This window comes from Anser brachyrhynchus (assembly GCF_964034855.1).
Source record: "Anser brachyrhynchus genome assembly, chromosome: 1".
In the NCBI taxonomy this organism is placed as follows: Eukaryota; Metazoa; Chordata; class Aves; order Anseriformes; family Anatidae; genus Anser; species Anser brachyrhynchus.
The window spans coordinates 28,831,057-28,903,145 of record NC_137694.1 but is presented as its reverse complement, the minus strand read 5'-3'; the positions used below and the strand labels follow the sequence as shown (position 1 = coordinate 28,903,145).

Sequence of the window (72,089 nt, the reverse complement as noted above, 5' to 3'; positions counted from 1 at the left end):
CCTGCTATTATTGTAATGTATAAAACCACGTGACAAGCAGAAAGGAGATAATGCTGCTAATTAATAAAGCCACATATTAAATGGTTCTGAAGGCTTTGCATTTTTCTAAATTCCAGGTTTTAAACATCCTTACTATCACACTTAAACATACTACTCTGTAAACAGTTATCATTTTTAAAACACTAAAATTGTGTATGAATTAGTGCTGTTTAGTAACTTAAAGTGCAAATATATATATATAATTAGTCATTTATGGATTAGGATTTAGGAGATTGCGAAGTATTTTGTGACAGTCAAACCCTCTGAAAACATCTCAGTCTCCTCTGACCTCTCTCTCTTTGGATTAAGTTAATGATTCCTTAGCAGGAATGTCGTTTGTTGGGATACGCACCAATTCTCCTGTTTCTCCAGATTTAGTAAAGCAAAGATAGAGATATCACATTTTGTGTTGTTGCCAAAACAGGCTTTACTTCATAGAATGTAATCACGGACAGCAATTTCATTGCCAACAACCTCTTATTTCTTCACAGTCAGATAAGCCTTACCTTACTAGTATCTAGATATTACATTGACAGGTTTATTAGCTATGCCCAGGATAGTGCAGTGGTAGCTCAGATTAACAGCAGGGCAAAAGTATTTCCAGACAAATGTAATAAGAAAATAAGAAAATAAATACATTGGAAAAGGAGGGCTGGAGTTTCAATTGCAAAAATTATTAATAATAATAATAACAACAAATTATTCTAGCACAGTTTATGCTGAAGTAGCACAGCGTGTGCCTTGCAGTTGTGTGACACAAGCAGCACACAGTGCAGTGATCCTGTGTCCACATCCAGTTGCTTCTCCTGGGGACAGGGAAGAGGACATGGTGTGAGATCTCCAGAAGTAGACCATCAGCGAGCGGAAGTATTGTAGCCTGACTGAGTTCTGATGAGGAAGATTTTAAGGGTCTGACAGCTGTCCTCCAACTGAACAAAAACCATGCACAGGTCATCAGAATGAGCCCCAAAGCCTGACTGACAGTTGTTGGCATTTACATGGGATTTCAGCCCAGAATAACAGGATTTTCTACCCAAAAATCTGAACATTTGCATTTTCAGGGGGAAGGGAAGCCACAATGTGGTTCTGTTAGGAAAGAGAGCAAAAGGAAAAAGGAGATGTGAATAGGTAGGCTAAAGCTGCAGAGAAGGAAGTGTTGGCTCCCTGGGAGGAGCTGAGTGCCTCACCTCCTGAAGGGAGGCGGGTGTTACTTGCTGCTTCTCATCACTGGGTGGTTTTACCTCATTCTTGTGTTGAACTGCAAATTGACTGAATATGAAGCTCAGCACTATAAACACTGTGGATTCACTCTCCTGGCTGTCAGGAGCAAGGATCAGGCTGTGAAATTTTGGGCACATCCAGTATTACCCTATGTATGATTACAGCATGCCAGTAGCATCCTGAAGGTGTTATTTTAATGCAGCCACCCAGCAGCAGACAGGAATGACTTCCTGTAGTGGAGATGCTGAGAAAGGAGCTGCCATTTCTCCTTCTGTCTGCCCCAGTCGTGTTACTGGAATTTCATCACTGAAGATCAGGCTGCCATGAGCTAATGCCATGTCATGATTATACTGCTGTGAATGTCATTGCACTGGTTAATGGCAAGAATTGTGGTGAAAAAGCATGTATAGAGATAAGTACTTAACTTTTCTTTGTACTGGTTCTTTGTACATCCCTCCTGTAGTCAGTCTACTGGGCCAGTTTATGCTCACGTACCTTCAGAAGAGTCTTATACCTTTTATATAAAGAGATATGGATGAGACAGAAGGTTTGCAGGCAATAACGAACTATCTGTAGGCGTTGAGGAATTCCTGTCTTGTGCAGGTTAGTTACCAACTTACTCAAAATCTGATTGCCTGAGGAAAGGTACTTGCCTTTGCAGAGCTCTTCAGGATGTGAACTGAACTGTCTTAGCTTTGCATAATCTTCCTGCTTTGAGTTCTTAATCATATATGTAAATTGGTCAAATTAATTTTGCTCATGGCAGAGGCAGGTTTAAATGGGGTTTCAGAAATGCTTCTGATATAATGCTATGCTGCTGATATTTATCACCAACATCTCGTCAAGAGCATGAAGGAGTGTTATCTAGGTTGTAGATTCATGAAGCAGGAAACAGTTTTTTTGTTAGGAATTTGGGGCAGACTGAGAACAGGAGGGTCATATTCAGTTGTGGAGGTGTACAGCCAACAGTGCAACATGTACAACATGAATTTCAGATAATTTTTTGGAGGCCAGCAAAATTATGGTAGATTTATTTAGTTATTTGTTTGTTTGTTTCAATTGTATCTGTACTCTCCATGAAGATACAACAGAGAGAAAAAAATCAGATGTGGAACTCTTACTCATTTATTCATTTATTTTAATATGCTGAAGTGCTTCGAAAGAACACATACAGCTGAATGGATATGAAAGGAATCTGGCATCTTGGCTTATGTACACTGAAATCTTAACCGAGGAAAAAGTTAACAGCGCTATGAATTTTCCCATTAATTTAAATTTAATTTGAAGATTTGATTCTCTTATTCTGGGTGTAGTGCACAACAATAGTTGAGCTGGTGAAGCTGAGGTTGTTCTGGTAGGCTATGACTTCTCTAGATGTTTTCTGACTTCAGAACATAAAGTAGAGGGTTGTATTGCTGACTTCACTCCCTGTGTTTTGGGTCAGGAGAGAGCTCCTTGTTTCTGGATGGCCTCAGGTTGATGACCCCTTCTGCCAACTTCCATGTGGTGCACAACCAAAACAAAGTACAGGTGAGTTTTGGGAAGGACAGATTATTTTTCTTCTGCTGATGTGTGTGCACATGTAGATAAATTGTGAAAATTGTGAACTGCTTTCCTGCCTGCCTTGCTTTTGTTGTAGACAGCTGCACAGATTGGGAAGGAAATCTCAGTCTAGCCCTTTATTATTAATGAGCAGGTGCTTCCCTTCCTGCAAAGAATCTTATGGTTTGCTGTAATGCAGATGTGCCCTGTCTGGCTGAACTTCTGTTTGTTTTGGCTTCTTTTGAAATTTATCTTTGAATAAGATTTTGATACAATGTCTCATATTATCCTATCATTTAGAAATCATACCCAAAAGAGAAAGTTTCTTGGCAAGTTTATAATGTTTACACTCTTGACTTGTTGGTGTCACTAGTGTGACATTTAGTATATACAGATGTGCAACACAATATATTGGTATTTGGTCTTTAAACCATCAGGCTGTAACATGAAGGCTAACTTTTCAAACATTTGGTATGCCTCGCACCCAGAAATATCACAAGCCTGTTTGAGATAAAGAAGGAAGTGAAATATTTTGTAATATCTGCTTGATCAGTATAGTTATATAAAAACTGTAAAGCTAAGGTAACTGTACTGTTCTGCAGCTGCTTGATGGAATCACATATCTGGCACTACCTCTGCAAGTTTGTAGCAGACATCTGAAGATACTTGAGTGGACTGGCACCTAGCAGGTCATGCCCACGTGAAGTAGAGCTGACTAGTTCTGACATATGGAAAGAGAAAGCAACCCTTTGGACCTAACTGGTCTTGAATCACTGGAAAAACATATAGAAGTACCAGTGACTTGCAACAGTGCTTGAGGAAGAAAGAAAAGATCCTCTTCTGTTTTGGCTTCCCTTATTTAACATCTTGATCTCAGCCACTAAGAACTGTCAAAATCTATAGTTGCCAGAGCCAAAATAGTGGTATCAGGGTTTACTATTAAGTTTGATGAATACATCATCCTTAGTTGCTAGCAGAAAGATTGCCTAGTAGTAGTGCATAAGTAAATTAGTGTTTGATGTTGGTGTCTGTCTCTCAGAATATGTTTCCTATCAATGTTGTTCCCAGTTCCCTAATATAAACAGCTGCAAAACTGCCTTAGTCCTTTATCAGGCACTTCAAATGTAATAGTATAGACAAAAATAATGTTTTATAAAAAGTCCTTTGCTCTATATTTTTCCCCCTTGTGGTATGACTTTTGCTGATTACAGAGAGGTACTAAAGGGAAGTATCCTTTGGTTCATCAAAATAATCACAAGAACATTGACACAATTAATATGTTATTTAAATCTATCAGCAAATCTAGTTTTTCATTATGTCACAACTGAATAAAATATTAACATTCTTTGTGTATCTATCAAGACATATGATGCTCATTTATGACATTTACCTTCTCTTTTAAGAAAAGATAAGAACTCTTGTGAAAGCAAATGAGGTCGGCTATCAGATATGACTCACATCTTAAATTGTTTCTTCACCATTAACCTTATTTAAGCTTTATAGGTAAGATTTGCATACTAATCTGCAAAGAAACAATTGCTTTCACAAAAGTTGTTTATAAATGGTATGCAGGATAAATGTATGTGTATCAGTTTGGGAAGGGTTTCCAATCTTCCAAAAGAACCATACCAATAGGTGTAATAATAATTACATTATAATTACCTTATATTTAGATTTACCTATTTGTAAGGCTTGGTACAAAAATTCAGTATTTGTCATATATGACTAAAAGGAAAGACTTCAAGAGCTGCCTAACAAACTCTGTTATTGCTAGTACAATATTTTCCTGTTCAGCTATTCAGTAAGAGTACCTCAGAGCAAGTTTATGCAAAACTCATTTGTGAATATATCATTTGAAAGCTGTTAGAGTTGGTGGTGGAACATTTTACATAGGGAGTCCTTCTTCCATATTTCAGTCATGACAGCAGTGTCTGAATTGTTCCCAGAGTGAGACGCAAGACATCCAGTTGTGTGGGATTTAAAAGGGGCTCTTGTCAACAGTTTTCATCTACTGATTACTGTGGTATTTTGCTGAAACTAAAACAGCCATTTCCATTATTCCTGTTGCAGAGTTTATTTGGTAAGTAGTATTTCAGTGTTAATACTTGAACAGGGTAGTCTTGCTGCAGAGGCATACCTAAGCTGCTTTACACCTGCATCTGTTAAACAATAGTTTCCAATTTACTTCAGAATTCTATTACTGCCTTCATGTACTCAGTAGAACAGAACACTAAATATAAAAAATAAAAAAAAGAACATAATGACTAAAAATAATTTATTTCTTTCACACCATTGAGGAAACATTAACCTTGGCAGGTCTTCTACAACTGTATCTCTTTATACATTGTTTTGGTTAAAGAAATTTGCAATTCAAATATTTTGGCACAGGTAGTAATGGAATTATGACTTGATTGAAACATATGGCAGTGAGGAAAAAAATAAATAATGTCTTGCATTTCTTGTGCTTCAGTAAATCTTATATGTACATTTGCTAATTGTAGCAGTTGTAGTTGTACCTGCTTGCAGTTTATTTGTTTTGTACACACACCTGTAAAAGGTCTGCATAGAAAAATCTTAATTGCTACTTAAACTGGACGTCTTTATGAAAGTTCTTCATATAGGTAGATTAGTGTCTCAGCATTTGGGCAAATGTGTGCAGCGTGGAGAGGATTTTTCAGTGGTGCTGAAGGGCACCACACATGAGAAGAGAAACTGAGGCAAGTATCCTCTCTTTCTGGACAAGTATTACTCCTTGTAACAGACTGAAGGATCCAGTTAGGACAGGGAATCTGCTACATGTGTCAGACTTACTCTACAGAGACACCGAAATCATTTTGAATAAAGAGTTTTACTTCTGAAAATGGCCTTTTTCTTTCCCAAATGATTTATATTTGAGTGAAAAACTGCCTGATGACTTCTTTTCTACTAGACCCTTTATTTGCCAGGGAAGTCCCCTTATCTTTTGCTCTTCACAAACATTAAACAGTCTAGCAAAAATATCCAAGCCATATAGCCACTGTCAGATATTTTTTTTCATGTAAAAAACATGGTCTCAGTTAAAAAAAGCTTTTAAATTCTTCAAGGAAATAGAGTACTCATCTTGCCTCTAATCCACTGGGGTGACAATGTATGAGAAAGGTCATGCAAAGAACATGTGGGTTGTGAAAGAGCTAACTATAACTGCTAATTGCAGCCCGTGTAGCTGTACCCACTCTGCGTGAGTATATATACACACGTAGAATGTCTATACTATTTCCATTGACAAAATATTGTGCCCAAGGAAGAAAAATGCCTGCAGGAGTTTTATCCAAAGTAAGGCTCTTCTAGACGTTGCCTTACTGAAGGTCTGTACATTAAAGCTACATTTTTCCCCTAAAAGTAGTTTAACGTCAAGGAGCATAATTTGGAATCTAAAAAGCAAATCCAAGGTCTTGATCCCGTGCTCATTAAAGCCAACAGGAGTTTTGCCAACATTTTGAGTAGGAATAGGCTGAGGTTGCAAGTGAGTCTACCTTCCAAATGACTCCTTCATTTCAAACATCTGTCCCTTTTTTTTGTTCTGCTAGGAGGTTTCTGTGAAGATTGCTTTTGAATACTGTGTTTTGTGTAGAACCTTAAAGAACTCACCCAGCTAGGTCAAACTACAGTGAAGAGTTCTTTGAATTACCAAACTGCTGTGGAAAAAAAGAAGAAAAAAAAAAACTAGCTAATTTTGAAATGGCTTAATACCCTGAAATGTGCGAAATCAAAGGATTATTTGAATGATTTCTTTATATACAGGTATATTCTGAGAGTCACTTTAATGTAATGCTATCTTTTATTCCTCTGTAACATAGTGATCATAATTCAATTCCTTTAAAAAGATTTTATTGTTCCATATGACTGCTGTATTAGATAGCTTTACACTTCAATTATTTCAACTGGAGCATCAAACTTGGTGCGAGATGCAACAGTTTTGAGCCAATCCTGTCTTTTCTTATTTAGACATCATCAGTACTGTGCTATGCTGCTCCCATTGCTCTGAGGTTAAAGCCTGTTTTGTGAGGGTGGGTTTTCCATGCTCTTTTGTAATCATTCTTTTCTTGGTTGTTATGGAGATAAAGCTTATGCAGTCCCTTTTCTGCTTACTTTATCATGCTTCAGGTCCAATAGCACAGTAAACAACCTATTAGGCAACCTATTTGTCTATGTCATTGCTGCAAAGTCTGTATTTAAGGTGTGAAATCTTTTACCAGGTACATCTGTTTGGAGTTGATTCAATTTTATTTCAAATTGTGCTAGCTTTTAGGGATTTTTTAAAAAAAACATCAGGAAAACTGTTTTGATAAGTATGTCTTTTCCCCAAAATGTGTCAGTTGCCAGTCAAACTTGTTTCAGATATTAAATGCAATATTATCCAATCTAATATTTTGCACATAAAATAGTAGATAACACATAAGGTATTTCAGATTGCTTTCTCATGAACCTTAATGAATGAAGATATTTCAAATCTTTTTCTTTTCTACTACCTATTTGTAGTTAATAATTACTTGAAAGCCTGTCTACAATTTTTTAAAAAGTTATGTTAAAGGATAAGTTAGCTCCCTTCTCTGCATTTCCCACTGAGATATTAGATGTGTTTTTCTGACCAACTAATTGCTCACATTTGTTATATTCCACTTTCCAATTGAAGAATCAATTCTGAGAAGGTCTAGGTCCTTATTTTTGAAGATTTTTTTTTTCTTGATCCCTGACTTAAGGAAGGATCATCAATTATCTACAGAGAGTCTTAATTCTTGTATGCTTCTTTCCTTGCAGAGAAATGTCCTTGGTCAGATGTTGTTTGGTCCTTGAATGTTACCTCCTGGGTGGTGTAGCTGGGTGGCAGTCTTGCCTGAGACCTAGGCTGGGCTTCATCTAGCTGGGCTTCACCTTCCAGAGCAGGCTGCAGCCACCCAGCAGTACCTTCCTGCACCAAGATGCTCATCCGTCCTTGCAGAGGGAGCTGGACACTGTGCTCAGCCTACCCTGGAGAGTCAGCATTAAAACTGTTTGGGGGTTGTGATGAAATCTTGGCTCTCTTCAGTGGAGAAATGCATTCTCAAACACTTCTTCATAGCCAGAATTCTGCTGAAAGCTTGAGGTTTCTAAATTCTCTGCAACCTCTGCTGGACTGAAATGTCTGAACATTTAACTGCATTCATAAATTGCTTGAGAATCTTTGTTCAAGGAAAAAAAAAAGCACTTCTGGCAGCTATAAAATAACATACATAGAATATCTTCACTGCTGTATTCTGCTCTTAAGGGACCACATTAAGAATGAAACAGAAACCTTCCTCACCTCCTGAAATTTGTTAAATGTAAAAAGAAATGATCCCAGGAAATGCTTTGGGAAAGAACCCTGCTTATATAAACATGGCATTAGATTATCTTGGAAAAAGAAAAAAAAAAAACACCAACAACAACCACACACACACACACACCAGCCTTTTTTGCTCTCTCTTTTGCTCCATTTCTGTAACTTCCATCATGGATTATTCTATTGTGAGACTTAATCCTGTAGATAAAATGACTCTTCTTTCTGCTGTGCTGACTTGGGTATATTGCATTATGCAGTAATTTTCTTTTAATCCTTATCAAATAAAAGGCATGCTAGGACGGTTTTGTTAAACTAGCTATCTATTATAGCTTTATTTTCTTCCAGCCAGTATCAGCAATGATGATTTTAGAAAACTTTTCTGTGACACCTCAACAGTGAACATGCAATATATTGTCTACTGCTTATAACATAATCTCTTTTTTTTTTTTTCCTTCTCTAGAGGAATTTAATACAATTCGTAGATACTAGCCAGACTGTGAGTATAACTATCTTTATTTTTAGCATCAATTTTTCAATCTCCATAATGTCAAGGGAGTGTGTTCAGTCTTAGTATGGGATTTAGTTGAGTTGTGTCTGAGTAAATCAAGGCTGAGTCTAGTGTAATAATGTTTAGTGTCATATTGTATAGTCTCATAGGTTTGGGGTGGGGAGGTGGGTTTAGTATTATATTACAGCCTAATGGGTGCTCATAGAAGATGTGGTGCAGCCAGTCCTGCACTGTTACCATCACATCATGAGATTGTGAAGATGGGGGAGAAGGAAGGGAGAGATGTTCTGTTCCACACAGGTTCTTATACTTTTTTGTTTGTGTACACAGATATATATACTTAAATATGTACTTCACAGACAGTTTTTTTTTTCTGTTTTTTTTGAGGGGGTGTGTGTTTGCTTGTTTCAAAATTGAGCCATAGTTAAGTTCTTGTTTAAGATTTAGAATAAAATGCAATTTTCAAATGTTTTTAAAGTGGACATAATAAGATGCCATTCTAGAATTTCTGCATTTTGGTGTCCACTTGTGCTATCCCAAACAGCATACTTCATCCTTAACTGGGTGGCACTGTCTCTGACAGAGGTGACAGCTGGTCTTTTTGCTCATATTCCACCTTTGATTCCCCTGTGGAGACCGGCACTGGCAGAGCTGATGCTGGAGTTGTAAGCATTAGTCTCAATGAAAATAAAGCAAGCTAGTTATATTATGTCTGTGTTTGCTCATGAGCAGGGTCTATACCCCCACTTTGTCCTCTAAGGTGTCAGGGACTCTTAATAAGGGCTAGCCAGTAATAAGGCATTATCAGTCAGGGCTCATCGTTGACTGGCATTGAACCAAAGGAATAAATGCAAGCTGAAGCTGATGGATAATGACTAATCTCAGCACCATCTGTCAGTGGTACATCTGTCCAAACCCTGTGGTTCTGCATCTTGTCTAGCACCACTTTGGATGAGGCTGAGCTGCCAACTTTGCTGCATCTTGGCTTAAAAAAAGAACCCTTTAGGAATGAGCTGCTGTATTGCTAAAAGGTTCCTGCTGTTGAGATGTTAGTGCATACCATATACAACCATTTCAGCAAATTCCAACTTTGTTCCCTAACAACAGCTATGTAGAAATATTTCACTGAAATGAATTGCTGTACAATACATCAGCCTTGTCATATCTCCTAGACTCCCTGACTGCACAGATTAATCTTGGAGAGAGAAACATATTTCCCATACATTTACTGTTTGTGGAGTCCTATATAGAGAGAATGTGTGATGGTAAGGTATATGGTTTAGTCATCTCACTTGGAGGGCTGCATATTTCTCAGGGCTGATGAAGCCATGAATAAATAAGGTTATATCAAATGAATACTAACATACCCCACCACCATATATACAGCATGAGCTTGTGTTTTACAGAAAGGATTGAAGAAATACTTCAGAATTCTCAAAAAAAAAATCTCCTTCAATTCTACTTTAATTCTTCAAGTTACAAACCCAGGTTACCTTAATGCAGCCTAGGAAAGAGAAAAATAACTATGCTTAAAATGCTTCTGACAGCTTTCTCATACACCAGAGTGTCACAAGCCTAAATCTGAATTGCAAAATCTACCAGAAGAAACAAATGTATTGCCATCTCTTGTCAAAACTGATTTTTAAATCATACTGGTAGACTCATCCATCCAAGCTTTTATTCTGTGGAGGAAGAGTAACTTTTAGCCCTCTTGTTCAGAGGTCTCAACAATCTTTTTCTACCCTTTTCTATAGGCCCACAGAGTGGCCTCTGACTCCTCTGGTAGACCGGCTCGTGGGGCACGTGTTCTGCAGGTGGGTAGTGAGGCTGAGAGCAGAGCTCCTCTGAGGACCCCCCAGGGGACAACCCCTGGCTGCAGAGCCATACACGGGTCTTACTCCTGCTTTGAATCAGGTGTGGTGTGGTCACTGCAACACATTGACCAGCTGCATAAGGTATAGAGTCAAGAAGCATGAGAAAGGTGCAGGCTTATACCACACAAGCATCCAAGGATATCTTCCTTGCTAAGGGAGAAGCATGGAGGAGATGACTGAGTTTGACATTGGGTGTGGATCTGGTGGTCTTCACATTTGAGAGACAAAACTCTGTGTACACCAGACTAATGGAAACCAAAGAAATATAAATGCATTTCTAGTTGTCTAATATTCTCTAACTCCATTTGCAATAAATGCTATTAAAATAATGTTACATTTACCTTTGAAGTAAGACTTAGCTAGTTTGGGCTGCATAAAATGAAATGTTTAACAGGACCAACTCTCAGAGAGTTAGTTGGCACTTTTGAATAGATTTCAGTGTTTCAAGGAAGTCACTTAAAAACTGAGCCACCTGAGTACTTTTGACTTTCTCAGAATAATTCTAGATTAATGAGGGAGAAAGAGTGCCTTTTTTTTCGTAGCTTTGTTCTGGTAAGTACAAATATTCTGAGAGAGCATGAGCACAGGAGACTTATGCACATTTATGGGAACTGTGAGATCTTCCATAATTTAACAAAGTTATCAGTGAAACTGCTGCAGAAAAGGTTATTTTTTATGAAAAAAAAAAATAGTTTTGCTGTTTCAGCAGTCTGTCACTGATCCATGAGCTTTTTCAACAGGAAAATGTAGTGTTATAATTGATCTTTATGCGTATAGTTTAGGGCTGAAACATGAAAATAATACAGCATAATGAGGTAGTCTTGTGTGAAAATATTCAGATAAACAAATGTGATGTTAAACATTTCTCCACTGACGCTAGATTTCCATGGAACCAGCATGCAAACACTTAATTGCTTCTGAGCCATAAACATCCTCACAGCAAACAAAAGTCAAAATAACTTTTTCATTTCATTGTAACTTTTTTTCTCCTGTAGGCTTTTTGAAGTGTCTTACTTTTTTTTTTTTTCAAGAAAAAAAAGCACATATGAACCTGTTTTTATGTCAGTTTAAATGAGAAACAGAGCTCATTGCCGTCCTTTCTGACTAAGTTTAGTTGTCTCCATGTGAACTAGTTGTTTAGACTCTAGTTGAAGTGAAAGAAGGTCTAGGTGTGATTTGTAAAATATGAAACATCCTTGTTGGAAAATATGAAACATCCATATGAGGCTAGCAAATACAGCACAGGGCCAATGGAAGCCAGTGTTTGTCTCTGGAGTGGTGGGCAAAGGCTAGGGAGAATTTTTCTAATAGCACAAAACATATTGCTGTGGGCAATCAAATGGATCACGTGAGTCAACTCTAGATAAACTTGCTACATGCTTTCTACGCTCCTATGAAAACCATTTTCTCCCTTTATCTCTAACCATGCCATTGCCTCAACATAGGTGTCAAATTTTATCTTAGATGTCCTAGGATATCCTACCTGTCCGCAGCTGACACTGCAGAAGGACATTTCTGCTACAGATCTCACTTGCCCACCTTATGCATATATGCACCTCATATGGAACTAGGTACCTATGGTCAGGCAGATTAACAGTGTCTTGATCTCCTTTGCCTATAGCATGAACTTACATACTTGTGGTGAAGTTCCAACTGACCAGAAAAGGGGAAACATAACACCCATTTTTAAAAGGGAAAAAAGGAAGACTTGGGAAATTACAGGACAGTCAGTCTCACCTCTATGCCTGGCGAAATCATGGAGCAGATCGTCCTGGAAAGTAAGCTAAGGTACTTGGAAAACAAAGATGTGATTGGTTTCAGCCAACCTTGCTTGCTAGGTTGAAAGGGGGAAATCATGCCTGACAAATTAGGTGGCTTTCTGTGATGGGGTTACAGCATTGGTGGATAAGGGAAGACCAACTAACGTCATCTGCCTGGATTTGTGCAAAGCATATGACACTGTCCTGCATGACATCCTTGTCTCTAAATTGAAGAGATATGAATTTGATGGATGGACCACTCGGTGGGTAAGGAACTGGCTGGATGGTCACTTTTGAAGTGTTGTGGTCAATGGTTTGGTATCCAAGCGGAGATCAGTGATGAGTGGTTTTCCTCAAAGGCCAACACTGGGACCAGCACAATCTAACATCTTTGTCAAAGATAAGGACAAAGGGAATGAGTGCATCCTCAGCAAGTTTGTAGATGACACCAAATTGTGTGTTGCAGTTGACATACTGGAGGGAAGGGATGGATTCAGAAGGACCTTGACAGGCTTGAGAGGCAGGCCCATGCAAACCTCATGAAGTTCGTCAAGGCCAAATTCAACAGGGCCCGGGTCAGGCAATCCCAAGAACAAATACAGGCTGGGTGGAGAATGAATAGAGTGCAGCTCAGAGGAGAAGGACTAGGGGGTGTTGGTGGATGAGAAGCTCAATATGAGTCAGCAGTTGCAGCCCAGACATCCAACCATCCAGTCCTGGGCTGCATCAAAAGAAGTATTGCCAGCAAGCTGAGGGAGGTGATTCTCGCCCTTTATTCTGCCCTTATGAGACCCCACCTGGAATACTTCATTCAGCTCTAGGACCCCCGACATAAGAAGGATGTAGTTAAATTAGAACAAGTCCAGAGAAGGGCCTTGTAGATGATCAGAGAGCTAAAGCACCTCTTCTATGAAGATGGAGTGAGGGAGTTGGGGTTGTTCAGCCTTACAGCAGCCTTCCAGTAACTAAAAGAAGGTTATAGGAAAGCTGGATAAGGACTACTTATCATGGAATGTAGTGATAGGACAAGGGGCAACAGCTTTAAGCTAAAAGAGGGTAGATTTAGATTGGATATAAGGAAAGAATTATTTACTCTGAGGGTGATGAGGCACTGGAACAGACTGCCCAGAGAAGCTGTGGATGCCCCATCCCTGGAAGTGTTCAAGGCCAGGCTGGATGGGGCTTTGAGCAACCTGGTCTGGTGGGAGGTCTTCCTGTCCACAGCACTGGAGTTGAAAATAGATGATTTTTAAGATCCCTTCCAACCCAAAACATTCTATGATTCTATGAAATCTACAGCGAAGTGTCAAAGTAATGATAATGAGGAGAAAAGACAACATCTAATATAGAGGGCAGATAAGGATCCAACTAGATCAGCCCAAACACATTTTTTATTAGAGGAACAGTAGCAATCTTCACCTCAACTGGTGCTATGTATTTATGGTAGTGTGCAGAACATCAGACTACTATTACACCATATCTAACAACTTATTGTATTAATACACACACAGCCTATCTGCAGTGGTGGAATTTTTCTGCTCCAGGTAATAGAAAGGAAGAGTAATTCCTGCTTCAGAAAACATGGCTGGATCATGGAATTTAATCCAGATACTGGATTCGTGTCATGGATATTACATGTGCCTCCTCTCTCCTTTCCTTAGTATGGTGACTCAAATCTCCTGAATTTAAAGTTGTTTGGAAAGAGCACAATGACAGTATCTCTTCATCTCCTCCCCTTACATTCCTCAAATGTCAAAAACAGTTAAATCATTTTGGTAACACATGCAAATTCAGAGCATTATCCCTATCAACATGATTGGTTGATACATCTAAGATTGCACTTATTATCATAAATGTAAACACTAACTTCCTTCTCCAGATTCTCTAACCTTGCAAGACATTCTCCCTAGAATAAAATTTATGATTTAGCTTGATTTTTTTTTTCTTGTGATATGCCTGGGTGTATCATTTGGAATGAAGAACCAAACAGCTTATAGCTAAATATCTGCTTTTAGGTGGCACTGAGCTCCAGTTCTTGATTGACTGATGCTCCACTGCTTGGTCCTCCTCAGATTGCCATCAGACCATCTAGCTTCTGCTTAGCATCCAAACAATATTGCCAGGATACACTGCAGAGTACAATTTACAAATACAATCACTGCTGTACCTTCAACAAAAAGCCCTTTCATATCTATGGTGTGCTCTACACTAACCAAAAGGCCTCCTTATAAGCAAATTGTTGCTGTTACTCTGTCTGTCTTATTAACTTTCTCAAGTTCTCACTGTCTTTCATTTCCCCTTCCTTTTTTTTTCCCTTACTATTACTGTTCCATCTTCCCCTCCTTCCATTTTCACCTTTCTCCTTCCCTTCCCTTCCCTTCCCTTCCCTTCCCTTCCCTTCCCTTCCCTTCCCTTCCCTTCCCTTCCCTTCCCTTCCCTTCCCTTCCCTTCCCTTCCCTTCCCTTCCCTTCCCTTCCCTTCCCTTCCCTTCCCTTCCCTTCCCTTCCCTTCCCTTCCCTTCCCTTCCCTTCCCTTCCCTTCCCTTCCCTTCCCTTCCCAGGGGAGGACAGTCACTTGATTAAAAAAATTAGAAATTTAAAAGAAGAAAGAATTTTAGAGCAACATGATTCCCTTAATTGTTTTTCAGTTAACCATCACAGTAGTCTATACCTTGGTGTTTAATTAAGTGATTAGCTACATTAGTATCTAGTGCTTGTTAAAAGCTGTATGTTAAGAGCACATGATTGAGTTGCTCCACAACAGTATTACTGATGCGGATGGGAGTTGCAGCATTGCATCCCTGAGTGCTTTTTGACAGATTAGTGATGTGAACTATCAAGAGGCTAAAAACCAAAAGAACCTGTGAAAATAATGGAGATTGTTGTTTTAACTTTCATACCAATAGGCTGAAATAACACTGGGCAGAGTTGTTGTTTTCTGTGTGTGCTTTTTTTTGTTTGTTTTATTTGTTGGTTTTTGTTTTATTTGGTTTTATTGTGGAAAAAAAAATGAAATAGATTAACAAAAAATAAAAGACACTGCCTTTTTCCATTAATTCTTTATCATCCTGTAGCTTTTCCTGTACAGATCATCCTGACAAATGCTTTTGATAAGGGCTCAGACAAAGTCCTTGATTTTCTCTAGTGCTAATGAATTCAGTTCACTTGAATACAGCTTTGCTTAGCACCTACTCAGCTGTGTTGAAGCTTCACCTGGAGAACAAGGGATAGAAGAAGATATAGTATGAACTGTAGTTAAAACAAAATTTGGGATTCATCTTTTTTCAGCTGCCAAACTTCATAATGAACAGAAAGAGATCCTCCTGCTTTGTCCTGTGATTGCAAAGATGCCCACTACTTCTCTGGGCTTCAATTTACGTAGCAGTGAAATAGGACTTTCCCCTGAACTTTCTCAGGCAGAGCGGCATATATGCTGCATTTATACAAAATTCTGGAAGTGCTAATGAATAGCTGGGATGTCCCTGCTGCTGACCATGATCCTGCTGTGCTAAGTGCTCAGAGTCACATTGATGGCTCGGTTCCAAAAATAGGCATTTCTTTCAATGTAAGAGAAGAGGTGATGAGTGGATAAAGAGGGACAGATTGAAATCTGTAACCTACATGCTTTGGTACATTATCATTTGACTTTGTGCCACAAGACAGTTGAAAGCCAGCTGAAAATAAAGATGCATCTTAGATGGAATATTCTAGATCCCTTCCCTTTGTACAGAGGGCAGGACCGTCAACTATGGGACCCTCAAAAAATCATGAAAAAGAGCATCTTTTTCACAAATCATGCTTAGTAGTTTCTTATGGCACTATCTGAGGAAATGTGGTTTAGCCCCGGGCAGGCAGATCAGCTCCACACAGCCACTTGCTCACTTTCGCCAGGTGGGATGGGGGAGAGAATCAGAAGGGTAAAAGTGCAAGAACTCATGGGTTGAGATAAAAACAGTTTCCTATGTAAAAGCAGTGTGCACAAGCAAAGCCAAACAAGGAATTCACTTGCCACTTCCCATCAGCAGACAGGTGTTCAGCCTCTTCCAGGAGAGCAGGGCTCATCCCATGTAACAGTTTGTTAGGAAGACAAATGCAATCACTTCAAATGCCCTCCCCCCCTTCTTTACCCCAGATTTTATTGCTGAGCACAACACCACATGGTATGGGACATCCCTTCAGTCAGTCTGGGTCATCTGTCCTGTCTGTGTCCCCTCCCAACTCCTTGTGCACCCCCAGCCTCCTTCCTTGCAGGGAAGAACAAGAAGCTGAAAAGTCCTTGGCAATGTGCGTAAGTGCTGCTCTGCAACAACTAAAACATTGGTGTGTTATCACAAATCCAAGACACAGCTTCATAAAAACCTCTATGAAGAAAATTAACTCTATCCTAGCCAAAACCAAGACAGGAAGCTTCTGATTATTTCATCAAGCCATACATGCTCACCCTCCAAACACTTTTCTAGCCAGACTGCAAAAAGAAAAAATGTAGGAAAAAGAGACTTGAACAGTACAGGGACTGGATGAATTTGCTGTAAATTTGGTCCTCCACCTTCACCACTTTTGACACATATACTGGTTTCATTGCTCTGCCTTGAGTGAGTTTTGATCTACTGCAGTGTGTTTTATGGAACAGAGTGCACAGTCACCTCCAGAGATTGCATGCTGCATTTTGCTATTCACTGCTTTTAAGCTGGGATTTTGCCTCTATGGAGAAGAGAATGGATGCAGGCGCTCATGAGATGATGGTACTTTTGCATAGATATCAGTATGTTATTCACATGGGTTTACAGGAAGACAACATCTAGTAGCCCTACAGACTGATGCACAGGCAACTGAAATGAGCCCTTCTAGAGCAAAGCCCTAGAGATAGAGGAATGAGACTTTGCATCTGGTGAATCCAACAGCTGTCCTATTTCTGCTTTAACTGTTAGCTGAAAGTCCGTAAGCAAGCGATTAACCTATGAGCCAACATACAGAGAATTGAGAGTGTTGGCTGACACAAGATGACATTGAAATGACAGAGGTGTTGCCTTTCTTCTCAACTCTGGAGCCCAGGTGACATACACACAGTATTAGGGATATCCCAGAGAGATCAGAGACCACCTCTTAAAGAAATCTGTGGAGGAATGTGTTTGCATGAACATTATTTTGGTGTTAATACAATACCAAATAAATGCTATGTAAATGGATATTGTAGCTGTAATCCTATTAATAGAGGCAGTAGAAGAAAAGAGCCATATCTGTGTAGGAAGAACAGTATCTCTGTAAGCTACTATCATCCTTTTTTAGTTGTGCAAAGAATTCCAGATAATATTTAACTTTTTATGTTATTTATAATATTTTCTTTTTGCCTTTGATGTTTGCTTTCTTAAGAGCCTTTTCTCTCTGAACACTGGCTGGCAAACATTAGCATCTGCTTATCAATATTTTAGCTAAGTTTCTCTGAAGCCCAATGTCATGTAACGCTTTTGGAGCAGATAGAGCCTTGGCTCACATACCAGCAGAGAGTTAAGCTGAGGGCAGGGAAGGGAGAGCTACACAGAAGGTTGCCCAACAGCCCCCTTTCCCAACAGAAGAGCGCAAGGAAAAAAACAGACAACGCTGCCCAGCACCATCAGTGGCTGGCACAGGATGCCGGCTGCCTGACTGCTGTCATGCTTTCTGAGGCAGGAGAGGAGGGGTGTTATCCATTCTCTGAGTTAGCGTTGTCAGAAGGCATCCTTCACAGTGAGGTCAGTGTCACTCAAAACTTATTGTACACACCTCACCTTTAATATTCTGCAGGTGCAGTCTTCAGTTAGGGATGAGGTGGATTTGCCAGAAAACAGCAGCAAAGAGCACAGAGGAACTCAGATATTTTTCTGGATTCAGACCTTATTTATTTATTTATTTATTTATTTATTTATTTATTTACTTGTTATTTTTTATTTTTTTTATCCCTATAAGAAGCTAACATCAAAAACTAAACCCAAATGCTCTTGAGTTTAGAGATGTGGATGTTGAATTTTGAATCGAAATTCCAGCTTTCTTCACTTTAGGGCATTCAGATTCAGCACATTAGAGCAAAAGAGGCTTGAACTGTCAGTTCTCATTTTTTTAATATTGTACCAAGCTGGTAGGAAATATCTGCAACACTTGCTGAGATATGTACTTTCCCTTACTGTTCCAGCTGATGAAGTTCAAAAACTGCAACACACTTAGGAAAAAGGTCTCATTTTTGGCCAAACTGAGCTAGTTAAGAAATATTAGGTCTGATCATGATTTTTAATTTTCAGATCACACAGGGACAAAAGTACAGGAGTCCCAGAAGGAGCTCTGGTCTCCTTAGTCTGAATCTTCCCTTCACCTGCAAGATAGTACATGCTGCCACGGCAGCTCCTGCCACTCTTTAATGAGCATAACGTGTGCTCCCATCCATGTAAACAGGAAGTTAATTACCAGGGGACAGAACCATTGCACAGTCCTGCCTGAACCTATCATCAAGCAGGTGTTGCTGTAGACACAGACTTGTAGCAGGACTAAGATGAGCATTTCTTACCAGAATTGGCTTTGGCGGTTGAAGTCAATTCCCTCACTGTAGGTACAAGATATCCCCAAATGAGCTCAAAGGTCCTTGCTCCTCTCTTGTTTCTGAGATTTGTATCAGAATAGAAGTTAAAATCAGGGGGGTGGAGAAATCTAGCTAAAATGATGTGACCCCCAAGGTAAGTGAACACATTGCAAGCATCTCTGGTAATGTGAAGGGTTGCCATGGTATATTCTGAGTAAAAATGAAATGTCAAAATGAATGCAAGAGGACCAAATTATAATGATAATAATATGGCAAGCACCAAATTATCAAATGGCTATCCAGCAAGACTTTGTTGCTGCTGCAATTTGTCTGAATGAGAAGATCGTTACAGCAGGGACTGTGGACAATTACAACACATTAATATGTTAGTGGCTTATTCTGAATGTATGTATTGAAAACATAGGTGCAAGTGGAACTGTAAAGATACTAAAGAAACTTAAGAAACTAAGTGAAGGATACCCTTCACTTCTCGTCAACCATGTTCTAAGTGAGATGCCCAGTAAAATAACAGTAATGTTGTAATGCAAAATGCAAAATGAAAAAAATACGAAATTAAACTTTCTGTATATCTGAATTTCTGTCTTTACAGCCCTGGGCTGTCCCCTTGTTGTATATGAATTGTGGCAGTTTGGCTGAGGATCACAGACTGTTTTTTTCTGTAAGACTGTTTCATTCAGTGCCCTGGGTGGACAGCACTCAGTGATTGAGTGGCTCCACAATATTTTTGTTTTACCCTCATATTACAGTGCATGACCCATGGACACATTTACTTCATATTGCTCAAATCCCTTCATGTGACAGAGTCACAAATGTTCTCAGGGGATCTTTCTATGGTCTTACTCATTATAAGCTTTATTTACTCAGTATTTTTTTGCTGCGAGGGGTGATATTATCGGCATTTTATACATGGAGAAAGGCATACAGATTAAAACTGACCTTTAATTTGGTCAGTTAATTTGAGGCACCAAAGACCGTGTCTTTCAGTGTATTTAGTACAATGACTAATCTAGCTTTAGCTAGGAATATTCATCAAGGATAGGGCCAGGATCATTTTTAAGCTGTGTTAATCACAAGACCATTTTTTTCCTTACAGAAATTCTTATTCTCCTTCAACACAAACTTTCCAGCTTGTTACAGCCGCATTGAAGGAGTTTGCATCAGAAACCTGAGTCATCCCAGAACATGGTCCACATCATGCAACTTTTATTCTGGTATTTTCTGCTTTCTGAATGATGCCACTGTTTGAGTTAGTGTAGAAACTTGGGGATGATAATAGGTTTATATCTTTCATGTTCTTCAGATGGCATTAGAAGTAAAGCATGAACATTACATGCAACTCAACACCATCATGTTCGACCTTTGGATGGTTTTGGAAGTTCGCCTTAAATCTAGTTATTTTACTGTACCATTCACTGAAGGCAGAGCAGTGTGGGCTGCAGCAGCACAAGCAAAACGGTGCTCAGGTCGTGGCTGCAACAGAGCCACCCCAGTCTCCCTGATGAGAACAGCTGGAGGCAAGCAGATGGCACCAGGTGTCCAGCATAACGCCTTGACATGATCAGGAGGAAAACTAATGAACAGTTATTGTCACTCACCCTTACTCCTACATCTTCCTACATCTTCTTGGCATTTCTTAGAATAACACTAGATGCCTCTTGGCAGCTGTCACATTATCCCTTCCCCAGACAAGGAAATAGGAAACTAACTGTTATGGCTTTAAGTGGTTGCAGGGCCACATTTCTCCTAGCAACTTTTAACCTCAGAGCAGAGAACTGCTTTAGATCTTGTCAATATACGTTCCCTTAAGATAAAAATAATTAAAGTTTATATCGAGTCAACATTTTTATCTAATCTGCTTCTTTCCATGCCTTTATCCTCTCCAAACACTAGGTTCCTCATTACATACTTAAACCCTTAGTCTTCTCCTACATCCTTTTCAATGCTGGTGCTCGCTGCCCAAATCTGCTGTCCTCTATGGACTTAGTGCCTTGGTTTCCTTACCACACACTACCCCATAGCAGTGCTGTTTTATACTCAGAGCCTGGTTATTTGCCCCAGTCTTTCCACCCCTGCTCTGCCTTTTCATGCCATCTCTCAGAGTCACTTTTCTGCTGGCCTGTTTCCTGTATCCATCCCAAAGCCTTGTTGACTTTCAGAACCCTCTGCCAGCAGCTGTGTAGCTGCCAGTGTCCTCTCTCCCAGTTTTCCTCAGGCCTCTTCTTTGCAGTCCCTTCTGGTAAAACCCCCATTGCTCATCCTACTTGGTTTTCTTCTTCCTTAACCCCATCTATGTCCATTTTAATCCTTCATCTCACCCTGTGTCAGCGCTGTTCCTGTCTGGGCAGCCTCAGCTCCTGTGCCCAGCACTGCATGGCTGGGGCCAGCAGCCACAGGGACAGAGCTCTGCTGTCCAGCCAAAGTCCAGAAAAGCTGTGAACAACTGGGGCTTGTAATGCAAACTGGCAGATGAGTTTAACTGGGCATCACTATTACCTCTGTCAGTGCTGGTGCCATCTGTGACAGTCGATAGAGAGCAGAAGACAGCTGACGCATGTCAGAATTACCTGTTTACAATGAAACCATTTGCTAAAGATCTATTTACCCAAGAGTTGGCTAAATTGCAGAGTTCCTTCTGCTTAAGTCTATATCTTTGACATACAGCTCGTATAAAGCTAAACATCTGGGACAAATAAAAAACAATGGAGAACCATCTGGAAAAAAAATGTTCAAATAAGGTGAAACTTATTTGGACCGTTGTCCCCACCAAGCAATCCACGTTTCTCTACCAACACAGATAATAAAATCAAGGCTGTTGACAAACACATGTATCAAAATTCAAGGAGACAACTGCCTACCTGAGCCTGTCTACCTGCGTGTTTATCTGATGGCTTTATGAAATGCTTTATCTTCAAAGCAATCACACTGCAAGAGGGCTGTCCTGTTTCTCATGAACAGATAATTGCTGTGATGTAGGATTTGTGCATAGAGATTTTATTCTGTTATTGATTGAAAATCTATCATGTAGGCAAATGGAATTGCTGAATTAGCTAAGACTTTGCCAAATGTTCAGCTAAAAGGGAGCATCACGTGTCAGTGAAAAAATGTGGAGCTTGCCTGCAATCATTATATTCTTTGAATTTGTCCTTGCATCTTCTAGTATATGGTCCGTGCCTTTCAAAACAACGAGGGATTTGGGGAGGAAATCATGGGGGAGCAAACATATAAAGAAACAGAACTAGCTGGATATGACAGTTTACAATCTAATAACTTATAATTTTGAGACATGTTAATTATGATTCTTGCACTCTTAAGAAAGCTTGGAATATTTTAAAGTACAACACTGCCACATAAAAGCATAACCAGTTTGAAGCTTTAAGATAATGATCCATCTAGTGACACCCCTGCATCCTAGCCCAGGCCTAACTCTTCACAGGAATGTGCTAAAATCTCTGCAACCAACAGCTGGGGAGTCAGCAGAGTATTTTTTTTTCCCCAAACCTCCAGGTAGTTAATAGATGACATATAGATGTTGTCTTTCTGTAACTGCTTATCCTTTTTAATGTCCTGATGAGCTCTCAGATTCAATGATAACCAGTGGGAATGTAAATATGATTAAAAATAAACAAGATTCAAGAACTTAACATTTCCCTTTATCAGTTATAAAAGGTTGCCTTTGAATATCAACAAATAATTTAAATATGTTTAGCTGGTTTTGGTTCATTTCATTCATAAAGACAAAGAAAATAACTTCGAAGTAAAACAAGGTGTGAAAACTTTAGGCTAGCAATATTTATTATGATATGTTCTGTCTTTTTACATAGTAGAAAACAGATAATCTGAATCAATAGTCCCCATGAAGGAGCTGTTTTGGACTGGAACTGTCAATAATGAGAGATATAAATTTTATTCACAGAATAAAAGTTATTATGCTCTCCCCATAATCTGGTCTCCCAGTGGTTAATTACTGCCACCACTAAATATTGGCACATTGCTTCCACTCTGAATGTTTTTAGTTTAAATTTCTACCTCTTTGATACTGTCTTTGTCTTTTTCTTCTAGGTTAAAGATTTCATAAACATTCTGATGAAGTGAATTTAATTTTGATTATTTAACGGAAAACAGTTTCCTTCAATAATTCTTCCTTATTCTGACAACTGTTCTAAAGTTAAAAAATACAAAAGATGTATTGAATATACAAAAGATTCACTGAAGGTACAATGCTCATTAGACAAAATCCTTTTAAATAGAAACCCAGTATTCTAGGACAGCCAATAATGCACTGGGAGAGAAACCATCTGCCTGTAGCAATGCCACAGGATGTATACACAAGAATCTGTTCCTCAGTGGACACCAGGGTGCAAAATACTGAGAATAAAAAGAAATGCAAATGCAATTGACAATATCCAGGAGGACAAAACAGCCTGAAGAGCCTAAGCATGAGATCTGCCATGAATCTTCAATACTACTGCAGAGCACTCCCTAAAGGGACAGATGGTAGGAAATTCTGCAGTCATATCTGGTTAACCTGAATGTATCTTTAAAATCAATATTACATATCTTTTTAGACTGGTTATCACCTTTTCAGTGGTTATCATCTTTTAGAATGTGCTCAGGTGAATTGATAAATCAGACCTATACTACCTTTATCTGGTTCTTTCCCAGGGAAGAAGCTGTGTTTCTAAAGGTCTACTTAATCCCACTCCATAGACATAATAATTTATCATTTTCGTTACTAGAAGTAAATGAAACAGAGGAAGAATGCATTTTTTAATGCATATTTTAAAACTTATTCTAAATTGCTTTTATTTTAAAAGTTTTTTTTTCATTAGAGATTTTAATTTCAATTTTGCATGATTTAAGAGGGTAAAATCCAAATGTTAAAGGCAGAATATTTCATTGTATGCAGCTACTGTGTACCAGCAGCAGCATGTACCAGTCCTCTAAAGAAGGATTCCTTCTGGGCAGGCTCCTGGACCTCCCATGGTCTCCACTTTTGGGTAACGGGTCTTAGTCTCTTAGAAGCCACAGATCAAGATTTTTAATATCACATACAATAGCACTTTGAACTTTTTAATAGAGGGTGAGATTTCTGGAGGATTCAGCAGGAAAATGGGTTTCTAGGCAGTGAGGTGAGTTAGGTGGGAGTCATAGATCTGCAGCATGGGAGTACACAGGCAGAAATGAAGCTGAGGCTTTATGCCCCTGTCAATAAACCTTTTATCAGGCTAAGGTTTTTATGAATGAGGGCTCACTTGTGCAGTCCAGGAAAGAGAAGCTTTACTTGTTTATGATACCTGTATGGCAACTATCTGAGATTTCCTCTCCCTGGTGAGTCATACTAATGTAAGCAGAAAACTGAATCAATACTGTGACCTTCCTCACTAGATACACATACTGCATAGATATAATGATTTATCTCATGTTTAAAGTGCCGACTGTTTAAAAACAATGAGACCCAAAAAAAATATGATTCACATACCAAAATTCAATTAAAATAGCACTGACCCCAAGAGCTGCGGTTCCCTCATGGAAGGGGGATCCAGTTCATTACGCTAGTCATTTTGTTCAGTCAATTTGATCAGTCCTAGATCAGGAAAAAGTCTCTGATATCATAGCACTGAGAGCTGCAATTCTTTGGGATTTCCAACACGTGAAACAGAAAAAATACATACCTGCTTCAGGAGGGGGCAACCAGGGCTTTCTCCTTGCTCAAACACTGTATTGGGCAATCTTAACACGAAAGCATTGTGATGCAGCTCTGGAAGCAGAATCCAGAAGCCTGATGCTCCCTCTCTGTCTCCACATGAACATCCTGATCCTTACGCTAGCCTGAGCCAGGTCCCTCAGGCAGGATGAGCAGAGGGGCACTTGGTCTGTGGACTCCAGGGGAGTTTGTGTCACTGTCTGAGTAAGAATTGAGGAACTTTATTCATTAAAAAATCAGGCATCTACAGATTTCAGGCACTGACAGAGCCAGACAGCAGCTGAGCAGAGTTGTCAGGGTTCTATATTTGAACTGGAGTCCGGAGAGGCAGTTGGGTAGGATGTCAGCGTGACAAATGTGACAGGTTTACACAGATCTTCACTTTCTCTTCAGAAACATAGTTAACAGGTTTTGCAATTACACAGGGTGCAGATGCGAGCTGTATTTCATGCCATAACTTCAGTTGTCTGACTCTCACACTACATCGGTAAGAGAATCCAGGTGATCTGTGCTTTAGCAACTTCTTCTTATGCCATCCTTTCCCTGACATCGCCAGCAAAGCTCTTCCCCCTCCCTGTTTCTCTTCCCCTCCCTTAGCCAACAGGCACTTTAAATATACAAGTACAGCTGAAACTTTCATTTAGATTGCTGACGACTGGCACCACAGTTATTATATCCACAGACTGACAGTTCCTGCTGATTGGTGCCAGTCAATTCAGAAAGCAATATCGCTTTGATATATCAACCTGGCAACTGCCTGCAGGAAGCTATTCTAGTCTTTCTCTCAGAATTTCACTCTAAGAAATATGCTCCTTTCAACAGGATTTTTCAGGGAAAGAAAGGCAGAGCATTTAAGAGAGGGGATGGGAAGCTCAGTATGCCCCCCACTGCCTTAAACAAGAGCACCTTTTTTCTTATTGAGGAGGTAGTAACTCTACAGGAGACAAAGACCCTAGGAAGAGCCTTTACTCCAGCATTTTACACACTTGAAAAATCCAGGTCTTATTCATAAAGAAAGGAAAGGATTTTTAAAAAATTTACCTCTGACCTATACATCCTTTATGAGGAATTTGACATGTTGGTGTTTTAAGAGTATGTTTTTTGATGTCTCAGTGCAGGCTCTGTTGTGGAGCTGGAGGGTCAAGGAGTCAAGATGCTACGGAGCAAAAACCATTGGGAGAGTTGAGCTCTGCAGCACTTGAGCTGGGAGGGGTAGGAGAGAGTTTCCTGGGATACTTACAGCACTCAGCTGCCAAGTCAGGGGACAGTCCACTCGACTGTGTGGGAATCTGCCTATAATATTTGCAGATGAAGAGTAAAGACAAAACCATAAATTCTGAGAGTTTATCTCAAAGAGTGAAACTAACACAATTGGACTATATAAAAAACAAACAAACAAACAATAACAGGTAAATAGTTTTTATTTAAACTGTGTAGAAGGAAGGAAATCTGAAATCAAGGAGTTGTAGAACCAGAGTACAATTAGATCAGTCAATACATATTCGTATATATGTTCCCACTGATGACCTAGTAAGAAGCTAATTGTGTTTTCTTGTTTCTGACTACCAAAGTACCTTCTAAATTTTCTGAAGGACAGCCTCAAACAACCCTCGCCATGACTGGCTCTTCCCAGTCTTAATTTGAACAGTAGTCTCAGGACAGAAATTTTCCCTCTGTCCCATGGCATAAGTGAAATCTGAACTTGTGTTCCCTATGAAAAGATCTGGGCTAACCTGCAGGGGGACCCTGACCCACAGAAGAACATTTTGGGGATCTATCTCTTGGCTCTTCCGTGGTTCCCCTGCTTAGTTGTGTTTTTTTTTTTGTTGTTGTTGCTGTTGCTTTTTTTTTTTTTTTCTGGCACTTAAGAAAGATTCACTTGAGTTCCTGGGAAGAACGGCATGGCTACCTCTTATTTCTAACAGCCTTTCCTACTCCTAAGTAACAGCTTTTCATAGAGGCAGGTTATTCTCACAATAGCAATGCAAGCCAGAGCCTGTGGTTCAATCTGAAAGCTTTGGGAACAGACTAGGGTATACGCTGTGAAGTGTTTTGCTAGAATTGCCAATAGCAAGTGACCAAGGACTTTCCAGAAATGCAGGTGGCTGCTTATGATTTCTCCATCTTCTGTGAATGTGATTGCATTCCCTTTAGCTATTGTGTGTATCATCCTTCCATTTAGAGTTATTTTCTTAAGTGTATCTGGAGGGCAGTGGAAGGCTTTTAGTGAAGCTCTATTGCATGCTTCAGTAGTGCTGTATGAGAATATTCATTCAATGGTTTATTTAAGAAGGAAGCAGATGTTTTTGACATGTCAGAAATGTAAGAACATTTTATCTTGGTGAACTGCTTCTATCAGTTTCTACAGATATTTATTCACCTGTTCATGTCTCCGAAGAAAGACAGCATTTACAAGCAGCAAAGAACTCCTCCTGAATTCTCCAATGTGCTGCTGCAGACAGAGGTCAGAGCATCCCTCTGCACTTTGTTATTAACACAGTTGTAGATGGAGCTGATGGCAACATCTATTATTCTAAATCCTATTAATTGAATGCCCAGTTAAAAATATATATATATATATATATTTTTTTTAAAGATTACTGTATAGCTACTAGATATAGTGACTTAAAGGTCAGTTCTTCAGCTCATTTTCCCAAAGATTTGTAATGATCTCCTTGCAACAATGAGAAGACAGTTTCTTCACCTTCTTACCCTTCCTATTCCTGCTTTCACCTCTTGCCCCCTTTGTTACGGTGTAACATTTTACACTTTATCTATCTCTCTGCATACAGCCAGAAAAGTAATTGTCTCCTTCTGCAGCTCACCTACAAATGAGATGCCATCATGTAAAAGAGGCTTTATTATCTCGTTTCTTTCAAACCTACTGTTACCTGCATGAAGCTCTATTTCTGAATGACTTCATTGCCAAGAAGCTAGAATATGAGGTAAGTGACAGATCTCTGTATCTGCACACCCTCACATCCTCATTTGCATGCATAAAAATGAGTGAGAAAAAGAAAAAAAATGTTATATTGCCATGTGACTGCTAAGGCAGCTGCATATAATATTAAGAAATGTAGGCTTCTAGTGTTTGTGCCGGAGCTGGAAAAACATGTAAAATGTTTCTGTCCAATTAGCAGGTAGGTTGATTAATGGACTACTACTTAAGTGGAGCATGGGAGATTCAATGGTTTATGGTCAGGCCACCTGTCAATGTAGTGCAGGTGTTACATTTGCAAGGCTGTACATGTACACTGCATCTGAAAGGAGTAGTACTAGTTGCTTTTCCTGATACTCACCCTAACAGCACTATGAGACAGCTTATCCTGCACAGGTAAATGCATCTTATCACACACACTGTGAACAATTTCAGATCTTTATCAAATGGAATATTGAAATGAATCTACTATCTTCTTTCTGGTTATTCGGTTAAGGAAAATTTGCATATATATTTTTTTCTAATTCAGAAGCGTATAAAAATCCCTCTATAGAACAATATTTTGGATGGTATCAAAGATGATTTAAAGAGTCCTCTGTGGGAGGAAGAGAAAATTTGGTACTATTCTTGTACTTGAATTACCTTTCCTAGACAAGTCAGAAAATGCACCCAAGGAAAACAAAAGGGTGACAAGGAAAAACGTTTTTATTGCTCTTTTTGATGCTGACTCCCTTTTACACCCTCTGTTACAGAAATGCAGCACCTGGTCAGATGGTCTGCTCTTATAGCTGGCAAGTCCTTCCAAGTGTCTAGCTGCTGAAGGCGTTTCATCTCACTGTGTCAGTCATGGCTCACAACAAAGCAGCAAAACTGGTAAACACTACAAGCATGTTTTTTTTTGTTTGTTTGTCTTTGTTGTTATTTGTTTGTTTGTTGTTTAGTCACACAATGATGGATGGAGATTTCAAAAGAAATAGAAAAAAAAGCTGGAGATGGAAATGACCCCTTGGGAATGGTGGTAAGATACGTGTTCTTCTTTCCTAAGCATTTCATAAATGTGGGCTGAGATGGCAAGGTTGTCATAACTGGATATCACTGAGATATCCCAAGAACTAGTAAGCTTTAGCAGCACTGGGAGGAAACCGTGGTGTTGGGGATAAGGAAAAAGCCATCAAGGCTTAGCTTGCTTCTGGTATCCCATGCACCCCTGCATTTGCTATCAATGAAATTTCCACTCAAAATGGCCAACAGTCTTGTTTGAGAAATTTAAATTTAAAACATATGCATAATTAATACTTTTTTTCTAGTCTGTTCTTGAATACCCAGTTAATATTTCATCCTATGTGAAACAGTCTCTATATGTTGAGCTAAGCAGGGAGCACATTTTACAATTTTCTATGGTAGAAAGGGAAAAGGCAAAGACATTCCAGGTAATTCACAGGAAATCTGAAATACTTAGATGAATTAACAATCCGATGTATAGTGTGGGCAATGCCAGCCATGCCTGGGTGTTTATGATGCCATTGAAGATGGGAGTGAAAGAGGAGCACAAGAAAAGAAGGGGAAAAAAAGCTGCAGACTTAAATTCAAGATTTTTATAAATGGCCATTACTCTACTGATTTTACAGGCTGGTTTCACAAAGCCTGGAATTCAGGCACTTCACTTGTCTTCAGACACTTCATAGCGTCTTCTACACTGACTCAGAGGAGCTGGTACCACAAGACCTGTTGCATAAATACTTCACCTATGTTTCTCCCACAGCAACAAAGAGCTGTGAGAGTGTTATTAATAATGAGTCAGACCACTGAATTCTCTGTAAGTGCTTTCAGGATAGCATAGCAAATTTATAAATTCTTAACATTTTCCAGCTAATGGTCTTATAGCAAGAATACCTTCACAAATTCCACTCATGGATATTTGTAAACCTCACTTTTAATGGCAAATATTATTTTGGTTTTGTCAGTTGCATTTGTAGAGAGGCTACATTGTTGACAAGGTTTTTCTTAGTTAGTTGTTTTTTTCCTAGAGCGACCCTGTACATTTTCAAATGAACTCTTTCTTCATAATAAAATATGTCAAACTTCACTTTTGCAGTGAATGAACGAGATGCTGCATTGAAGTGACTTGGGAAAACTTTAGAAACTGAAGTGTTGCTAGAATTAAAACATGAATTTAGGAAGTTTGTCCTAAAACTTGGGTTAAACATCAAAGATTCCCCACCCCCACCCCATCCCCCCTCAAAAAATGATAAAGGATACTCTCTGTAGATGATATTCAGGGATAATTAAAGACATTTGATAACCTTCTTGTTTCTCACAGTTCTGCATTCAAGCTTGGTAAAGTTCCCCTGACACACTGGCCAGGTGCATAGATTTACTTGAGAATATATACTTCTGAAAATTGTGAGAGACACAACCTGAAGCTGATTTGGTCTTTTTTCCTACGCTTGACAAGCTCAAGGCCTGATTTGAAATTGCTTAGAAGGCTTCCAAAAAGATCCAAATTCTAGAGGCACTGTCATTAGTGCTTCAAAAGGTGGCAGTCTGCCTTTGAGTTGCAAGGGAAAGCATGCTCTGAAAGCAAAGGAATCAAGTGGTGAACAATACATAAATTTCAGTACCACAAAGTACTAAACACCCTGCTACTGCTACAGTAAAGCACTTAAATTAATGACCAGTCCCTTCCTGAAAATGAACACATTCAAACATGCTGGGCTGGACTGAACCAAAATCTTTGTCACTTTGCAGAGCTGGGCTCAGGAATGAGATATGGGACACATATCTGGGTTATTTTGGTCATTTCCAGTAATAGCCTACATAACTGGTTTCCCATAGTAGGGTCAGGATAATTGTTCTCTATTTATCTGTTTCCAACATCATATGGTGAACACTGATCAGCTGCTGAAGTACAACTGGGACCTTATTGAGAAGCTTGCACTGCAAGAAAGAACAAAAGATAGATAGAGAGAAAATATAAGAAATCAGGTAAAGCATCCAGGATGTGATGAACCATGTATCTATATTTGCCAAAATAATAGTAATAAAAAATAATAATAAAAAAAAAAACAAAGAATGCAATGTCCTAGTTTTTTAGTACTCAGATTAAAACCTGAGATTTTTAGAAAATAACCTACATTTGCCTTCCGAAAATTGGCCTTCATCTGCTGCTTCGAGATATGTAGTGAAGTATGAAATGAAGGAATTCAAAATCAGCAGTCACTTTGAACAACATAACTGTTCTAAGTACAGAACAATCTCAATTAAATCTCTGTGTATATAGTTGTGTGTACATATATATATATTTGTATATATATGTTGTTCATGAAAGAGGAACTTTTTTTCAGACACTATAAGGATAATTCTGAGTGGATAATTCAACACCAATCCCTTCTATTACAATTAAGAATGGGTCCTCACAGTAAGAGAAAAAATGCTTTGTGTAGCCTCAAAATTATGCCATATATGCAAAAATCTTGTCAGTACTAGGTTAAAAGTTGGACCTCTTAGAGGTCTTTTCCAACCTGAATGATTCTGTGATTCTATGAAAATTGGGATGTTCAAGGAAAAGGAAATGTATGTCTTGAATTGTGCAGTCTGTTGGTGTTAGAGACTACATGTCCTTAATGGTTTGATGTTCTACATGAATAAGACATGATTAAGAAGGTGGTTCCTATCCAGTTTGCTTTATGGTAAAAACACAAAACGAATTTAGAATATCACTTTTGTGATCATGATTATCCATTCATAGTTCAAAGCTTGTGCTATTCCCTTCCCTTCCCTTCCCTTCCCTTCCCTTCCCTTCCCTTCCCTTCCCTTCCCTTCCCTTCCCTTCCCTTCCCTTCCCTTCCCTTCCCTTCCCTTCCCTTCCCTTCCCTTCCCTTCCCTTCCCTTCCCTTCCCTTCCCTTCCCTTCCCTTCCTTTCCCTTCCCCAAAATAACAAGATTTCCCAGATTTTCTTTTATGTTCATTGTTTTCTGTGCATAACATATGTTGCTTCTTGGGATCCCTCAAAGTAAGACAGATTTTGCAATTTATTCAAATTATTTCATTAATGTTACATGGTTTCATAATATTTTCTTTTTCACTAATATTAAAAATATTAGAAGAATATATACAGAAAAAAAAAAAAAAACATTTTTTATGCTAAGAAAGCATCCATAAAGAAATAAGTTTTCTCTGGACACATTAAAGTGTCATTGCATATATAGAACACATTCATACAAACATTAGTCTTGTAGTGCAATAAAAATGAATAAGTGCTATAACAAAATGAAATTATCAGCACCTGACCACATCTGTGAAATATTTCAAATACAAAAGTCTGTGATATGTTTGTTTCATTAAACTTGGAGCACAAAATAAAAATATTTGCTTATGCATTTTCCTGATTAGGTTTTTTATCTCTTTACAAAGAGAACATCAGTGCATGTGAACAAAGATCCACTCGGTAGGGCACATAGCTCAGAGCATTCTGTCCCATTTTCAGTGACCTGGAAAGCACAAAGGTTGTTGTGCTGAAAAAATAAAAAATAAAATTAAAGAAGAAAAATAAGAAGAAAAGAGAATAAAAAAAAAAAAAGAGAGAGAGGAAAGTCTTACTAGGATAGTTGTAGACAAATAGTACTTTCATTATTAACACAAATTTGAAATCTATTTGTTTCCTGGGAAAAAGTGATTATCAGGGAAATAGAAGCATGGTGCTCTATCTCACCATTGTTTCATTTGGGAAATGTTGAGAAACAACGATAATGAATTTGAAAAGCAACATCTCTGTTACTGTCATAACAAAATACTAATAAATGAAAGACAAAAAGGCCATGCACTGAAGAAAATGATGCCTCTCATAGGAGAACTCTTATCATGTAGGACACCACTGGCTAAAGCACTATTTTACTGCACAGTCTTTCTTTGTGGAACATTACACAACATAATGAGACATTATTCTGGTTATATAAAATCAATTGGAATAAATTTCAGAATTATCACACAGTGATTACAATTCAACACAGCCACATTGAAATAATGAAGACAATAGGGCTTCTTTCCACTGCTGTATTTATGACCTTTTCCATAGACACCCTGTTGCTAAAGGATGCATGTTACTGCTTCTTTTTCTCTCCTGAAAAATGACCATGTAACTCACCTGTCAAGCATTTAGCCTTTAGGGCAACACATAGGCACACAAGGGGATGAGCATAGAAGGTATTTATGGTATGAATGTGAGGGGAATTTTGGTAGTGAGAATGTTGGGTAAGGTAGAGATAGTACTCCAGATGATGAGAAAGATCACTAAGCAGGTACTGTATAGATGTGACAAAACCTTTGTTAACAGCAGTAGTGATTCAGGTGGATTTTCCACACACCACACAAGGTAGCAGGCAAACTTATTGGAGCTCTCAAATTATCTGTGGGACCAGAGCATGAGTGCAGGATATGCAAGTGTGATTAGTCAAATAGAAAAGGAAGAGCTGTTTATTAAGTAAAAGATTTCTCTGACTTAGGGCCATGACAATTATTTGTTTCTATCTGTTTTAAATGATATGTCTTGTTGGTGACCAATGGAGAATTCTGATGAGGCACTGACAGCACCACCTCAGCTTAAGATGTTTTGCAGTGGAATGAGTGTAAATGAAGAGGTAAATTTCCAAAAAGGTGAGACTTACTTTGAGGATATGATTTTCCTACAAAATTTGAATGTGTAGTTCAATTATGCATAGAAATTTGAATAGTTCTACTGCTAACTACCAGATGGCTAAAGGCTAAGTCATCTAGCTGGAGACATATGCAAACCTAGCACACATTTCAAAACATAAAGAAGATTTTTTTTTCTGTAAACTGGGAAAGATGGCCTTAACTTTGCTAAAAATATCCACCAGTCACTACCAGATTCACTGTAAGTTATTCTTAAAATGCTAAATCCAAATGTCTGTAGAAAGCCATATCTCTTTCTCCTCATATTATAGTCAATCTTTGGATATTATAGCACAGAAAAAAATCTGGTTGACATTGGGATACTGTGTCTTCCACCTTTGTTTTAATGTTATATAGAGTTGAGAGCTGGTCACTCTTGCTAAAACTGCTGGCATTACAAGTAGGTAAAAATAAACAGTAAGATTGAAGCAGAGGAAGAAATTAGTACAATGAAACAGAGCTTAAAAGGATTATGGTATTTTGTTATATATAAATCTGCAATTAACCATGTTTGTTTTTAAAATTCATGAAATATATTACAGCATGATGAATGTCTACTTTTCTAATTCCTCACATGAAGATTATTTATAAATAGATTCAAATTTGCTTTTAAAATTATTAGAGACTATTTTTGTTTTTTAACTGGAAAATAGATGGCAAATCTAACATTCAGAAATAAAATTTACTTAAAATCTGTAAAACCTCAGAACTATACAACCGAAGACTAAATAACTATCGCTGATATAAGAGACTGTCCTATTCAGAGCAGTCCCATAAAAATCTAGACACAACCATACCACATCAACTACCTCCTCAATGAAGCAAAAAGCATTTTAATGTGGTTTAAAATCATTAGAAAATAAATACATTTGTTTGAAAATGGAACTACAATGGTGACACCTAATATGTAAAAAGGCTACCCAAAACAATACCAAACAGAACTTAAAAATATTTTACTAATATACCATGAAATGCTATGGAAAAATAAAAAAGGAAGCAGTAAAATAAAACTTAAGTTTTTGATTTGCTGAATGAAGAAGTGTGATCAGAGAAAGAGTATACTCTTTGATTAGTAGATTGTGTAAAAACATCGAAGCTATGAATAAGAATTTTCCAAGTGCCCTGTGTACTAAAACCATGTAATGAGAGTAACCATACTGAAGCTAGATACATAAACCTTAATGCTAATATCCATATTGTCATTTTAAAATACAATAAGATATTATTATTGCCAAAGACATTTGCAGTCTTAAATCACACACATAAGACTGCAATAGTAAGAGTATCATAGTTAAATGTAAGATCATAGAATCATAGAATCATTAAGGTTGGAAGAGACCTCCATCTTTTCCAACCATCTGGTCCAACCATCCCTCTAACAATAATATCACCCAGAAACCATGTCCCTAGGCACCAAGTCCAACCTTTCCTTGAACACCCCCAGGGACTGTGACTCCACCACCTCCCTGGGTAACCCATTCCAATGCCTGACTACTCTTTCTGGGAAGAATTGTCTCCTAATTTCTAACCTAAACTCCCTTGGTGCAACTTGAGGCCATACTCTCTAGTTCTATTGCTAGTTATCTGTGAGAAGAGGCTGACCCCCAACTCCCTACAACTTCCTTTCAGGTAGTTGTAGAAAGCAATGATGTCTCCCCTGAGCCTCCTCTTCTCCAGACTAAACAACCCCAGTGTCCTCAGCCGCTCCTCACAGGACTTGTGTTCCAGGCCCTTCGCCAGCTTTGTAGCCCTTCTCTATACATGTTCCAGGGCCTCGGTGTCCTTCTTGTAGTGAGGGGCCCAAAGCTGAACACAGTATTCGAGGTGTGGCTTCACCAGAGCAGAATACAAGGGGACGATCACCTCCCTGGTCCTGCTGGCCACACTATTCCTGATACAAGCCAGGATGCTGTTGGCCTTCTTGGCCACCTGGGCACACTGCTGGCTCATGTTCAGGCGAGTGTCAACCAACACCCCCAGATCCTTTTCTCTGCACAGCTTTCCAGCCACTCTGCCCCAAGCCTGTAGCATTGCATGGGGTTGTTATGAACAAAGCGCACCCAGCACTTAGCCATGTTGATCATCATCCCATTGGCCTCTGTCCATCGATCCAACCTGTCCAGGTCCCTCTGCTGGGCCTTCTGACCCTCCAGTAGATCAACACTTCCCCCCAGCTTGGTGTCATCTGCAAGCTTTCTGAAGGTGCACTCAATTCCCTCGTCCAAATCATCAATTAAGATATTGAAGAGGACGGGCCCCAACACTGACCCCTGGGGAATACCACTGGTGACTGGTCGCCAGCTGGATTTCACTCCGTTTACCACCACTCTCTGGGCCCAGCCATCCATCCAGCTTTTATCCCAGCAAAGAACGTACCTGTCCAAGCCATAGGCTTCCAGCTTCTCCAGGAGAATACTTTGGGAGACCATGTCAAAGGCTTTGATGAAGTCTCTGTAGACTATGTCAACAGCCTTTCTCTTATCCACCAGGTGGGTCAGTCGGTCATAGAAGGAGATGAGGTTGGTCAGGCAGGACTTGCCTTTCATGAACCCATGCTGACTGGGCCTAATCCCCTGGCTGTCCCACACATACTGTGTGATTACATTCAAGATGACCTGTTTCATCACCTTTCCTGGCACCAAGGTCAGGCTGACAGGCCTGTAGTTCCTTATGAACTTTCTCATAGATGGGCATCACATTAGCAAGTCTCCAGTCATCTGGGACTTCTCTGGATGACCATGACCGCTGATAGATGATGGAAAGCGGCCAAGCAATCACATCCGCCAACTCCCTCAGCACCCTCGAGTGAATTGCATCTGGCCCCATGGACTTGTCAGGTGGAGCAGCAGATCTCTAACTGTTTTCACCTGAACTGGGGGGGGTTTCTTCTGCTCCCTGTCCCAGACTTGCAGGTCAGGAGGCTGAATACCCTGAAGATAAGTGGTCTGGCTAGTAAAGACAGATGTAAAAAAGACATTAAGAGCCTCAACCTTTTCCTGACATGACAGTAGTCATGTTTCTCCCTGCATCCAGTAAAGTATGGAGATTCTCCTTGGCCTTCCTCTTGCCGTTAATATATTTATAAAAACATTTTTTGTTATCCTTAACCATAGAGGTCAAGTTGAGCTTGTGCAGGGCTTTAGCCTTCCTGATTTTTATTCTGTATATGCTGGCAACTTCCTTGTACTCTTTTTGAGTTGCCTGTTCCTTCTTCCACTGGACTTAAATGCTCTTTTTCTCCCAGACGCTCAGCAAAAGTTCCCTGTTCATCCATGCCAGTCTTCTTAAGCCTGCAAGACTTCCTTCTTGAGGAGTGTCCACCCTTCCTTCACCCTCCGCCCTTCAGGACTGACTCCCAAGGGATCCTCCCTAACAGTGTACCTCCCTCTCTCCTTCCCTCCCTCCCTCCCTCCCTTCCTTCCTTCCTTCCTTCCTTCCTTCCTTCCTTCCTTCCTTCTTCCGCCTTCTAACTCCTTTTATATTATTATTATTATTTCCACTTAATTTCTGCTTCTAGAGGGAACAATAATACCCCCAAGTCTCCATGGTTTGATAACATCAAGTCTGCTGTTATAGTTCTGGAGAAAAGCCAAGATCCATCAGAAAATGCACTGAGTACATATCACATAGACTACAGTTCTGTGCTCTGGTCTGTTACTACTGAGCTTGTGACGTTTGATAAATCGTTGAGCTTTTTTGTCTTCTTACTCTTCATTTACCTTTATACAGGCACAGCTTGTGGAAGGTAAAGTTTTTGTTTATTTGTTTATTTGCTTGTTTGTTTCTAAAATCTGTTTCACTGACTAGGTATAGACAGGAAATATGTGATGCTCATTGGTGAACTGCTCTATAGCTGGCCACTGCTGTTTCACATTTACAAATGGTTGGTCAGTTAGCTGTTGGACTGAACAGTGACAGCAGAAACCCCTTGCCGAGTACTCACATGGACAGTGCTAGCTCTTGTTTTAGCTACCTGCACCTACTTTTCAGCTTTTCATGCTAAAGCTTTTCAGCTTTTCAGCTTTTCATGACACTCTCCACCATTAGTGGGCACCCTGATGGTGCCACAGGGCTGTTAACAGATAGTTGGTTGCAGTCATATCAGGGTCCTGAGTTTTGAGAGCAGTCTTCCTGTATGTGTTTACGTGGATGGGGGATGTTCTTGGAAGGATCTCTCATGCGAGCTGTCCCAACTGTGTTGGCAGAGGTAGAGACACACCAGAGGCGCTTGTAAAGATCAATGTCCTTTGAAGTATATTTCTCTGTCATGCCAATCGGGCAGCTCTCAACATAGCCTGGAGTCACCTCATGAGCAAGGCAGAATGAATAGTGAAGTAGTTTGGCCTGAAGGATCCTGTCAAAGATGATCTAGAAAACTGTGGAAAGCTGCGAAGTTTGCTGTGAGTGAGTAAATAGCTCCTTAAACTGTCAGTGTTGTTAACGTTGTGTGATCAGTTAGGAAAGGCGGTACTGTGAGTACCTGAAGTCAGCTACACATTGCACGGCGCTTCAGTGAGGTCATTACGGTGCAAGTTGATCTGAACTATTTTGTATAGCCAGTACAATAGGTGTGTAAATTTTTAACTTGAGAAGTATGTTGATATTTGTCATAAAAAAGGCAACACAAATATATATGATCTCTGTTTCCCATTCTTTTTCTAGACCTTTCTCTCCTTAGTTTTTTTTTATTTTGTCCTCCTTTTTCACATTCTTTGTATCCTTTCTTCTGTTTTTCTCATCTTCCTTTCTCTCCATCTGGTCTTTGCAAGATGTTGAAACAAATCTTAATATGTGCTAAAGAGTATTCCTAAGTACATTTAAAATTTACATAAGGAGGAGCAGAAAGAAACAGTGAGCTGAGGAGAAGAAAGAGCATAGCTCAGAGTTGCTACCAGGTTTAGCTCATTTCCATAGTCAGCTGTGGTAAGTCCTATGCCATTTACAGTGGCAGAAAGGAAAGAAGGGAGAAATGCAGATGGACTTCTTTTTCTTGTTCTTCTTTTTTTTTTTAATATATATATTTATATAAATATTAATATATATATAAAGTGTATATATATATATAATTTTAATATATATATATAAAGTAATTTTGAAATTCCTCAGAACATCTTTTTTTTTTTTTTTTTGGCTCCCAGCACAGCTGCTTAGTCACTGTGATATTTTTGAAAACACAATTATCACATCTACCTGAAAATCCATTTCTAAATTAAGAAAAAATAAATGGCATTGTTTTTACATGAATTAACTTGAGAGCAGAACCATAGCTGTCATGTTCATTACATGCAGCTCTACTATTTTGACTCCCTGAAAATTCACAGCACAAGAGTCTCAATTCCTTGTACCAAGAGATGAGGCTCTATCAGGATGTGGGTCTGCTGCAGCCAGTATTGGAAGATGAAGAATCTGAGGAAAGCAAGAGAAGCCTGGTGTACAGCAGTATGTTGCAGTGCTTGAGTTCATCATGGGGCTTACAGATTTTGCACTAGATGAGTATGGACTTCTTGGGCACAACAGAAGGAGCCACCCTTGCAGCCCAGCCTGGAAGAGGCAGGGGTACCATGGACATCATACAGAAAGTGTTCTCCAGGGTCCAGTGGCACCAAGAGAGGGAGAGTCATTGCTCAGTGGAAAGGAAAGAACAATATTGATGACATGAAAACCACTGCTGCCCTATTTTGTGCTCCATTCCTTCATCTCCTAAATGAAGATGACAACTCTCTGGAGGGCTGTGAGGGGAAATCCTTTAGTGATTAAAAGCTGCTCAGACACTGTACTAGTGAAGGCCATATAAACTGATATAGACAAACCTCCTAGTAAGAGGGAGACACTGAATTAGGGTGAATAGGGGAGTGTGCCAAACTTTAACCCTTCCTCAAGACTGTAGTTTCCCCCCACATGAGGATTTTCCCTGAAATGTCTTTGTTCCTTTCTTTTTCCTCTTGTGGTGTAACAACATCTCTTCCTGCTTCTAATCCCTGAACACCAAGATACTATCTACTTCCTAGTGAAAGGGCAGAACAATAAGGCCCTTTTTAAAAGCTCAAATCAAGCTATAAATTATATGTTAGTTTCCTTTTTCCCTGAATTACTGGTGGAAATGTCTGTGGTGATTTTTTTACTGAAAGGAATGCTTTGAAAATACATATCAACCAAGACAGATCCAGATACAAATTCCAACCCTTATCTCCTCCATCTCCTGTGTGTTTGACTGGCAAGCTACTGAGTGAGGCTTCCAAGCCCACAGAGCCCAGCCGTGAGGGACAGTGCCACTGCACAAGCAGCAGCTGTTGGCTGCCAGCTGGGAAGCCAGCAGTTAGATACGGCAACAAGTGGAGCTCCCAGTGATCTTGGCTTCCAGCTCTGTCACATAAGCCTCCATCCTAGGTGCGCCTTGTCTTTGCTCAAAGGTGGATATCCTTGAACTGCAGCACTGAGCAGGATTCCCATCAAGCCGGCAGGAATTCACACAAGTTTGGGATAGAAATGTGTCTGACGGGCCAAATTCTTTCAAATGGCTGCCTGTGTTTTGGCTGGATTTGCTGAATTAGAACCCTCTTCAAAAAACATTTTAGTCTCAACAAATCAGAATTTGTTGGAAAAGCAGCTTTATCCAAAGAGGTGTCTGTCACTGAAATCCATATTCAGAAATATTCTGCTTTGTGGATAGGAAGGGATTCTCCTGTCCCCACAGGCTGTTCTAAGAAGAACCGGAGAGAAGGTGTGCCAAAATGTGGGAAGGCTTTAAATCTCTTCTCATCCTTTCACACTGGGATCCTTTCTAGCCCTGGATATGTATAAGGATACATATCTGCATTTATACTTATCTATTTAAATTGCTGTCGTTGTATAATGTCTGAATTCTTAGTAATTTATGGATTTTTCCTCACAGCTCTCCTGAACCTGCTACCTGTCTCACAACAACTGAAAAACAAATTGGAGTTACCTACACAAGAGCAGGTGCTGAACAGAACACAAATCTCAACACACTGCCTGTTATTGAACCATCATTTTCATATTCCTGTTTTCACAGTTTCTACCATCATGTTTTCTTCTTACAGTCTGTTTCCTGCCCTGAGAGATCAAATTAAGAATTGCCAAGAGTGGAATCTTGTGAAGATTTCCTTTCTTAAAGCTGTTTATACTTATTTTACACTAGAATGAATGGAAAAGACATGGTCAATCAAAGCTTTTCTTGAATTCTGGAAGGACAGAGTACCACTGCACATGCACTGAAGTACTTTCCTCCAAGAAATAGTGTGGTGTTCCTTTCTTTTTATTATTTATTTTATTTGGGATGAATTATGTGTTTTTTGTATTTACTTTGCTAATAATAAACTCTATATATGAATAATTCTAGATTGCTTAAAATATTTTCAACAGAGTACAATGTGTTATTCAAATTATAACAGATCCTTGACTTCCCAAAATTATTAAAGTAACATCAGTGGTATGTACCATGTATACCTTAGAAAATCTTTCATAACTTCTCTGTATTTCACTTTTTGTTAGAAAATGTGATCATGGTTCTTTTTTTCTTTGCTATCTGGGGAATGGTGCCCTGTAATATTCTTACACATGCAGCCATTATAATAGAAAGAGCTTTGACTTTTTAAGTAGTGTATAGAAAAGCTGGGAAAATGTTTTCAAAAAGCCCATATGCATGAAAAATATGGCTTCAACTATAGCTTTGATACATTTTCATGGAAAGAAATATGGTGCTTCTCAAAGGGTTCCAGTTATCTGCCCTGCTTCAAGTGCAGCTGAAGGATCTCACATGTAGCTTCTTCTTAATTAAAAAGCTGGTGAAGATTTCTATATTTCTACTTACATAGATGCCAAACCAGTCATTTCTAGGTTGCTTATATCAGAGCTGACATGACAGAATGGAGCAATTCAGTCTAGGTAATGTGAACTCCTCGTTTGATTAATGTTAGGCATATAGAAGAGATACAGTCTTTTAAAACAGAAATCTTGTACACTTACCATGTTTTAACACATCTCTGTATGCATATCACTGTAGTTAGAGTCTTGTCAAGGAAGAAAGAGTGAAATTCCTAAGCAAGCTGAAACTGAAAATACATTTTGACACCTGATGCTCTCCAAACTTAACTGATGTCATCCAAACTTAACAAGGAACCACACTGGTTCTCCCTTGCACTTCTTTAACAAATATGAACCTTATGTTTTTGACTGAAGCAAATATTCCATCCCATCAGATGACTTTTAACCTCTAGTTACCCATTAAATTGGCCAAAACTTCCACATTCAGTTAGCCACTTTCGTGGCTCAAGTGTTTTTTTTTTGTTTGTTTGTTTGTTTGTTTTTCCTTTTCCACCAGCACTTCCATGGTCTTGTCCAGATACTTCCCTCAACTTATTTTCTGAAGGCTTTCTTACCTTCAGAAGGGATAGTGGTTGCAATTATTGAAAATGGGAAATGTATCTGACTGTCAGGAACATATGGATGGCAGCTGAATGAAGCATGTTTTTCTCTTTCAATGGATTCGTGTGTATTTTGAAGAGCACTACAAAAAGTACCAGGCCTTTGAGACCTTGGAAAGAAAGAAGAGCTACGCTGTGGTGGTTTTACTCAGCTGGGCAGTTGAGCTCTGCCGCAACTGCTCTCTCAATCCTCCTCCTCAAAGGGAAAGAGGGAGAAAATACAATGGAAAGGGCTCAAGGGTTGAGATAAGAACAGGGAAATCACTCAACAATTATTGTCACAGGCAAATCAGACTCAACATAGGGAGATTAGAGGAATTTATTGCCTACTACTAACAAGCTAGAGCAGTGAGAACTAAAAGCAAAACAAAATCTCTTCTCCCCATCCACCCTCCTCTACCTCCTCCCCCTGAGCAGTGCAGGGGAACGGGGAATGGGGGCTGCAGTCAGACCCTAACACTTCATCTCTGCCACTCCTTCACAGTCACTCTCTGCCCCTGCTCCACGTGGGGTCCCATCCACCTGCTCCAGCGGGGGCTCCTCCACGGGCTGCAGCGTGGAGATCTGCTCCGTGTGGGACCCATGGGCTGCAGGGGGACAGCCTGCTCCACCAGGGGCCTCTCCACAGGCCGCAGGGGAACTGCTGCTGCGTGCCTGGAGCACCTCCTGCCCTCCTGCTGCACTGACCTCGGGGTCTGTATGGCTGTTTCTTATCCCTCTCTCCCAGCTGCTGTTGCACAGCAGGTGTTTTGTTGTTGTTGTTGTTTATTTGTTTGTTTTCCCTTTCTTCAATCTGCTCTCACAAAGGCACAAACAACATCTCTTATTGGCTCAGTTCTGGGAAGCAGCAGGTCCCTTTGGAGCAGCTGAAACTGGCCCTTATCTAACATGGGGCGGCTTCCGGATTCTTCTCATAGATGTCACCCTTGTAGCCTCCCGCTACCAAAACCTTGCCACGTAAACCCAATACATACTCATCATCTCCCTTTTCATTTTCCCATTGGCTGCCCCGCCTTTGGTTGCTGGAACACCACCATGTTGTCTTCACTTTCAAGAGTCATCTCAGCTTGTCTACCTTAATAACTCTTCCTGTGAATTCAGTCTCAAACTGTCACTTATGACAAAATCAATCTTAAACTTTTTAAGATCTTGCTGACCCCTGAGGCAATCCCAGTAAATACCTCAAAGCAACTCTATTCATTCCCTTAGAACATCTCCCAAAGCTCTTGTTTTCCAAGATAACCGTGATAAACTAGAAGTTTGTTGAGTAGCAATATGCTCCTTCCTCCTTAGCCTGTCTGGAAGTGCTGCTGTAAAAAGCCTAACAAAATGTGGTAGTGAGTGCACATGGCATTGTGGGCACCAGGACAGCTCTATTACAAAGGCAGACACATGAGACACAGTTCAGTTGCCTAAATAATCTAGTGACATTTGTAATGCTGAAAAGTATCTGAGGTGTAACTGTAGGGCTGGCATGTATAATGTGAGAAGTAAAAAAGAAGTAAAAGTAAAAGCAGTGAAACAGAGGTAAAAGAAGTTAAAAAAAAAAAAGTAAAAAAAAGGAGTAAAACCAAAAGTATCTCAAGCAGAAGATAGATAAGGCAACTGAATTGATTCTCCAGTGAAAACAGACTAGTGTTGCTTATCTCCCCATTCCTCTTTCCCATCCTAGTTTAACCAGGGGTCTCTACGTACCTGCCTACTGATGATGCCACTATATGGCTTGTGCTTAATATATGGGCTGCACGTGTCTTGTGCAGCTCATGAAATAGGTTTACAAAAAAGCTGAGAGTTTATTATGTGTAATATTCTTTTGGGGTTCCTACTGCAATTATTTCTATTTGCTTAATCTACAGTGCTTATATATTCAGTCTAGCAACATAGCTAGCTGGCAGGCTATGCATCAGTTTATGCAGCTCAGCTAAATGTGATATTTTGATAGCTTTATTTAATTAGAATCAGAGTCTCTGACAATAATGTGGCTTGAAAGGAAGCTCCAGAGGCAGGTGTAGCTACTGCAGCTTGCAGAGCCTTCTCCATTTATTTATTTATTTTTCCTTCTCCAAGGATGGAGGTCCCCCAGCTTTCTGGGTGACCCCCTCCATTGTTTGAACATTTACATGGCAAATAATTTGTTCCATGTATCAAACAAGATTTTCCTACATTACATCTTGTGTCTGTTGCCTCTCATCCTTCCCTGTGAACCTTTGAGGAGATTTTAGCCTCTCCTTTGCACTCTCATACTAAGTAGGTTTAGATAAGAACTCCTCAAGCCTTCTCCTCTCCATGCTGAAATAACATGAATCTCATAACCTCTTCTCATATATCATGTGCTTCATTCCCTTTACATCTTGGCAAGCCTCCCCTGGATTTGCTCCAGTGTGTACATGTCATTGCTGGCATGGGATTCGGGGTGGGGAATGAACATAAGACCGTAAGACATGGTCTCACAAGTGCCAGACAGAGAGAGTGAAATAATCATTTCACTTGATCTGATGGTTACACTCACGTTAGCACATCCCAGGCCTGCCTTGCTGTGGAAACACACCACTGGATAATGTTCAATTTGCTGGTCACTAGGTCTCCCCAGGTTTGTTTGTGGGTTTGTTGTTTTGTTTTGTTTTGCTTTGTTTTTGTAGAATTATAGAATGGCTTGGGTTGGAAGGGACCTTAAAGATCATCTAACTCCAAACCCCCCTGCCACAGACAGGGATGCCACCCACCAGATCAGGTTGGTCAAGGCCCTGTCCAAACTGGCCTTGAACACCTCCAGGGATAGGGCATCCACAACTTCTCTTGGCAACCTGTTCCAGTGCCTCACTATCCTTACAGTGAAGAATTTCCTCCCAATGTCTAGTCTAAATCTATCTTCTTTTAGTTTAAGACTAAAACATTTTGTTTTGTCTTGTTTTGTTTTGTTTTGTCAAAGCTGCTTCCTGGCCAGTTAGCCCCAATCGGTACAGCTGTATGGGGTTATTCCATCCTGGGTGCAGAACTTTTTTGTTTAGAATTATAGAATCATTTAGATTAGAAAAGACCTCTAAGATCATCAAGTCCAACCATTAATCTATCGCTGCCAAGTCTACTGCTAAAACATGTCACTAAACCATGTGGTGCTCCATGTCTCCATGTCTTTAGAATACGTTCAGGGATGCTGACCCAATTACCTCCCTAGGCAGCCTGTTCCAATGCCCACAACTCTTTCAATGAATAATTTTTTCCTAATATCCAACCAAAACCTCCCCTGCCACAACTTGAGGCCAGCTCAGATCTAGCAGCTGTCACATCTGTGTGTATACTTTGAATCTGGTGCTAACAGTAAGTGATTTCAAAACCCTTCATCCATGCCCTGCTTGGAAACTAAACATCATTCCTGCTTGGAAACTAAATTCAAGACAGCCTGCTTATAAAGTCTGTGGTTCCTAGGGAGATCCCAAAATCACTGACATTCATTCTTCTTCTTAGATCAATGGAAAAAAAAATCTTATAAACATTAAATATTAATAAATAAATGAAACAAGACTTCAAATTTTGTCAATATCAGTCCTTTCTTCCTACTTTGGAACTACATTTCTTCATATGATGTGAGGTCCCTCACCGCCCCTTCAGTTAGGAAATCCAAACAATATCTGATTGTAGCAGTACATAGATATACACCAAAGTGAAATCGTGCAAGCTTTGTAAAACACTAGTTGATTATCTCAGATAATCAGTAAAAACATTTTCCAGCTTGATGAGTACATTGATGAGATTACGTCAGAATAAATGTTTTCATTAGCTGACCAATGGGAAGAAACACTTTTAGGAAGGCATATGGTCTATGTTTCATTCATCTTTCCAACCTCTTTCACCCTAGTCTCTTGTAAGTTTTTAGCTGAAAAGTAAGGCAGCCAGGAAAAAAGATGATCATAACAAACACATTTATAAAAGCACACTTATACAGAAAGAACTGAAACTGCAAATTGCAGTCATTTGCACACAGAATTTAATATAAATTTGATAACAGATGTTGACAAATTTAATTGTACACAACATCACAAACCTATTCTTGCCTCTTCAGTTATGAGGCATTTGGTTACAGCCAAGACACTTGTAATCCTGTTTAAAATAGGAGAACGTTACAGTGTATTTGGATGCAAACTAGAGGATTTTCCATAGAAAGGAATCAGCACAAATTTTTTATGCTGTATCTCCACCTGTAATTTATAATAAGGAACAACACACACACAAAAAAACTCTTCAAGGGGCTACTACAAAAACATGATCCAAATTTTGATGAAGTCACCAGAAGTTTTGCTCCATAGCCCTATGGGACCAACACATGGGGAAGTGACAAGATAGCAATAGAAAACACTGGGAATAGTTGTCTTCTCATTGAGAAGCATTAATAAAGCTAGTAAGACTATTTTCTGTGTTGTTTGCCTCCATTATTATTATTCATTTGTAACTAATTCTTAGAAAGTTATGATTGTGTTTCTTTATCGTTTGTCCTAGATTTTAGAAGACAAAACCTGCAAGCAGGATAAGATAGGGCTGTGAAGTGCAAACTTGTGATTTGTGTGATAGAACTTCAGGCTGAAAAGACAAACGCAAAACATTTTCACAATGCTTTTCTTTAAAAAAATATATACACAAAAATGTCCTTTTTAAAAAAATCTAGACATAAAAGCAGGCAATGATGTTAACATAGGTTGCATTCAGTAAAAAGTATTTTCTTTGTTAAAGGATCGTGTAATTTCACTCCAAATTTGCTGTTAGTCTTGTTCCTCAAGTAATCAGTGCTGTAGATCAGCCTCCTCTCTCCAGTGTAACTCCAGTTATGCCTTTTTCCAAAATACTGAACTTAGTTAAAGCTCAGTTAAAGTATATTTTTAAAGCCCACAATTTAGTTTTAAACTAAATGAGTAGAAATTCTGATTGAAAGCAGAAGAATGGGAACAGGTTTTGAACAGATGTTGGCAATTTTTTGTTTTAATTGAGGCAAAGGATTCTGAAGTTCAGATGGCATGAATTAAAGCACTCATTCTGGGGAAAAATGACATGATTTAGAAACTAATGCAGAAAAATAGACAGAAACATTTTGACAGTCTGTTTAAATTTTTATCTGGTTGGGGAGCGATGATGAATGGGAAAGAGGTGAAGGGGAGGAGGAAGAAGGGAAGAGAATCAAGGAGATTTGATAGTTTGTCTTTAAGCAGTCTGTATTTTAAAGCATTTAGAACAGAGTTTTAAAGCTTCAAAAATCAGGCCTTTTTTCTTTTTTTCTTTTTTTAGTATTTTACACTTTGATTAAAGAAGATTTACTCAACCAGAGTATCCCCTTGATGCAGCAAACTGAAAATTATTTCCACTACCCAAGCTCCAGTGAAAGTTAAGAAACACAGAACCAAGATTCTTCAGACCTGTCACTTTCAAAAAATTCTCATTTAACTGATTTCGATACTGCACAGAGAATCTGGGAGAGCTGGACTGGGAGACATTTGAGAGCTAGTTATAATTTCATGATCTTATGGACTACATTATGCTGGCCTAGCAAATCACAAATTACTACAGCTTTTGTCCCAACTTCTAGCAGAGCAGATGAAATCTGTAAATCCTTGTTTGGGTCAAAAATGATGTGACAACTTTCCATAGAATAATATTCTTTCAGCAACACTGGAGACAAGAGGTAGGTCAACCATGCTGAAAGGACTCTACTATTTCAATTCGTAAGTTTATGACCAAGGAGCTGCAGCGGTGTTCTTACATCTCATTTTATGTTTTGAGCAGCCTCTGCAGAATGGTGCAACATTTCCAAACACATATTTGACAGGCTACCCAAGAGAAAATATGCTATAGTCACAAACTACTGACACTGACTCAGACACTTAAATGAGTCAAGAAGCTGAGCACCGATAGCTCAGCCTAAGTCAGGCCGACGAAGAGTATGTCTAAAGCACTGTCTCTGTCTCTTAGACATACATATTGTCTGTGGAGTTCTGAAAAACAGTTCTGTAGAGCTTGAAACCACTTCAAGCACACAGGCAATTATCATTACTTTGTGTAGAAATAAGTAACTTAAGGTAGAAAAAAAAAATGAAACAGATGAGGTAATATTATTTTCCATCAGTTATGACTCAGTCACCAGAAATGTGAGAGAGATTTTTAGGATGACTTTAGGCTACAGAATAATAAGCAGAAGTAGCTATTTTGAAAACGGAGAATGAAATCAGAAGATCCACTGGCTGCTTTAGTCGTTACCTGTACTGCTCTCTTTTTTTTTTTTAATTTTATTTTTTTACCTGTATCGTCAACAGCATCACCCAATTCACAAAATGTTTTATGTTGGAAGGGACCTTTTGAGATCACCTTATCCAAACCCCATAACATACTCATGATTTTCTTGAATACCTGCAGATCAAGCCCCCGTACTGCACAGAACTGCAGTGCCATTACTTACTGACTGGCTGTGACATTTAGCAAGATTTTGGAATCTGTCCCAAACAGACCTGAAAACAAAAGCAATAAACTTAATGAAGTAGGTATTTCCATGAGAAGCTTCTGGTCTCCTGCTGACCAAGCGTTTCAGGTAATACTCATCTATGCATTTCCCCATAGGTTGTTCTCATGATTAGCCTGTCTTAATGGACCATAATTGGATTTTTGAACATTACAGATTTTCCATTACCACCTTTCAATCAATCTTTTCAGAAATGTCTCATTTAGAAGGGGCAAAGGAAACTGCAGACATTTTATCAATCATTAACCATAGATACTTTCATTTTAGAATTCATGTCAACTCTTGACATTTCTTTGGTTAATATGAATAAAAACTGGGACTTATAATATAACTTTTATCTGGGGATATTCCTATCACTTGTTAAGAGCAGTTCATTTATAACTGTTATAACCCCTGAGTATTTTTCCTCTGTTTTATAAATAAGGTAAATAAGTCACAGCTAAGGGACTGAAGCAGGGCTCTAAGTGTCTTTGATGATAACAAAAAGTCCATTCATTTCAGTGGGAGCAAACTTACCCCAAGTGACACAAAAAAATGAGGGTAAAAACAGTAGTGCAATTCCAAGAATAGGATTAAGTTCCAGATTAACACTTAAATTTAGGACCTCAGTTCATTTCTTAAACACAAGCATCTGGCACCATTTGTATTGGCAAGTATGATACAGGAACTACAGGTACATGTGCCCTCCTGGACTATTATATGGAGGCCAGGGCAGATACCATCTGCCAACTCGGTACAAATGCCTATGTCCAGGCAACCAAATTGAGCTCTGAGTGTTTACAACTAGTGTCTTTATGAGAAGGTAGATGTCTCTGCAATTAGTGATCTAGTCAACACAGTAACTGGAACCTGGAGAGCAATTCTAATCATCCTGCAATTAACATCTAGTAGCTGAATACCTCTCTGAACTTCTTTGGCTGTACAGGCTAGAGGTGCGATTATGTTTACCTAAATATAGGTGTTTAATACCATTTTACCGTCTTGTAAATTATCGATATATTTGAGGCTGAAAGTTATGATGCAGGTCCTTCAGGGGATGAATATCATTCTAGAATGAAAGCTGGAGACCAGAGAACATGCCCACAGTTCCTGTAATGTCATCAAATGCCTCTGTTTCAGTCGAATTCTACATTAAAATAACTAAAAGTAGGTGTATGCCTATGTATATCCAGGGACTAGGATCAATAGCTAACTAGTTAATTTATGTATTTTCAGATGATCCTGATGAACAGCATCACTAGGTATTTAAAGTGTGGCTGGTTATTTTTTAGAACCATGAAGAGTCATATGAAAGATACTGTGGGAAATAAATACAGTATCAAAAGACCAGAGGAAGGAAAATCTTCCATTAAAAGAAGAAGAAAAGGAGGAGCCAAGTAGTACATGTTTTCCGTATTCAGTTAGACAACTCATCATACTGGCTCTTCATAAGCACCCACAAGATAACAAGTAAATGATCATCAGCCAACATGGATTTGCCAAAAACAAAGCATGTCTAGTTAATTTAACTTCCGTCCTCATCAGGATGACAGGTCTTGTGGACAGAGAAGAAACGATAAATGTAATATATTTTTCAATTAGAAAGACATTGAAGTTCTCATAAGTCAGTCTAAATGATAAAACTATAGGACAGAAAACAGTGTACAGACTGTCATTATTAACAGCTCACTCTCAAGACAGAAGAATGAATTGAGGGTATTTTTCAGACCATTCTATTGTTCTATTAAATTTTGTCATTAAAATATTGGCTGATTGAACAATGAATTTACTTAATTTACTATTTACTTAATTTATTTAATTTGCTATTGGAGAATAGAAACTACATTCAAAATAGTCATGTTAAATCTGAGAGATGGAAAAAAAAAAAAAAAAGGACGAGATTCAGATCAGATCCACAGGATTTCCCACTACAGTTGGGAAGGAATATTCAAATAAATAACATAAATAACATATGCAGAAAAATGGCTGGGGACCACAGAACTGAACTAAAGAGGTAAGTCATGCTATTGTGAAATGGTGAAGAATATGAATAGATGTAGAAATGTGAATATATTCTCTAAAATATGTGAAATCATCTCCCTGCTTAGCTGTGCATCAGAAAGGTCTCAGCTGAAGTATCATATTCATTTTGAAATACCACCATCAAGAAAAATATGGACCAGCTGCTTGGTTTGAAGGAGAAGAATGAGAATTTCCAGAGGATTAAAAAATATTTGCCATGAAGAAGAGTTGGAAGAAGTGCATTTGGTTAGTCTGGAGAAAAGAAGATGGAGGGTAAACATTTTAAAATCAATCTTGGCATCTGTACCAGGCTGCTTGCCACAAGGAGAATACAAATGGCTTTCCAAGTCCATGGTGACTGGGAGAAACTGAGGGCTTAACTGAAGCATGGGAGTGACTATCTGGGAAAGCTTGGGAGTTCACAGTATGAGAGGCTTTTAACTATATATTTCAAGAACCTCCTAAGTAAGTTGATAATGCTTTTAAGTTTCTTCAGGTACCTTCCAGTAGTAACATGGAAAACAAACAAATTCCAGTAGTTTCAAAAGAGAATAAGATAGACACTATTTTTGTATTGTTTCTCCATGGGTATGTAAGAAATAGAATAAATAAGTTGCATAAAAGGAAAAATCCTATGCCTAACAGAAGAATTTCTATTCATTAGGAAGGAAGGAAAAATGCAGGTCACAGGTATTAATGATCTAACATCTATTTTTCATTTAATATACAACATTTTGTATTTAAGCATTTATTCGTGTCCTTAATAACCACAAAGTAATAATTTAGTTAACGTAATAGTTTCTGTTTAGAAGCCTTTTCAATACTATTGAGATCATTATGGTAGAAGAAATTGAATAGAGCCAAAAGAACTTCAGTGCTCATGAAGGATTCAGATATGCTTTTCTTGGTTACTGTGCTTGGTCTAAAAGAAAAATAGAAACACATAAAGCAATTGGATCAGAGGTTTTCTTTAAAATAAAAGAATTCATACCATGCTATTAGAAAGTCCATTTAGCTTTTTAGAAAATATAGCTATTCCATAGGTGATTATTTTTAGTATTTCTTACAGTAGTTGAAGACAGCTTAGCTTTCTTTTCCACAGGTTCAATCCAAAGCTCTCCAAGCATTTCCTACTAGCTACCTTTCCAAAATCTGAATTCTAGTGTTTTTGATCTCTGTGTTATTATTGTTTGGTACATAACAGTAGGAATCACATATTCTAGCCAAAATAGAATAAATGTAGAAATATCTACTATGATGATGAAAAGAAGAAAGCAAAACGCATGATTCCTACACAATGAGCTTGTTGTTCTTTTACTATTATATCAGTTATCTATTTTAGCCAAATTAATAATTAATAGTATTAATTGATTGTTTACAGGCCAAAGATGACCAAACCACAAAGTATAGTAGGTACAAAATTAGGAAAAAATCCATGAAGTGCTAAAAACTCTCAAAGCCTGAAGTCTTTGAAACCAAATCAGTTCATTTCCCTCTAACACATAGCTTAAGCACTACTGAATATACAAACTGTGTGCTGCATACAGTTAATCACAAGACTGAAAATTAGCAAATTAACACACAATAAAATAATATAAAGCAGCAGCAGCAGCAAATAAAACCATCTCCACAGCAGGATACTGCAAATGTTTCAGAGAATAAAGATCATTTCAATTATAGGCCATATGTGTAATATTATCGTGCTGTGCTAGCCAGGTTGAAATTAGCTTCCCATTTTTCATCTCCTTTTCCACAACCTACACAAAACCATCAAATCCACAGGGCTTTCTACATACCACTACAGAAGTCTGTGAACTTTCCATCCAAGAAAGTCTGGATTTAAATCAGAGGCTCAATTTATGTGTAATCTTCCTTCTCCACTGTTTTTCTGTCATTCAAACAAATAAATTTTGGCCAGAAACAAATTGTGGAGAGTGGTTCTCACTTTCTATTGTGGTGGTGGGTTTTTTTGATTGCCTTGTGTTTTTTATTTATTTATTTATTTTGTGTGTATGTTTTTTGTTTTTGTTTTGATGGAGAAGCCAAAATACTTTTTTTATAAGAGTAAACTTGTCAATATGTGTGTTGTGTCTTTTATTCCCTTCTTTTTTAAATGTTTACCACAAAGCCAGGACCATGAATTCCCATGCATTGAAGCAATATGCAACAGAACCCTACAGTTTCTGAGCTTCTCCAAGATCAGTTAGAGGAGATATATTTAGTTTCCCTTAGTCTTTGTCAATTTAATCTTGCTAATTTAATTATTTTCTGCTTGTATAGATACAGATATAGATTTACAGTAGGTTTACTTTAAAATAACTTTTTATTTTCTCTGATTAAGTATATTTTAATAGCCTGGCATGCAACCTGCAAGCTTGTTTTGTTGTTGTCTTTCTTGAAGAAAGTTCTCACAGTGTTTGGAGAAAAATGAGGAAATACACCTTATGAATAGTAAAGGAAGAACACAAGAGGAAGCTGGATCACATTTGAGAGCCAGAAATATTACAGGGAAGGAGGGAGAGGGAGCTTGGCTAATTGTAGCGTATTATTCACAGTCTGAAGAAAGCAGCGTTTGTGTCCTTTGTTTGCTGAGGCAAACTAAGAGTCAACTTGGTCTGTAGAAATAACGGGGGGGAAATGGCATACTGTCATTATACTTACTTTATGATTAGTTTTTTTTACTGGCTAGCTTGCAACATCTGCCTTGTGTATGCTTACTAATTTTGAAGAGTTACTTTTTTTCTCCCTTGATTCCCTGAGAAAAACAGTAATCCATTTTGAAAATTGGAGATGGATCTGTTAAACTCAGAATAAAAATTGTACCATTTGACTAAATCTGAGCTATTCTGAATTCCAAAACACCCAAAATCATATTTCACTGATATCTTTACCAAGCTTACTAAAACTATTAATATAAATATCTTCATATAATTTTTCTGATGTCACAAAATTTCTCAGTAAACCATTTTGCAGAAATTCTGTTTTAACACTTAAACCTACATTATTTTGGACTAGATTCCTATTTTTATTCAAATTAATCTGTATTTGCAATATCACTGGCTGAAATGCATGAATATTTTTATATATGAATATATATATGCACAAATATAATTTACAAACACCAGTTAATAGGAGTATCTTTTTGCTACCGACATACTTGCTGCAAGTGATTTCCTGGCATTGATATGCAGCACATATGCTTCTTCTAAGAATAACTAAGAAACAATCTGCCTAGAAATTATCTACCCCTGGCTCCATAAAGCTCTGTTCATCTATACTACCAAAAATGACAGCTGGTTCTAGCCTATTTCAAAAAACAACAACAAAAAAACCCCACTATTTTCATTAGTGTCGCTGTCATTGTAGAGACACTTAAAAGAATGCAAATGTTATGAAAGAACCAGCTTATCATAACCATTCCTGTAATGAAACATTATAATCTTAGATAATTTTATGTAAACTACATGATGAAACTGTATAACACAACCAGTACTTATATCCATTGCTGACTTTACAAATAAGTACCTTGTACTCATCTCTCACACGCGTGCTTTGCAACAAAAATGCCACCTGCCATCTGTAACAAAATACTGTCATATATTTTTGGATCTATGGTGACAACCAGGTGTCTACTCACCATTAAATTGGTTTCCACAGTTTAGATCCACATTGTAGGTCTTGTTACATATTTGCTGCCTTATCTAAAGCACCTAATTTTCCACCAGTGAAATTCTCTTTACAAGTAAATTTCTGACACTGAAGCAGCATACACACCAATCATATCATCATTGTACCAGCCTATTTCTTGCCAAAGTGTAGTTAGATAAGGCATAAAACAAAATAGCTCATGGAGACCACAGCTCACTTTTCTTTTTTTTTTTCTTTTTTTTTTTTCTGGCTAAGCTGAAAGAAAACCCACTTAAGTATCAGTTTTCTAGTTTTGAAAGAATGATGCTAAGAAATAAATCTATTAAATTCTCCCACTTGTACCTCAAATATAGTAACATTCATTGGGCCAGGGAGACAAACTGAGAATTTGACTTAATGAAGGGTTCATATCAGATGGAGGAATCTTAGATTTGACTTCTCACTCCACCAATAATTAGTTATACAAAAGGAAACTACTTCTACAGGAACAACAAAGAGATATGTGCTTATGTATATATTGCAATTCCAAAAAGAGTTTCCAAAGAAGCAAATTCAAATCTGTTCTCCAAAGCAGGCAAATGAGACTGTGAGCATATGTTTCTGCCATCTTACATAAACACACAGATAAGCAAACATCTGGGTAAAAGGAGAAAAAAAAAAAAGGAAAAAAAAAAAGCAGGTAAAGCATTCTGACTGTGTTGGGCATGAAAAAGGATGGATACAATTTAGAGGTTATGGTGTGGGATCAGAGGATTGCCTGAAGTGCCATGTTGAGATACTTGTTCCCCTTGGCTGTCTGGTACCAGAGTATGGACTTGGCTACTCTAGGAGGTCATTGAAGACTCTGAGGTACATCCTCTAAATCTTCTGTTGCTGTATAACTTTAAATTAAGTGGGTAAAGTGATACTGCCCAGCTAAGGGAAGTACAAGGCAGTATGACAACCTTGGAAATTGAATCAACAAACTTACAGGTAACATTTAAAGAGAACAATTTTCCATAACATTTATTATCTGTTTCTCTCACCTTTTTCATAAATCTAAAAATAGATGCTGCAACAGTTTCCTGAAGAACTATATTTAGCCCCTCATTGCCTTAAATTAAGGTCTGCTGTGGTACATCACATTTTGGAAAGCCACCCGAGGAAAGTATTTTGCATAGATTCTCTAGATATGAATTATCTTGAAGCCAACAAAATGAAGGCAAATATAAATCAGAAGATCTATTTTTTTATGTGCGTGAAGAATCTGTGGATTATTAGTAGGAAGAATGTTAGCATAGAAGGTGGAATCCAATTTAAATATCTAAAAGCTGGAAATTTGCATTTAAGTCATAATCCTAGGCTCCCCTTATAGCTATGAGAATGGAACAGAGACCTTCAGAGATTGACTCCTACACTGGAAGCTCAAGGAAAGATTCACTTGTCACAATACAGGTGTCCACTGTCTCACTTTTGGCACTTCAGGTAATCAGGATACATAACACAGTGACATGGGTCTCCTACCTATCCTGCATCACATCTGCCAATAACATACAGATATATGGATCTCAAACAGCCCTTTTTGAGGGGAACTGATTCTTTGATTTTGCTGACAATGAGAAGAATTGCCTGATGAAGAGAATTATTCCTTTCTACTGATTATGAAGTAAATCTACGGTAATCTCTGATTCCAAGCTAGATGCCCTACTATTGAATGTCTAAATCAGATGAATCTCAACTTCCCAAACCTTTGGAGTGAAATAACGATATTAAATGAGCATAAAGAACTGGTACACATGTATTTTTATATATATATTATATATATATATATATGCACCACAGGAAGAAAATATTCTGATCAATAATATGGCTTTTTTATTTTACCTAAGATGTGTTTGCTATATCTTGAGAGGTCATAATCATCTTTTTTTTTTTTTCCCCAATACCTTCTACAATTATTTTAAGAACCCTAGTATGGTGTTTTGTAATGTATTCTGACATGATCTGGCTGTGGAAGTTAATGAAGGGTGGGTTATTTTAGCCTTATACTCAGTTAAAATATAGAAGACTAGGGTAGTGTTATACTTCTATTTGAAAGTCATAGAATAATATGATAGTTTATTCAACACCAGTTGCAACCAACAACTTTAGATTTATGGATTTTTCAATTTATTTCACTATATGACAAGACATACTTTTCTGTGTTAACTTTGCTTTTTTTTTTCAGTCTCAACGTTTCATGTTTTTTACCCTTGGATTGTATCTCAGCAGTAGTGGCTGCTTTAGTGAATATTTCATTGCCACTTGCATAGATATTCTGTTCATTATAGCACATTCTCACACTATAGGCAGGTCAAAGAAACATATATTATATATGCACAGATATTGAGAAATGAAGTTGTCAGCATCATTCAGTATGTCACATAAATATTTCTCTTAAGAATTATCTTCTGCTTGGTGGAGTTTTGTATTTGTATTCATAAGTATGTCTCCATTCTGATAAAAAACAAGATTATATAAATTCTGTTTTTCCTCCAGTGCCTGCAAAACATTCTAATACTGTGGTGCTCTGCAGTTTCTCTATCATGTACTTCCTTTACTGTTTTCTGATTCTCACCAATGTTTATTCCACATTTTACATTACTTTTTACTACTCAGATGCACGAACCTAGGCTTGCTACATTTTTCTGTAGTCTGCTTTTGTTCTTTCAATCTGTGCAGAATTGTAACTTTAACTAAAGTGAAATAAAAATATTTAAAATATTTACAAAAATGGTCTAAGTTCTGGATTTGTTGATTTCAGGATTGTTACCACTTTAATTCTGTTAGAGGAAACTAACATTTTAGTGTCTGTTCTGACTCCTCATTGCTAAGTGTTTAAGTCATAGTAATTGCAATAAAAATATCTCATGTTTGTCCATACAAATCTTACAACAAAGCCATGTTAGCTTAGAACAAAGACATTACTCCAATACTACAATCAGTCCTTCCAAAACTAGCTTAAAATTTTCTGCTTTTTGTTTAGATGGCCAGACAGATTGGATTTGACTTAAATAAACCTTACTGGGAGTTCTTTATCTGGTACAAACCACATTCCTAATGGCATTCTGTGGTCTCCTGTCTTATCTCAGAAGAATGAATACAATTTGGATCAATTCATTGGAATACTCCTGTATATTTATCCCTTTCAGAAAACTAAGGTATAGGAAAACCAATTGGTCAAATCCCTGCCCACATCTTATAAAAGAAAACCATCCAAAAATAAAAAGAACAAGCATGAGTACAAAGTAGTAGCTATCTTCTCATTCATCCACTACTCTTGGCAATGTTTCATATCTTCCCCACACTCCTATCCTCATTATTTTTTAATTTTCTAGATTAATTTGATCAGTAAATGAATCACAGAATCACAGAATTTTAGGGGTTGGAAGGGACCTCAAGAGGTCTTCGGGTCCAACCCAAATGAACATCTCTTAGAAAGTACATTTGGATTTGTTTGAGTTTCAGCCTTCATTGTTTAAATCAGGAAATGTGAATCTGTGTCAACAATCTTGCTTTTCTCCATGTATATTTTCTAGAGAATAAAAGATTGAGGAATAACTTTCTGACCACATTAATCAAAAATACCTTATTTTCCAATGCTGTGTATTTCAAATAAGGAGAGGGAAACAAAACCAGTTAATTTTCTCCTGTAAATGCTTTGCTATTTTTGGCTGTTTCAGAACAAGTATATGCCTCTACCAGTAAATAAAGATATAGTTCCCCATTCTTCTTGCTGTCTCTTTTCTTTCTTGTTTGCTTTCTTTCTTGCAGGGATTACTTCTTCCCAGTCTTTTGGGAACTCGGATAGACAAAAACATAATGCAGTTGAGACACCTTGTTATTGCAATGCTTCCATTCCTTGCTGGTTTTGCAGTGTGCCATTTGAGGCAAGACTAATATCTGCAGGTGCCTCACTCATGTGATTTGTTTGTATCTTTTAGAAATAGAAATAGAGCCTGGCAGTTCCTGCATCAGGAATGTTAATACAGAACTGAAGTTAAAAACCTGGTTGCATTGCTGTAGCAACAGGGCTTAGATCTTGAAGGGCCCAACAGTTCCCAAACTGTCCTGTGGCAGGATAAATACTGTTTGTAAATGAGGGTGGTTTAAACTGAAATAATCCAGAGATCATATAAAGAAAAATGAAATAATACTAAAAAGAAGTCTGACTGAGAAAAGACGGCAAACCAGATCTGGAAAGCTGTGCCGCACTAGTAGTACTTGAATCCCACCACCATACTCACCAGTCACACAATGAAGCCACACAAACATTGTGCACAGGAATGCCTTAACTTATCCAAAATAGAGTCTTCCTTTATAATAACTTTCTGTTATTATCTGTGTGATTATGTTAACCAAACTGATGCCCGTAAAGGTTCATGACACACTGTGTCAGAACAGTCTCATCAGACAAAGCTGCATTACTAGGTATATGCAAGGGGCACAGCTGAAGATCTACTAGCTACTTACATTAATATCATTACTTAGCAAATGACTGCTAGATAATCTAGGCAGCATAAAGGGCAATGCTGGAACAATTCCAGTGCAGGAGATGGATCTATTTTTGTTTGGCTACTACTGTAGTTTCTTAGAATGGTGTTTGCCTGAAGCATGGTTAAATGCTTCCTCTGAGAACAACGAATTATGCCTCTAATAGGTAAATCTGGCAGTATAATTTTTAGACCCTCAGAGTGAAATACTCACTTGTGTGCACAGGCACTTGGCTTTCTTTACAGAAGGAGAATAAGGCACCTTTGAAAAGGATGTAAACAGCAGGGAGTTCCTAAAGCATTGCACATTATTTGTAGCAGAGTGCTTGAAAACCCATTTCTCTCCAGAGTCTAAGTTCTCTGGAGAGAACCAAGGCTGAAGGAAGCTGGATTTGGAAGTTAGTAGACAAAAATATGTTATTTTTCAGAAATGCATTCAAAATCCTGCTCTTTCAAAAAGTCTAAGCAGGCTGAAACTTTTGTTGAAGGGGGTGGCATGCACCATTTATGATAACCTTGTGCTTGGACCTAGAAAGGTGGGTTTGATTTCCCTTTATTTTCTTCTGAAATACTGCCTTAGCCAACAGGGGTTCTCAGATATTCAAAAGAAGAGGCATGTAATTCTAGCATTAGAAAGGTTAATGTATAAACAGCCCTCCACAAACTGCTCTAGACAGAAAGGCCTCTTGGAATGCCAGGACATCACTGTGGTTTTGAGTGTCTGGCCTCACCCAATATCAGATAAAGAGAACTCATCTGCTTGAAAATATTGATCAAACTTAATTTCATCACATGGCTTTTATGTTGGGATATTAAAATTGCACCCAAAAAACTCAGGTTTACCTCAATATTACACACCACATGGAAAAAGTCATGGGGTAGAAAAAGCTGAGCAAAACCTCCTTGCTCAGTAATGATTATGCTGTACCTCCTCCCACTCTTTGTCTGTTTCAAAGATAGGCTTTGTAAGCAGAAATCTTTTCTTTAGTTTTTAGTTGTGAAGCAGCTAGCATGCTGCAGGTGTCATAAGATAAATGATTAATAATCATCATCATAAGAGAGAGCAAAAGGGTAAACAATGGCCCCAGATCAGTACTGAATCCTATTTTTGGCTGACAGCAGCAAGTCACAAGTCTGACAGGTTTAATAAACTGGTACTGGTATTTATTTACTTTTTTTTTTTTTTTTCCAAGTTTGTTTCATCTGGATAGAAGAGGATATGTATTCTATCAAAAATTATGAAACAATAGCCAATAGAACTCAGTGTCAGGAGGCTTAATCAGAATCCACAAGCTTAGAAGGAGTCAAAGTGGGATTAAACATGAAAAATGGTATTGATAACAGGCAGTATTGTACTAGAAAAAACAGATCATAAGAATCCATGTTTCAGGATTGATTTGAGGCATACTTGTATTCAGCAAGGGCAGCCAACAAGAAGGTGTATTTCCCTGAACTTAATTTTTCTTTTCTGCCTGAATATAAGTATTCTCAACACAATTCTCAACACAATTTTTTGTTGTTGTTTTCTTAAAAGTTAATCCTTTAAATCCAAGATCTCTGTGCACTGTATCTTGCTAATGGCAACACCGTGATGCATCACAGCCCACACTTCAAGGTATTGTACAAAGGGTACAGGAAAGGCATAAAGCCACAGAGGAAAAAAAATATTCAAAAGCCTAAAGGTATGCTGGCCACATTTTGTCTGTTTTGCCCCTAAAAATAACCCTGTCAGAGTGCCCAAGGTGGAGCATCTCACTAAATCAATAACATAGACTCGGAAGATATATTAGGGTGTTCCTCTTGAGTCCCCACAGCATATTCTGTGTTGCATTAGATTAAAGTTTAATTACAGTACCTGCCAGGACCAAAGGAACACATTCTGTGAAGATCTAAGGTTTAATTGACAACCAGCTGACACTAATGAGCGAAGAGTAGTGAACAACTTTTCACACTCTAACTGGTAATTTAAACATGTTCCATCTAACCAGAACATTGAATTAATCTTCTCTATATTAGTATAATTCAACAGTATAGAGTTCCAGGTAAACAATTACATGTTCCTCACCAACAGCATCTGTCCAAACATCTGGAAGTACAGACCTAAGAAAATAAAAACATGAAAAACTGGAAGTTGTTGGTAATAAATAAGCAATTGAAAAAATCTCTTCTATTCAAATCAATACTTTTTGTTCTAACATATTCTGCATTATCGAATATCAATATGGACCTGCAGAACCCAATGTCCTGCTTAATTATAAACATTTTTTTTAAGGTTCCATACATAGCTAGAATATTTTTAAGCCTTTTTTTTTTTCCAAAACACTCAACACTTTGAAAATTCATGCAAAGAGATTCATTTTTAACCTAAATCATTCATGTTCAAGCACATGATCATTTAAATAACAATATATAGCAGTATATCCACATCAATGAATATATGTACATGTAAATAAATCTTCAGATTGTACAGAGTCAACAGAGCCTCTCCTGTAATATCTCCATCCTTGAGGCTGATGGAGAAGAGAGCAGTCAGAAGAAAAGACGATGGCTCAAGAAATTCAGGATCCAGGAATTTTCAGAAGAGCACAAGGGGTCAGACAATGGGCTAAAGTTAGAGCAGCCCTCATACTGCTTTATATGACATTTTACATTTGGACCAATGATAGAAACTTTCACTGATTACAGGATCTTCTGACTTTTTCAGTCTTCTCTATTCTGGAATAATGAACATTTATATAAGTCTCGGAATGATGATGAATATATTCCCTTCCATTATCAGAAATGGCTGAAAAAAGCATCTTTGATTAGCCTGCTGGGTTGGACAATGAAGCCTCTGTGATGATCATTAGTGACCAGGTAAGTGGAGGCTTTTTCTGAGCTGTCTGACAAGCAAAGAGAGTAAGCATTTTACCCTTCCAAATCAGAACATTTTTTATTAAAAATTGATAAAACTAAAAACTAAAAATTTGATTTTTTTTTCCAAACACAGGCTCTAAAGCAGAATGTGCTTTTCAGCCACACTTTTAACGTATGGCATAGTTCTGAACTGGATTTAAATCAAAGCTAAAACCAGACTGCAGTTGGATTTAGATGGTTGAACAAAGGGAAGAGACAGCCTCTGGGACTTTTCTGCCTTCCTATCATGTATAGCACTCTGTAGTATGTCTTATGCTTACAATTATTAACACAGCTGCAGAATTCAACCAGCGAGAACATTCCCGTAGATTCTCTGGGACTCATCCCTTTTCATATTCTTGCCTTCAGACCAGTTTTGTGGTTTTAAGGGGCAGTCTTAGCTTGCCTCTATGGCCTGCATGGATTTCTGTTGTTATAGAATCATAGAATCATTTGGGTTGCTCCAGCAGGGGGATTGGACTAGATATCTTTCAAGGTCCCTTCCAATTCCTAATATTCCATGATTCTGGGAAAAGACATCCATGATCATCTGGTCCAACCATAACCCTACCACCACTGTCACCCATTAAACCATGTCCCTAAGCGCCAGGTCCAACCTTTCCTCAAACACCCCCAGGAACGGTGACACCACCACCTCCCTGGGCAACCCGTTCCAATGCCTGACTGCTCTCTCTGAGAAGAAATGTCTCCTCATTTCCAAACTAAACCTCCCCTGGTGCAACTTGAGGGCATTCCCTCTGGTCCTATCACTAGTTACCTGTGAGAAGAGGCCAATGTCCAGCTCCCCACAACTTCCTTTCAGGTAGTTGTAGAGAGCAATAAAGTCTCCCTTGAGCCTCCTCTTCTCTAGACTAAACAACCCCAGTTCCCTCAGCCATTCCTCATAGGAAACCACACTGAGAATTGAAGATTTAAATAACAGCAAAACAGAGAGATTTTTTTTCTGTAATATACATATTTTCACACCTCCCAAAATATGAGGAGGTTCTGTAGGTGCTGATAAATGTTTATAGAAACCTAACTAAAGGTTACACCTCATACCAACAAATCCAGCTTGCCTTACTTTGTTTAGACATAGAAAGAAAATGTTACCATACGAATGTGAGCATTGATCAAGACATGATCTTTTTTTATGGACTCTCCATTTCTGGTCTCCCTCATACAGTAAGAGACTTTACTATAATGATTGTACCACAATTTGGAATATCAGTAACATAGTGAACTATGTTTACTTTTGAATGCATGTCTGTGAGTGATTGATACATGTAGTTCTTACTCAAATCAGGCATGTGGATTCTGACAGTTAATAATGCTTAATCAAAGGGGAAGGGGTAGGGAAGTGGGGAGGGTGTCACTGATACATGAAGTTTGTGCTTAATGTGTGGCACACATTAAGAATATGTATCTCTTGCAGAGTGATAATTTTGAACCCATCCTTATTAACCATTTCAATTAACTGAGCTACAAATAATAATGTTTTAATGAATTTCTAGTAGACCAATTGCATCAATAATTCAAATAGTTAGCCAGCTAAAAGCATATCCTTTGTGATTGCACTAACCATAAATCTATTGAGCTCAGAATGATAATCAGTTCCAGCATTTGATTTTTTTTCCAGTGTCATCCTGTACATTTTCTCCTTTATTTGGTTCTGTGTTTTGTTACATAGTCTGCTACATGCTTATATTCTGACATTCACTTGATAACCTCATCCTGCAAAAGTATTTCCCTTAGAGAGGCTTTATACAGAGCCCAATCAGTACTCTGCCAGATGAAAACATGGGGTCCCTGGTGCGGTGTTGGAACTAGGCTGAAGCTACGTCATGTTTTAATAGCTGAGCAAGTACATGTGTGACTGGATGTGTGGGTGGGTATGCCATTCCCTGCCTAAACTGTTGAAGGTCATTTCTCAGTGTTAAAAAAAAAAAGGCAAACTTTGGTATTAGGCATTGTACAGGGCCAATTTTTCATCTAGACAGCTAAAATCAATGAAGCGATGCCAATTTACTCTGGCTAAGAATACTATTTTTTGAAATTAAGATTATTTTACCTAAAAATTTCTCTCTCTTGCTTGTTTTGTTTTGTTTTGAAATAATCATGTTAGAAATAACAAATAGAGAGATATTTTATTATTATTATTATTATTTTTAAATGAGGCACCCACTGGTGATCCAGACTAGGGAAGAAAAGGAATATTTCCTAATACTAGAATTTGATTTCTTAGTTTTCCATTTCATTCATTGTGAACTGTGCATATATGTCAAGCACTTAAGAATCTTGTCCAAATATTTTTTACTTCAATTAACATGACGACAGAGGAAATGAAGCAACAACTTAGATATATCTGCAAGGACATGGCCTTTCCTGTAACAGAGATACTAGGGAGAGCTATTTTTGTACTCCACAGTAAAGAAGATTTCTGATTCTGATTCTTCTGGAGAAAATGCTTCTTTTAGCCACAAACATCAAAAGAATTTTTTTGGCACATGCATAGAGCCAAAGCCACTACCAGATGTGAGCAAAGTGACAATATTGCAGTGATGAGACTGAAGTTAAAGCAAAGAATTGCACAATACTGCAAAATTACTCTCAGAAAGGAAAAAAATACTTCCTAAGAACTGGAAGCAACTATATCCTCACCCTGTTTTGACCGATCAGCCTCCCATTTGTCCAGGTGATATATAGTACTATTTGTCCTATTGTATTTAGGACTTCTCATAGACAGTCTCTTAACCAATAGGATTTATGTCTAAATAAAGGCTTCTTGATGAAGACTTCTTTTACTCTGTGACATCTTACCTATTTTGACTTTATCTGTGACTTTATATGTAGTGCAACCTATTAACACAAACTGAAAACGGAGATGATTGTATTCTGCCTTTGCATCTTTTATCTCACCTTTGACATAGGTTAATCATCCAGACAATATCCACTGCAAAACATTTCCCTAATATGCTCTTCAAATGCTCTTTCCCTGTCTTCCTCTTGTAGTACTGATTTTTTTTTCCTCTCTTGGAAGCACAGCTCCACAGGTCATTCTTCAAATCCCAGTGCTGCAGCACTGAAGCTATTCTTTATCAGTGGTCAGGGAACATGAGTTACAGGTTCTGACTGGAGAGACCTCTGTTAAAGGATCTTTAGAAGCACTATACCATGCTCATAAAATACAGTAAAAACTGTGCATTGATTTCTGAAAGAACAGTTGCAACAAATTACTCACAAATTCCTTAGCCATTACAGAGGTTTCCAGGTTAATATCGTCACACCTTGGACTGAGGTTTAAACAGCCAATATTTATTAGTATCTAATTAAAAGTTTTCATTTGCTTATCACAGGGTTTTGACACCAGTGGCCTACAGTGGCTTCAGTGAGAAAGCAATACTCCTGAATATCAGCCCTTTGTCTTTGACCACCTTGAAATATAATGGAGTGCCCTATAGATGAGCCCTTACTGACCTATTTAGGTTGTGATTGTTAATTGTTAGTGCCTGTACTTTATAAGTCACTGAGATGATGTAGGTGTCCCTGCTGTGTTACTTTTAAAAATTTTGAATTTAAACCTTCAAACAGAAAGGATAAGCTCCAGACTATAGTAAAGGGAATACAGACGTGCAAACTTTATTAATCTCAAACTTGTCAACAAATTTAGCTGTACATAGCAATAAATGATATAGTCTTGTTAGGCACTGTGATTCATTGGCTTACTAAGATCAGAGATTCAGAAAGAAATCAATCCATTTTAGAGCCATCAAACCAATTACAGCAGCAACTGCAATATCTTAAGGGAGTCTAAAGTTTGATTTATTTCACCATTTCTATACCTTAGATAGGACTGCTTGTATTGTCACATGCAACGTTGCTGCAAGCATGTATATTTCACAGACAGGAAGAAAATCTCTTTTCTAAGCCTGATGACATTAAAATGAGTGTTCCTCAGTGAGAGACTACCAGTTGATTTTCTGCTGTTTCTTTCAATTTTAAACAAGGCAATTACTTTTCTTTAAGAAGAAATAGATGTTTATTTATGGTCTGTAGTCATGATATGCTTCTTAGTGGCGTATTGAGTGATAACCTAAAGGATTTTAACATAGTCACGGTAAGATTTTATTCTTTTGGTTATTTGTAAAAAAGGTGATCTTGAAGCAGATCTCTGAATGCATCTTCAAGGATTTGAAAGCATAACATCTCTGAGGCTCTACATACAAGAGTTTAGAGTACTTAATATGAACAAATTCTTGGCAAGACCTTACACAACACAAGCACAAAATATAAATTCATTGAAGGATGAAATGGAACTAGTTAGATGCAAGTCAAAGCACTTTGATAAGTCACAACTAATCAAATTCAAATAAAAATGGGTGCTGAATTTTTAAATAAGATACAGTTGATTAGATTGGAATCATTCTGTATTATTTAGCAACAACAATTTTATGCAAGGTGGGCAAACAGCAGTAGCATTCATCGTTCTTTACTCTTTTAAAAGCTTACTTGCACATGGGTTCAAATTTGTCCATGTTTTTACTGTTGGTGAATGAAATTGATATAATATTACAAACCGGAAAACATTGATTTAGTGCTTCAGAGATACCCTAAAACAGATTTAAAATATAGTGCTGAAGTAAGAATGACGACTTTTTATTGCATATCAGTCTGGAAGCAGCCATTAAGTAAATGGAAAGGCACTGTGGAACGGAGCTCAGCCATTATTGCCATATGATTGAGTTACCATTAAGTTTCATCATCCTTCTTGCTAAAATCATCTGTTTGACATCTCTCTTTTAGCAGAAGACAAAAGCAGGAACAATTTGCTATATATAAGTGTTTTTCAAACACATCTTCTTCAGTCACATGGCTTTGAACCCAGCTCATAGAAAGCTCTCCAGCACATCCTCTAGGATACAAAAAGATTCATTCCAAGCCTGTCAGCTCTCTGCAAAGGACTGACAATTTCAACTTAAATAGACTGTTGGCCTGCATATTTTTAGAAGTAAAGTTATTTCTTACTGTGTTTATCTAATACCAACACACCATTAGAAGCCAGTTACTTACATTGGTCAATGCATGTATGGACCACAAAACTAGTAGAGCCTGATAAGCCATTTTACAATCCAGATGGAGCAAAGCTTATGTGTTCCAAAATTTGTAAGCTTCAATTTGTAAAGACTATATAACTCTGGTTGATAAAACAATGCTGTTGGACAACAAATGTCAAAAACGTCAGTGTGGAATGACCAATAAGTTATTCCTAGACCACACAATCAGATGCGGAATATGGTGCAGTAGGATTTACCAAACCTGGATTATCTTTCTGTTTTTGTTATTTCTGCAGTCCATGCTACTTCATTTACACTTACCTGTTAGGGTCTTATTTGGACATGTATCTGGGTGTGCAGTCTTTGTCATTTGTTGTTGTTGTTGTGGGGTTTTTAATTTTTATTTATTTTTTAATTAATTATTTTATTTATTTATTTTCCACCTGAACTAAACACGGATGTATCACAGAATCATCTAGGTTGGAAGAGACCTCCAAGATCACCTAGTCCAACCTCTGACCTAACACTAGCAAGTCCTCCACTAAACCTTATCACTAAACTCAACATCTAAACGTCTTTTAAAGACCTCCAGGGATGACTCAACCACTTCCCTGGGCAGCCCATTCCAATGCCTAACAACCCTTTTGGTAAAGAAGTTTTTCCTAATATCCAACCTAAACCTCCCCTGGTTTTTAGCCCACTTTAGCCCATTCCCCCTCGTCCTGTCACCAGGCATGTGGGAGAATAGACAAACCCCCACTTCGCTACAGCCTCCTTTAAGGTACCTGTGGAGTGTGGTAAGGTCGCTCCTGAGCCTTCTCTTTTCCAGGCTGAACAACCCCAGCTCCCTCAGCCATTCCTCGTAAGACTTGTTCTCCAGACCCCTCACCAGCCTCATTGCCCTTCTCTGAACTCGCTCGAGCACCTCAATGTCCTTCTTGTAGTGAGGGGCCCAAAACTGAACACAGTACTCGAGGTACGGCCTCACCAGAGCCAAGTACAGGGGGACAATCACTTTCTTAGCCCTGCTGGCCACACTGCTTCTTATGCAAATGGGGATGAATTAAACCTTGCTCCTCAGAGGTAATGCTGTGTGTCGTATATGCACTTTCAGACAAGGATACTCATTAAGCGCTCAGAAATATGGATCTTCCCTTATAAATCATGACCTAAAATGTGTATCTCACTTGAATGGGAAAAAGTTACCTTCTTCTGAGAGATGATTTTTGGATAACTGTCATTTAATATCTATGATGTGCTAAACTACCATACAAACAAAAGCTACAGAATGCTTAGAATGTATTTTGAAGCTTTGTAATGATACAAAAATATAATAAGATCTCCAATTCCTATTTATAAACCCTATAGAGCCTTAAAGGCTTGGTTCTTCTGCCTGACTGAATCGATAGGCGAATCAAAGAGTTGTCCATGACCAAAAGTCACTGAGGGTTCCTGGGACCCATGAACATCTCAGACACCAACTTTATATGTAATTTTAAAACCTTTGCCATTATGGAGGTGCTACATAAGATGGCATATAAGATGACATATATATAAGATGCAGTTTTCTTTACCTGTTCTTCTAACTGCCACTTACCAGCCTACCCAAAATTACCACTCCAAGGATGAGCTGGTATCTTTTGTATTCTGAACACCTAATAAATATCTTGGGCATAAGAAGTGTTCTATTATGACTTCACATGCCATTTATTGTAATACCCTAATGAAAGGAATTCATTTTATGTTCATACAGCTGTCGTGTACTGCCAGGGGTGTTATATTCTAATTTAGTACTAGTCAACAGGCATATAAAGGTGTTACTCATCAAATCTTCACCTGTACTGCAACCAAAGCATAAGGTAGACATAAACAGCTTCACACTGACATTAATATGCTATAATTTCATGACACCTTTAATGTTTATGCTTATCATATTATAGACTGACTCAGGTTGGAAGGGACCTTAAAGATCACCTAGTTACAACCCCCCTGCCATGGGCAGGGATACCATCCACTAGGTCAGGTTGCCCAGTGCCAAATGCATCATGAAGATAAGCTAATAGAAGAGAATAATTAAATTACATTTTCTTTTTAACACAAACTAAATTTGGTATTATGCTTTCACCTAAATTGAATCCATCTGATTCGTATTATAGAGAAATTTTGAACTAAGGTTGCTGTAAGAGGAATTAGCATCATATCTTTAGTTTCTTTGTGCTTCTAGTTTCTGTGAATTGCCTAGATATCCTGTCATCTTTTCAAACTGCAACATATACGAACAAAGATTGCTTAGCTCTTCTTTTATAAAATAGCTAGGCAAGAAATAGCATAATAAATGAAAAATATGTTAACCGATTTTTGGAGTTCTATAGTTTATTCCCACCACAAAAGATGGGCTTTATGGTATGCCCTTTGTGCACTAAATTCAAACTATTTTATATCCAGGAAAAAATAACAAATTCAGGAGTTGGGCAATTCCTGAAGTCCACTGAAATTGCTCTAAACCTTCTGGTTTGGGTATTGCACCTAGTTGTGACTGATCATTAGAGCATGTCAAAAAAATCCATCCAGGAGCTGACAGTCTATGTGTGACTTGTAAAGTGGAGGTGTGGTGGGGCTCATGAAATTAAGATTAAGAAACAGACTGAATTTAACACTGACTCATCCTCTCTGAAGTGAGTATCTGATAAACCTCAGAATGGTTTATGCTATTGCACATCATACTCAGTGGATGCACTATTAATATTATCTACATAAAATAAATCATAGGTTGCCATTAACTGTGAATCCTGAACAGAAGTCATCTATGGTTCACTAGTTTGAATTTCAAAAATAGTTCTTGCCAAAAAATGTTGGACATTTCTAGCATAAGCAAATGAAGTTTCCCACATAAATTAATTGCATTTGTTAATTTTGATTCAATAAAACCCCAAGATAAAGCTATTAACACAGTTGTGCCATTGTGCAGTATTAAATATTTAAATGTGGTTTGCTATACAGAGATACAGGGTGTCCCTTGAGTAGTCCATAAGCAGTAGTCCCTAGCTCAGTCCAACAGCAAAATACACTAGAAAATGAATACCAACATTTGTAAATTAATTATTTAGATCCCACAACTCGAAAAGGAGCAAAACCAAAATGTAAAGTAGTTTAAAGTTAGACAAATTATTATAAAAGTTTGATCAAAACTTATCCCAATGCAGTGGCCAGCATTCAGATAAAGACAGAGACTGTATAAACCCAACCAAAACTGGTAAAACTTAAATCCGTGTGTATGAGAGAAATCAAAAAAGCCTTTTCTCCAAAACCATCCAGCCAGAAAGGACCTGTTGAAACTCTTTAAATATACCTCAGTGCACAGCATGAAGGTTTCTTCTAGGAACCAGTGTACAACTGCCCATTCCGGATAGCTGAGCACCAACCACGAACTCCCATGATGCCTACCTGCCTGGAAGGTCCTTCTCCAGGAGTGCTCACGGCTAATGCACCAGGTAAAGTGAAGCAGTGCGGGGAGGGGAGGGGAGGGAAAAGACAGAAAAATTTATTGCTGAGACCAGGGTCCTTTGGGCATACAAAATTCTGAACCCTGTCCTAACATAAATAATGGCGTGTCATACTCATAAGATCAGACACTTCCAGACTCCTTCCCTGAAAGTGTTTATTTACAGTGATTTCCTCCTGAGATAGCAGAGAGAGTTTCAAATAGTGCAGTCTGAATGCAAAACAAAAGGCCAGTGCCCTCTGACCAGTGAAGATGGGAAAAAGCCATCCTAATTAATGTTGCTACTCATTTGCCTAAAAGCAGCTGGGAATTTAATTAGTTTTGTAACTTGTTAGTTTTGATGGATATCTGCCCTCTGCCACAGAGCAGCTGTTATCTCACCTCCAGCTGCTTCTTGCAGATCAGCAGCTCCCAATCTTTTTTGGAGCAAGCCTCACTGCTGCCTGTCTTGCCTTCTCCCTCTGACCAAGCATTGCTTCCTCACCTGCTTTTGCCAGGGCTGGATGCTGCTCCCTTCATCCCTACAGCATCCTCCATTCTCCCATAACCCAAAGCCCTGCTGCAGCCTTGCATTGCCATGCTCCTGCCTTCTGCTGGTGTTCTGGTCTCCCCCCAGCTGGCTCTTCCTCCCTCCTCCTCTTCTGATATCTAATGCAGTGATGTTAGCATAGAGAATGTGCTGACAAGCCCAGCCTGGCTTATGAGACTGGGGTCAATTCTGTTTTTTCTTCTGACTTGTCTCCACTGTTACCCTCCCACATGGATCAACAGCCCTAATGCTGCTGCTTCAGAGTGAACACAGTAAAGCTAGAGAACTGGGCATTACCAGCTCAGGCAGAATGATTTCCGTTTAAAAATATATATATATATATTTATTTTTTTTTATACATATAAACTAGATTCATTTAAGAAAGTGAATTTCTGGTCAATCTGTAACAGAAAATGTTAGTTTTATCTCACTGGAATGAAAAAAAAAGGAAAAAAAAAAAAGATTTCAGTTAAGTGCTTAATTCAGTCCAAAGCAAAGTTTCTGTTTCATTTTGCTGTGTAATCCTTTTTAAAATATTTGGCTAAATTTAAAACATAAATTATTTAAGCTCTTCTATTTTTATATTTTCAAACATTTTTAATCTTTTTTTTTTTTTGGACCTATCAAAGCTGTTCATATTCTAATCATTATGATACTCTAAAGTACAGTTTTCTGGAAATAAACCATTGATGATAACTTTGTCTGAGTCTGTCCTTAGCCATTTTCCCTCCTTTCTTGTCCCTTGGTGGATCCATAAAATAGATGATCTTGGAGATTAACATGATTGTGTTCAAACTGGATGCCCCACTAAACAGGAACATTGCTTGGAGCTTTGGTAAGAAATGCCTTTTGCTTATGTCTGTATAAGAAAGGGAAACAAACTATAACAGAATGGTCGTGTTAGTTTTATATTTATATTTCTGTAAGATTAAAAAAGAAAAACAAACAAACAGAAAACACAAGAGATTTAACCTACTGTCAAACGAGCCTGCTTTCTCATCTAACGCTGTTTACTGTTATTATTACAGTTTTTGTTATTATGACTAAGATTAAATTTTGGATGATCTTGGCTAGATGCACAAGATTTTCATACAAAATTCAGGCATAGAAAAACTTTCTTAAGAATAAAAGAGACTTTTCTCTTAGAACTATTTATAATATGGACACAATGTTACTCCCTTTTTGCTCAACTGTTTTTTCTTCCTTTAAAAAAATTTTTATTTATTTTTTTAATGATCCAAAATTTGCCCTTGTCATCCACAGCACAAACAACAGCATTTTAAGATGTTTTACTGGAGTGACTCTGGGCTCACAGTCATTTTTCACGGTTTTTATCAGACCACATACTAATAGCATATGCATACTCACTACCAGCTTGTCTGGGACAAATGATAATTTTGACACTCTCTAATGCATCACTTTCACTGTGTTTAAAGATTTATTATCCTCAAAATGTTCATGGGCACTGTAGGGGAACCAGCTCCTACTGCCTTTTTGTAATTTTCTGAAATCTCTTCTTTAATCAGCATTTCTGTTCTTCAGCAGTTAGATGGATTCTCAAAGTTAAATATAAAGTAATATCAACCAGATATATCTGGACTTTTTGCTTTATGTTTTTGCTGAATTTCTTTTTAGTCTTGAGTTCATATCTCACCTTCAAAATCCATGAGGATCCAAATATTGTTCATATAGGCTGGCACCTGTGACCCAAATATAAGATTTTTTTTTGGAGTAATGAGATACTAACTTCAGGTGGCCAAGATGTTGCTATCAGCCATTTGAGCAGTTCATATATAGCCTCAGCACATTTTATAGTGCTCAAAC

General features: G+C 38.2%; 1 long non-coding RNA gene across 1 annotated transcript; it reads right to left on the bottom strand.

Annotated features, from left to right (window-relative positions):
- Positions 1 to 50,387: 50,387 nt before the first annotated feature.
- On the bottom strand, positions 50,388 to 70,546 carry LOC308184732. Its single transcript, XR_013942890.1, has 3 exons — positions 69,679 to 70,546; positions 60,351 to 60,385; positions 50,388 to 51,048 (listed from the first exon to the last, which is right to left on the bottom strand). It is a non-coding gene; the product is annotated as an uncharacterized lncRNA (long non-coding RNA).
- Positions 70,547 to 72,089: the final 1,543 nt, after the last annotated feature.